Source organism: Chenopodium quinoa, unplaced genomic scaffold (genome assembly GCF_001683475.1).
Source record: "Chenopodium quinoa cultivar QQ74 unplaced genomic scaffold, ASM168347v1, whole genome shotgun sequence".
NCBI lineage: Eukaryota > Viridiplantae > Streptophyta > Magnoliopsida > Caryophyllales > Amaranthaceae > Chenopodium > Chenopodium quinoa.
In genome coordinates this window covers 1908646-1980734 of record NW_018742651.1, presented here as the reverse complement: position 1 = coordinate 1980734, position 72089 = coordinate 1908646, and the positions used below count along the sequence as shown (strand labels likewise).

The 72089-nt window shown below is 32.7% G+C and overlaps 1 protein-coding gene across 1 annotated transcript; it reads left to right on the top strand.

The window, feature by feature from the left end:
- Nucleotides 1-18354: 18354 nt before the first annotated feature.
- Nucleotides 18355-20891, top strand: LOC110722099. Its single transcript, XM_021901336.1, has 2 exons — nt 18355-20183; nt 20471-20891. The coding sequence occupies exons 1-2, from the start codon at nt 19112-19114 to the stop codon at nt 20503-20505; spliced, it is 1107 nt and encodes a 368-aa protein (XP_021757028.1). The 5' UTR covers nt 18355-19111; the 3' UTR covers nt 20506-20891.
- The last annotated feature ends 51198 nt before the right edge of the window (nt 20892-72089 follow it).

Genomic DNA, 72089 nt, shown 5'->3' with positions numbered 1-72089 from the left:
TGCATGAGTCGGTTTTTTCCGTCATTTGAGTTGGGGGTACATTCTATTCCTAATTCTTCATATCTCTCCATCTACATCATTCTTTCTTCACATTGTATTCCAATCTTTCTTCACTTCCTCCATTCATTGCATGTTGAATAAAGTTTGAGTCAAATAATTAATAATGAATATCCCCAAATTCCTTTTCCACAGTACTTGGTCGAGGAGAGAAGGGCGATTAATCAAGGACAACCTCTTTATTCAAGTTTCACTTATCGATAAACCAGTTCGTCAAAAGAGGAAGGCTAAAAAGATAATGGCAAGTCAAGAAGAGGTCAATGAACTTAGGAATCAATTGAATGACGTGACTGAGGTGTTAAAGGCTTTAACCCTCAAAATTGATGACCCTGTGAAGCAACAAAAAATGAACCTCATGCAAGAAAGCTTGAGCAAGCTATCCAATGACTATAAATTTCAGGGCATGAGTTCACAAGGGATCTCGGTGGACAAGGAACTTCTTCCGCATAAGTTCAACGCCACTGACATCCCAAAATTCAAGGCAACATATAACCCTTACTTTCATCTAAGAGCTTTTGAAACTATAATGAGTATTAAGGGTATCGATAAGAAGGTTTTCCCCTCTCTGTTCTCACTATCTCTTGAAACCGTTTGCCAACAATGGTTCTTCTCCCTTGACAAAAATAAAACCTCTACCTGGGAATCGATAGTAAACGCTTTCGTTGATAGGTACAAGTGCAATATTCAAGTTGAAACCGACTATAGACAACTTGAGATGCTAAGGCAAAAAAAGAATGAAGGCTTTACTTCTTTAATTAATAAATGGAGGGAAACTTCCGCTAAGATGATTGAGGTGCCCACTGAAAAAGAATCTGTGAGGATGTTTATCAAGAATCTCCAAGAGAAGTATTCGAAGCATCTAAAGTATCAACACAATCTGAATACTTTCAAGGCCGTTTATGACATCGGAATTGAAATCGAAGATGACCTCGCAAAACTAAAAGCTACTAACAATAGTAACCACGGTGGCTGGAAAGGAAAGAAGAACGACAATCCTTCTTCTTCCGAAAATGCCCACTCTAGTAACAATGTTAGAACCTTTGACCATAACGGTGTCTTAGTTGTGGATAATCAAGGATATAAAAAGAAACCCAGGAGAGAGTTCACACCCATTGGAATGACCTACGATGCTGCTATCGATCGTCTCTATGATCGAGGATTAATCAAATCTATTGGCCCTACCGAGAATCCAACGCCAGAAAATCGATCTTCGAGATGGAATCCCAACTCTTATTGCAAGTACCGTCGAGGAAACGGTCATACCACTGATGAATGCTACAGGTTTCAAAATTTCATTCAAGATCTCATAGAAGAAAACAAGATCCCATAGCCTCTAGCTAGCGAGAAGACTGGGTGATGATGAAGCGAATGACACAAGACAAGAGGTGAACTTCAACGACAAGATTTCATGACCTCTTTTTTCTATTTCTTTTTCATTTTTTCCTTTCCCAAATAAATCTAGCATAGGCACCTTTCTCTTTCCTTAGATTAATTTTGTAGGATCATTATATATTTTCTATTAACAAAATGAGCATTTATTTCCTTATATATGATCATTTCATTATATTGCATTAAAAAAAACAAAATAAAAATCATTGTCGAAATAAGCACAAGGTATACCAATGATTTGAGGCACCCCTTGTAACCACATCATATTGCCTTTCACCTTTCTAAATATACAATTCTTTCTTCATAAACCAATTTGAGCCTCGTCTAACGATAGACCTGTCATTTTTCAACCTATATCTACCTAACCTTGGGATGGGATGGTGTGTAACTTATGCAATTTTCAAAGAAAAAAAAAGAGTTTGAGTGACTTCAAAAGATTAAAATAAGCAATAATAATAATAATAATAATAATAATAATAATAATAATAATAATAATAATAATAATAATAATAATAAAAGTGTACAAAAGGGAAAGTGTTTCAATGTCTTTGACATGAACATGTCTTTGATATGAACACGTCTCAAATTGCGTCTCTTATCGAGTGCTCAGTACCGTGCCTGAGAAACATGAATGCCAAGTGAGTGATAGACTGCATGATCGGGATTGCCCACACTTATAAAAATAAAAATAAATGCTAAAGCAAAAAAAGAAGAGAGAAAAAAGAGCTAAAAAAGAGTAGAAAGTCTCAAGCATAAAAATATAAAGATTCAAAAGAAAAGTTGCACACCTTGGGGGCTTATCGAGGGTCTTGAGCCTTTATCCCCTTCTTCTATAACCTTTAGCCTAACCACGTTACAACCCTTAAAAAGACCTTTTTGAAGTATAAACACTTGTGCGAGGTTCGGCTAGAGCTACGTTCGGCCTGATTCCTAACGGATACCTAGACAACCTCACATCGAGGTGAGGCCGTAATAAACATGCATTCATATACACATTCACACACTTACACCATGATCATATCAAGGGATCTCCTATGCTCATCCCTTTTTACTTAGAGCTAGACTTGGGGGCTTGATCCCTCATCATTAGCTTACTTAGCCTGAGAGTCACCACCATTTGACTCTTCTAAAAATAATATTTTCCCACACACTTAGCTCTTGTGGCCTAGCTTTAGTGTAACTATCACACACATCACAGATACATGACCAAATATACTTCTCTTAGGAACCCTTTTGTCATGAAATTTTAACATAACGCTGAAGCATGCCTTGTCATTTCAAAATGCACAACATCACTCATAATCATCATTACATCGAAGTATGGATTGCTTAGCCTCCGTGCCTAAGTTACCTAAATACTTTCATTATCGAGTCAACTAGGATAGTCTAAGATGTTACGATCCTTGTACTGTGAGAAACAATATTTGGTTAAGCTCATTCAACATGCATTCGAAAACTTCGATTCTTTTTCGTGTCTTTCTTTTTTGGGAGAAAGTCGGTACCCTCCACAAAAATGACGAATTTTTTTTGCTTTTTTGCATTTTTGAGTCGCACAATCATAATACAATGCACACACGGGTCATGAGTTACACGTGTCATTTCACTTCGAGTCGAGTCAACCTCGAGTCAATCACAGCGAGTCAAGTTTATACCTTGAGTCGTGTCAAGTCAATGTGTCAAGCGACGTTAAACCTTAGGTCAACCCTAAGATAATTAAAGAGATTGGCAAAGTTCTATAGTTAAAAATAAATACAGGTGCAGCAGAACAGGGAAGACCCTACTCCAGCGCTAGACGAAAACATCTAGTGTCTGGTAATAGTTTTTAGCGCCTGGCGCTAGATCCCAGCGTCTAGCGACAGAGCCAATTCCTAGCGCCAGAGATATTCCAGCAGCGACAGAAAAACAATTTCGGTTTCCTTGGTACGCCAGTTAGCCCCTTTAAGCAATTTAACATGATTGAGTAGTCGATTTGATTACAACCGCAAATAAGTGATCGACCTAACGAAAGATCGTCTAACTTAGCTTAAAGCGCCTAAACATTGGCTCATCACAAAAGGCACCGACATACTGGTTCATAAGCACCGACGTAATGGTTCACAGCGCCGACATACATGTTCACAATTCAAAGCACCGACATACTGGTTTACAAGCAGCAGAAGCGCCGACGCACTGGCGAAAGCAAGTTTAAGCGAGCTTTAAAGATCGACAAGCGTTGGTCTTCGGTAGTCTTCTTCGGAATATTATCGCAACAACTAAGGATGACTTCAAGTAAAGTTATTTTTGACAGCGTTCGCTAAGATTGTGGAAGTTGTCACCAAAGATTTGAGAAGATAGCACGAGATGGGCGGTCTTCAATGTCATTCGCAAAGATTGTGGAGGTTGTCACTAAGATTTGAGAAAAGATTTGAGAAGATAGCACGAGATGGGCGGTCTTCGATGGCATTAGCTAAGATTGTGGAGGTTATCACTAAGATTTGAGAAAAGATTTGAGAAAATAGCACGAGATGGGCGGTCTTCGACGACATTCGCTAAGATTATGGAGGTTGTCACCCAAGATTTGAGAAGATAGCACGAGATGGGCGGTCTTCGACGGCGTTCGCTAAGATTGTGGAGGCTGTCACCAAGATATGAGAAGAGCGGTTCATGATGAGGCGGTCTTCGACGACTTTTGCTATGATTGGAAAGGTTGTCACTATGATTCAAGAAAAGGCTCGAGATGTAGCAATATTGATCAACGGCGTTACCTAGATTGCGAAAGATCGTCAAAACAAACAGCAAGATGGCGTTCCATAGATTGTGGAAAGTTGTCAAAAATTAATTGAAGGTGATTTCAGGCGAAGTTGTCTTCGATCGTGTTCCCTTAGACGTGGAAGATGGTCATAAAGCAGAAGGGGATGATTTCAAGCGAAGTTATCTTCGATAGTATTCCCTTGGACGTGGAATATTATCAATGCGGATGGGGATTGTTTCAAGCGAAGCAATCTTCGATAGTATTCCCTTGGACGTGGAATATTATCAAAGCGGAAGAGGATAGTTTCAACCGAAGCAATCTTTTATATTGGAAGCAGTTACAAGCGTAGCGGTTTCAAGCGGGATGACATTCTCTTGGCAGAAGGTCATCAGAACAACAGTAAAGCGGCAGCAAATCGGTTACTTTCAGAGACGTGTGCTCGACGGTGCAAGATAAGCGTTTCTTAACTCTTTTATCTATTGACTAACGCTAGTTTGCAGGTATCGGCGTTGCAAGAATGGTTTGGGATCGCAGAACGTTCTGAATCATTCTCCATCCCTATCGATACTTTGACTTTTGTTTTTGAAACTTGCTTTTCTCCAAACTCAGTCAAAGTGGGGGCTTCTGTAGACACCCATTTGTGTCTCCCCAAAACCAAACCCAGTGATGAGTACCTTTCGCATCGAGTCATAATCGAATGAAGTGAAAGTGTGGAAAGTCTAGTGTTGCGGATAGTTTTTATTTCTTTTCTCTTCTCTCTATTTTTCAAAACTTATTTTAAGAAAACAGCCAATCCAGTTTGGTTGGTCCATGATATGGGTCCAATAGTAGTGTAGTTGGATGGGGCTTGATAAGAGCTTTTCAACGATATATTATAAGCCCAATTTCGATGAATATTGAGGAAGTTATGGCCAATTTACTGAACTGGACCCGGTTTGAGCCTTATATGCGGCCCAATGATCTTGGGGAGGGCCTAATATAGATTTATCATTCCTAATGCATTTAGGAATGGTTTTAGTCTTCTAGAAGGTTCTTTTCATTCCTAATTCAATTAGCATTGATAAATTGACTTTTGTTGACTTTTCAGATTTTTAATTGAAATCAAGGAGCATTTTTGAGGAAAAATACGATTTTATCCTCCTGTACGACAATTTTTATTTGATTTTAAGAAAACGCGTGAATTTCCAGGTCAGCGCCAAACGCCAGCTGTAGCGCCTGGCGCCAGGGTCAGAGTCTGGCGCCAATAGCCAGCGTTGGCGCCAACCTTGTTTTACGTGCGCCAGACTCTGTTTTGATAATTTTATCTTTTTGGCTGATTTTTTTTATAAATAACGTATTAAAAACTCCGTTTTCGATAATCAGTTTTCATCTAAAAACCAGTTTTCATCTATAATCATTCACCAACTCTCATCAGGATTCTCTTGATTACTCTCTCTCTTTTTTTCTAAACTATCTTTTTACATACAAAATTCCGCATTCATTAGATCTAGAAACACCTAGCCATATTCGAAGTTGCCTTCGCCCTAGACGTGAAAGGTTTAATTTCTGAGGGTTTGGTCCCAAATCTCTCTTTCCATTATTTAATTTAATTGTTTATTTTATATTTTCCTTGAAGTTACTAACGTGTGTATTTTGTTATTAGAAAGAGGTACGAGGCATCCAAGTAAGTATTTTAATGGTTTTTATTGATGTTATTATATAGAGTTCATGCTTAGATTGTTAGTTTGATTCCTAGTATCATGTCTAGGGTAACTTTAAAATCAAGTATGATTAAAAGTATGATGCTTCCTATGTTCTTATTAATATTTATGATCGTTAGTATCATGTTAGGGTTAAAGCTTTGAATTTTATTGCTTAGTGACATGCTAGGGTTTGTTATTAATCTTGTTCGTATCATGCCTAGGATCTTGCTATGCTTTAACATGATTATTATTATGATGATAATTGTTTTGATTATTATTATGTTTCTTGATTATTTATTGTTATTGCTTGATCACACTTTTTATGCATGTTTAAAGGGAATTGATATTTGTACACGCTTAATAAGATAATTAATAATTTTGTTTAGGGTTAATATGGTTATAATTCAAGTGATCGTCAATAATAGATTTATTTGTGCATTAATATTCAACCAACATAGATAAACAGGTTTAGGGTTAATCCTATTGATTGCATGTTAGTAAAAAAGCACACATGGATACGTTCAGAATAAAGTAGAGGCCTATTATTAGGGCAGGTTCAATCTCTTTTAGGCTGGATTTGTACTTTCATCCCCAAACCCTATTTGGTTCAAGACCTTATGGAGTTGACGATCTTTTGGATTGTTAAGGGGTGTAACCTTCACCCTGTGAACGGTTTACAAGTTCCTAAAACTTGTTGGCGACTCTTTTGCTCTATCTTCTTTCCCTTTGGACGCCACCGTACTTTAGTGTATGATCACATTGGGGTTCAAGCTAGGGGTTAACGCTTGAAATTATTCCCTGCAGCTGGGATGGGGTGACAGTAGTGTGAACCGACGTCAGTGGTGGGGTTTGTGGTTGGGTTGAGATTTTAGGGCATTTTCCTTAAATATTTTTTTAATTTTTTCCTTTTTAAAATCCAATTAATAATACTTCCATCCTCTTTTTTTTTAGTTGACACCTTTCTATTATCATGCTTACCAATGCATGTTTTTTACGATTAATATCTCTAATTATAAACATTGTGAAAATATAAAAAGTGGATATTCATAAAATATACATTGAAACAATTTAAACAAGGTCTCACATGAATATGTTTTATCGTATTTATAAACTACAAAAGTGAGTCAAAACGTGCTGTGTGAATAGTGTAAAAGCCAAACGGTGTCAACTAAAAAACGGAGGAAGTAATTGACATGTGTACAACATAGAGCCCAATAATGGTTTTTCGGATGACAAAGTTAAGTTATGGCGAAATCCAATTTCGGGTCGGTTTTTTTTTGTGATGTTATATAAAATAATTTTTTTTTGTGTGTTATAATTCAAATCATGGCATTTTGTGGCGTTATTTTGCAAAAAAAAATCCTAAAATGTATGTTGTAACTAAATCTACTATATATTACATAATAAGATTTCAAAGTCACTAATAAATAGTGTAAAAAAATGAAATTATTGCAATTTTCTTTTTTTTTTTTTTAATTTTAAGAGGAAGTATGTTCTCTCTCTCTAGAGGAAGTATACTCTTATTTATATTAAAATAGTTGTAGTAATTAAGACCACAAGGTGCAGTTCAGCGCTGAAAAAGATCTCATGTACAATGAGCCACTCAGCTATGTAGAGGAGTTTTAATTTTATGTATGTGATCTAGCTTGATTGATATATGTATCATGATGATATTCGAAGTCTAATGTGGTCTATAGATATTAAGTTTTTTTTTTTTTTTTTTAAAAACAAAATTATTTAATAAGATGGTTAATTAGGCCTTGTTCACTTCAACTTAAGAAAATAATACTTAGTAAAAATAATTTTGGTTTAGTAAAAACAATTTTAGTTTAGCAAAGATAAGTTTAGTTCAGTAAACATAATTTAAGTTCATTAAAAATGATTAATTTTAAAGAAGAATTATAACAGAAAATCAGTAAAAATAATTTCAATTCAGCAAAAATAATTTCAATTCAGTAAAATTAATTTCAATTTAGTAAAAATAATTTAAGTTCAGCAAAAATAATTTCATTTCAGCAAAAATAAGGTGAAATGAATGGGGTCTTATTGTACCTGTTAATTAGCCTAAAACTCCTAAAAGGATAAACTGATCATAAATACAATATTAACATAAATAAAACTAATAAACCAAACCGACTCTAATACTCCCCCTCAAGTTGGAGCATGCAAATCGCAAATGCCCAACTTGCGTAAAAGAAAACTAAACTGTTGTCGTCCAAAATCCTTGGTTAAAATATCTGCCAACTGATGACCTGTCGTAACATAGAAGGTAGAAATATTATCGTTTATCAACTCATCACGACAAAATGACAGTCTACCTCAGTATGCTTCGTACGTTCATGAAATACCGGATTCTTGGCAATATGAAAACACACTACTATAAAATTGGCCAAAGAGACCGAATATAAAAGACCTGTTATCTACATAAGCGATCTCTTTGGTCCAAGAGACCACTTATCATAAATAACAAGTCTCAAACTTCATTTGTTTGTGGGTAAAAATAATTGAAAGACCTATTATCTATGACAACAGGTCTCTAACGCATTTTTAATTAAAAATAGGTAGAGACCCGTTATTTAAGAAAACCGGTCTCTCCTTTTTTGAAAAGAAAAAAAAAATTTAAAAAATAAGTAGGAGAGACTTGTTACGCCACTTAACAGGTCTCCCTTATTTAAAAATTAAAAAAATGAAACCCTAGCTAATTGCTTCACCGAACCCCTCTCCATTTCAATTCATTTCACGCCTCCTTCTTTCTCCTTCCTTCTCTCTCTCTCCTTCCTTCTTCCTCCTTGCTCTCTTTCACATCCCGTCTTTCTTCTCGCCCTCTTTCTAACCCCTATAAACTCAGAGCACATTCACAATATTTCTAGTGTTTTTTGGGTGGATGATCTCTTCTCCACACTCAATTTTTAATTTTTCCCCAATTTCTACCATAATTTTGTTTTAATTTCGTGCTGATGAGTGTTCTTGAATCTTCATGCTATTTTAAAGATCTATAAAATCTTCCAGCTTTTTCTCAATTTTTTCGTCTTTTTATTTAAATTATATTGTGAAGAATAATAAGAGGAAAGCGACAATATGAAGAAAGTCGGTGCCGATAAGAAGAAATTCCGACTATCATCCGTCGGATCTTTGCAAAGAGGCAGCAGTGATATAACCTGGATTTTGCTTCTTTTTCTTGCATTTTTGTCGATTATTTGATTTTTTTTGCTTGTTTGATGATTTAGGGTTTAAGTTAGTTACAGATCTTAATTTTCGTCATTTTATCAAATTTTTTATGTTTAATTTCTTGATGATTTTGTGTATGGAATTAGTTTTCGGTTGATGATTTTATCTCTTTTGGTTGATGAATTGTGTAATTTTGGTGGTAATTTTGTTGTCAATGTAGGTGTTTAGTTGTTGCGGTAATGAAATTTAAGCTTGTGTTGCTGATTTAATTTGAATTTTGTTTTCTTTGGTTTTTATTTTTTATTTTTTTTATTTTATTGTAGATGTTACCAATGTATGAGATCAGAAGACTAAGAAATGCATGTCAATTTTAATCTGTTATAATTTTTTCATTTAATTTTTCTGGAGAATTAACCATTTTATTTTTTTAATTTTTTTGTGTATTTGTATTTGATGTTGTAGGTAAAGATCTATAAGTTTCAAGTTTGAAGTGAAGAAATTTGTAAATAAAGAACTTAGAAGCTAGAAGTTATCTTTTAAAGAGTTTCTTTTTTATTATATTTCTTGTATAGGATTTTCATTGATATTTAATACTTTGTATTAGTAATATGTTGTAATATGAGGTATATGTAATTTTAAGAATTATTTTGTACGTATTATTTCATAATGTAAAAATTAAAATATAAATACAATTGAATTATATTGATGAATTAAATATTTTTTTTAATTATAAATGAGGCCAAAGAGACCCGTTAGGTTAATAAGCGGTCTCAATTTTGCTGAAAAAGAGACTGCCTTTCTTAAGTAGGCGGTCTCAATTTTCAAGAAAATGAGACTGCCTATCTCATATAGGCGGTCTCAGTTTTCTAAAAAATTAAACTGCCTATCTTAGATTGGCGGTCTCAGTTTTTTAATTCTAGAGTCTGCCTCTAATAAAGTGGTCTCTTTGCCAAAGAGACCGCTGAGCAAGAGACCACCTCTAAGGCAGTCTCTTTGGCCTATTTGGACGGGTCTCTTTGGCCAATTTTGTAGTAGTGACAACTGCATAGGCTTGTAATGCTTAACACCGAGAACAAATAACAACTGTTACAACCATTTCAACTCACGACTAGTGAGAGCCATAAACTTGTATTCGGCTTTAGACAAAGATGTGGCTACAGTTGGCTGTTTTTTAGTCTTTCAAGAAATAGGGGAACAACCTAAGAAAACAAAATAACCAGACAAGGAACGCCGAGTCAATGGACACACCGCCTAATCGCTATCACAAAACGCTGTCAAGTGTAAATCTGACATAGGTCGCAACAAGATGCCTTGTCCCGGAATACCCTTAAGGTATCACAAGACCCGAATGGCCGCATCCCAATGAGAAACCTGTGGATCACTCAAAAACTGTGCCAAAACATGCACTGAATAACTCAACTCCAGTCGAGTGACTAACAAGTAAACCAACCGACCAACCAAACGATGATAATGTTCCGGATGAGCTAACGGCTCACCAGAAACATGTGCAAGACGATGATTTTGTTCCATCGGAGTGTCAATGGGTTTACAACCCAACATTCTTTCCTTAGTCAAGATATCAAGAGCACACTTTCGCTGAGAAAGGAAGATACCTTTTGGACTCTGAGCAACCTTAATGCCTAAAAATACTTAAGCATACCAAAATCCTTCATATAGAAGCACTTGCAGAAATACTCTTTAAACCAAACAATGGCATCATGAGTGGAGCCTGCAATAATCAAATCATCAAAATAGAATAAAACATGCAAAGAGACACTGCCTTGTACATAGCTACAAAGAGTGTAATCAGCATATGAGTTTTTAAACCCAAAACTTCTCAGAGCACTAGACAACTTCGAAAACCACTGTCTTAGGGCTTATTTCAAGCTATATAAAGATTTCTGCAACCTGCAAACTTTGCCAGGTGTTGGAGTACCGTACCCTGGAGGAAAATGCATATATACTTCTTCATCCAAATCACCATGAAGAAATGCATTATGAACATCCATCTGATGTAACTCCCAATTCAAAGATACAGCAACAGCTAATAGAATACGTACCGTGCCCATCTTTGCAACTAGAGCAAACGTCTCATTATAATCAACACCTTCAAGTTGGAAACCTAATTAGCCTAAAACTCCTAAAAGGATAAACCTAACGTAAGTTTGACCAAATAAAAGTGAATGAGGGGTTTTACCTTTCAAAACCGGAGTAGGAGTGCGATTAATGAGATGGACCGCAGTCATAACACACTCACCCAAAAAATACTTTGGCAACTTTGCCTGAAACCGAAGAGCACGTGCCACATTTAAAATGTGTCGATGTTTACGCTCAACTCTACCATTCTGTTGAGCCGTGTCAACAAACGATGTTTGATGCTGTAGGGAATATTTCAAGCATTATCCCTAGCTTGAACCCCATTGTGATCATACACTAAAATACGGTGGCGTCCAAATGGAAGGAAGATAGAACAAAAGAGTCGTCAACAAGTTTTAGGAACTTGTAAACCGTTCACGAGGTGAAGGTTACACCCCTTAACGATCAGGGAGATCGTCAACTCCAATAAGTCTGGAACCATGACTGGTAGTTCGGGGATGAAGGTACAAATTCAACCTAAAAGAGATTGAACATGCCCTAATAATAGGCCTCTACTTTATTCTGATTGTATTCATGTGCGATTTCTGACTAACATGCAATCAATAGGTTTACCCTAAACCTGTTTAATCTATGTTGGTTGAATATTAATGCACAAATAAAACTATTATTGGCGATCACTTGAATTATAATCATATTAACCCTAAACAAGATTATTAATTATCTTATTAAGCGTGATTACAAGTACAAATTCCCTTTAAGCATACATAAAAGATGTGATCAAGCAATAACAATAATAATCACCAAGCAACATAATAATAATCAAATTATATATAAGTTATCCGTCAATTAACAAATAATATGAAATAATTCATAAATTAACAAATTACGTTAAATTATATAATTCAACACAACAATAATCATAATTATAATAATCATGTTAAAGCATAATATTAATAGCAAGATCACAGGCATGATACTAACAAGATTAATAACAAACCCTAACATGTCACTAAACAATAAAAATCAAATATTTAGCCTTAACATGATTCAAACAATCATAAATATTAGGAAAGAATATAAAAGGCATCATACTTTTAATCATACTTGACATTAGGATTTTTTAGTTGTTACCCTAAACATATTACTAGGAAGATCAAAACACCCTAACATGACGCGGGAATCATAATAACAACCTAAGCATGATTTCTATATTATAATAACAATGTAAACAATTAAAGCACTTACTTGGATGTCTCGTATCTCTTTCTAATAACAAAGTACACGCATTAGTAACTTCAAGGAAAATAATAAACAATATAATTAAATTAAATAATTGAAACAGAGATTTGGGACCAAACCCTCAGAAATTAAAACCTTTCACGTCTAGGGCGAAGACAACTTCGAATTATGCTAGGTGTGTCTAGATCTTGTGAATACGGAATTTTGTTTGTAAAAGGCTAGGCTAGAAAGAGGGAGAGAGAATCAAGATATTCTTGATGAGAGTTGGTGAGAAGAAAGAATTAGAAAGAATAAGAATTGATGAGAATTGATGATTGAAAATAGAATTTTAAGAGGCTATTTATAGAGAAAATCAGTCGGATGGATAAAAAAACGAATTAGAGTTTCGACGAGAATAAAACACGATTAGCGCTAGACGCTGGTAATTAGCGCCAGACGCTGAAGGTTAGCGCCAATCGCTAATAATTAGTTTTACACGTTTTTGTTTTTATCATCTCTTTGGATCCGAAAGTCCAAAAAAGTCATATAATATGTCGTTGGAAAACTGTTGAAGTCTACTTTCCAACCCAATTAGAATCAGATTAAAATATTTTGTAGATAAAAAGATATGGCGTAAATAGTGGAAGGGTGTCAGTTTTGGATAGAGTTTTGTATCTCATTCATATCTTTTTCGTTATAGCTCGGAATTAATTTTATAATATATCATTGGAAAGATAATTTCAAGATCTATCCAACCATATAAAATTTGGATAAATATTATGAGGCACAAAAATAAAATCTGAATATATACCACTTTGTACAAAACAAGGATTCTAAAAAGGAGTAGTTTTATTCAATTTCAAACTCTTTAAAACATAATTATCAATCCTAACTCCATTAGGATTTAAGAGAACCTTCTAGAGTATTCTAGAAGACTATAATCAATCCTAATAGCTTTAGTAATGATAATTTATAATAGGCTCTCCTCTAGATCATTGGGCCGCATATAAAAACCAAATCGGGCCCATTTTAGTATTTTGGTCATAACTTCCTCATTATTCATCGGAATTGGGCTTATAATATATCGTTGGAAAGGTATTTTCAAGCTCCATCAAAATACGCTATTATTGGACCCTTGTCATGGACCGAACTAAACTAGAATGCACGTTTATCATAAATAAGGTAAGAAAAGAAATATTTTCAAAGCAGAAAGAAGAGATATTTTAATAAAAACATCCTCATCACTAGACTTTTCACACTTTCGCTTTATTCGATAATCAAATGACGTGAAAGGTATTCATTACTGGGTTTGGTTTTAGGGAGATACATTTGGGTGTCTACAGATGCAGAATACCCTTTTCTGTAAAGAACGACCCCAAACTCAGAAATTCTTTGCCATTATTGCTTCGAACCACTTTCACTTTCTTGCAAAATTGAGTCTTAGCCATAGCACAGAACTCATGAACCAATTGAGAAGCCTGATATTTACCAACCATCAAAAATACCCAAGTAGCACGAGAAAAATCATCAACAATGGTTAGGAAATAACGAGCATCACAACTAGAAACAGTCTTATTCGGACCCCAAATATCACAATGAACTAAATCAAAAATTCCAGATGCTTTATTCATACTTAACAGAAAAGAGTTTCGAGGTTGCTTCCCCATAAAACAAATGTCACAATCAAATGAACAAACAGAATTACTACTATGAGTATTACGACTACTAGAAACTCCCGGAAGAGAGCTCACAACTTGCATTGACGGATGCCCGAGAAGCCTATGCCGTAACAAACTTGCATCTGAAATAACCACTTTGTTATAGCGTAAATCATCCCATAAAGTTTTAGCATCATAAGGAATAATAACAATAGAACGAATACTAACATCAAGAGTATTGTAAATCCAAGAAGCAACAGTAGAATTAACAATACCCCACTAACGATAATCCGGATGCTTGGGATTAGGTTGAAAAAGGGAACCATCAACAAACCCGAGCTTGCTCTTGGATCAAAGGTTGTTGCGAATAGACTTCGACCACTCTTCATAGTTGTCGACGAAAAGCAACACGGGACAAATCACCTATTGTGAACCCTCACTCAAATGAAGGTAAAAAATCGATGAAAGGTTTGTACTTAGGATGAGGAGGAAGAGGTGTGTTATCATCGCCCGCCATCGCACAAAATCACGAGCAAAAAAAATAGCAACACACTATCACAACTTGCGCACCACAAACAACACACCACTCGCAATAGCCTCCTCGCAACTAGCACGCACACACACCGAACCGCAACAAGCCACGCACACTCCTTGCAACACAACGAGCAGCGCACAGAAACACAACGCAGTAGAATGCCAACATAGCGCACCACAGCAACACACTACACCACACCAAACTCCATGCAGCACGTACAAGACACACCACACAACCACGTACCACGCAACTTACGAGCGCAGCACACACACATGAGCAGACTTGACCACTTGAGCAATACGAACCACAAAACAGAATTAGGGTCGCCTAAACCCTAATTAAAAAAATTCGTGCTTTGTAAAAAAAAAAATTAAATCGAAACCAAAAATTGAAGCCTTAATCTCTCGTAAAATTTGCGGAATTTAATTGAATCAACAAACTAACCAAGATCGAAAAAAAAATCTCTAGAAATTAGAGAGGTTGTGATACCATGTTAAACTTTGGAAAATATTGGAGAAAACGGCTTAGCTTTCGTATCGATATTGAACACATATATATACACAATACATTAGGAAACCTAATTAGCCTAAAACTCCTAAAAAGATAAATTTAACATAAATACAATATTAATATAAATACAACTAATAAACCAAACCGGCTCTAATAGAGTTGATAAAAGAATGGACTAAGCTAGTAGAGTTTGGTTGAAAAGTTGCATAAATACATACGTTAAAGCACATGGCCAATTATCTTTTTTTTTTTTTTTTTTTTTTTTTTTTTTTTTTTTTTTTTATACGGAATAAAAATAATACCAACAAGGCAATTATAATAATATCTCAACTACATACAAAAATATAATTTTCCAACAAAGAATCTTAGCATTAACATTGTTACAATATTTTTTTAGAGTAAGGTGGTATTTTATAAATTCAAATTATACTATTAGTCTATTAGGTCATTATATAAATCGTGTAAATCTAGGTTTCAATGGGGTTTGATGACCCATTTAAATTTGAATTTTTGGGTTTATATATTTTCAAGTTCTAGATGCTAATTTATTTTGTTGGCAGTCTCTATTATATTGGATCAGTTTTCTCATTTCGAGTAAAGCCTAATTTTACATGTATGTTATATTTCAATAGTATTCTTAGAAATATATCGTGTTTTTACACAGATGAAATCTAGTAATAAGAGCAGTATTTAAGGAATAACGCGATCAATATAATATAGAGTACTTTGTACTTTCATAGATCTGTTTGTGAGTTTTCAAAGCAATTGGCAAAGCCTCGACCTCAATTTCTTCCATAATTATTAACTAATATGTGACAATTCTTACTCATATGTACAGCAGCAGCATTAGTACAAACTATTCCAGAAACAAGGCAAACATTAATTAATAATCATTAGTTAAAAATCAATATACATTAACCCTTTTGTCAAAATAATTGTAGGTTTTTTTTTTTTTTTTTTTTTTTTTTTTTTTTAAAGGCCTGTCAAAATAATTGAATGGTAAAGAAAACAAGGCATTAATTTTAAAATCTCTCAAAAATAAACAGAATGATTTTATTTAATGTATAACTAGTAGTACATAAAGATTCAATTTGGATGTATCTCGTTCATTTGTAAGCCTTATTCCAAAACTAACTACTAAAATTAATAACAACATATCATCTGAATTCTTGATGACTTTCTTCAGTTCGCTTCAATTAAGAAAGAGTAATCTCTACTATATCTTCTCTTCTCAAGAACACTTGGAGGGAGTGTTGGAACGGCCTTAGAGACGACAGCTTTACCTCCGACAGCCTTTGTGACGATCCCATTACGACGCAGCAGCAATGATTTGTGACTAGAAATCAAGTGCGGCATCCATGTACTCCTCTTTGCGGTCACTTCTTTGAAGGATTTTGATTTAAGTTTTTTAAGTAAATTTGATTTGTGACTAGAAATTAAGGGTTTGGTAATACTCTTTTGAGTTTTTAGGGTTTTTGGATTTTGTGTAGAAGAATTATTCAAGGGTTTGGTTATGTGTTTGGAATCATTAAAGAAAGATTCCGGTAAGTTTACAAATTTTGAAGCTCGGATTGTCTTTCCTGGTTCATTCAACGATGGATAAACAATGGTGAATTTTACTAGTTTCAATTTCATGATGGACTTCATTGTGGTTCGAAGAATTTTGAATCGGAAAATCAAATATGTAGGAATAGGAAAACCAAAGGAAAAGGAAATCAAATGTGTATGAAAAAGAAAATGAAGGTAGGTGAAATTGGAGAAATAAATTGACAGAGGGTAATTTAATTTATAGAAGAGTTAATACATTACTTGTAGCTAAAGTTTCATTGGACTTTGGGCCTAATTACATTAATTTAGAGTTAATAGAATTGGATTTATAAGGATAGAACTAGAATTAGATAACTATATTAGTTTAATTTAGGAAATAAAATATCAGTTTTGCTATGAAGAAACGGATCAAAATTAAACAATAAAGTAGTTCAATCATTAACTTATTGAACTTGACCAACAATGCTACGCGTGAACTCAATTCCTAAAGTGTAATGGATAGAGATTGTAGTTAGTTAATTAGTTATTCAAATAATATAAAGTGGAAAGATTAATCATCAGATAAGAAAAGTATCTCCCAAGCGATTAGATTCGGTGACATTGGTTTACTGAGATGGTCAGTTTAGATTAGATAAGCTTTAGTGTATCAAGATGAGCATGTATATATTAGGGCACTAGATTAGTCTCGTCTCGTTTGATGCACCATTTGATCAAATATACCTTTTTAATAGTACACTCTATTCCTATTACAACAAATATACCTCTATTAATTATTATTTGTGATAAAATTATTTTTATGTCTCACATCTAATACCTTTGCTGTAATAATAATAAGAAACGAAGGCCAGGTAGTCTACACGTATTTCAAGATCAAATATTAGAATCTGTTTATACATTATGTATACATTTAATATTTTATTTTCCCCTCGAAAAAATATTTTATCTATTTAGAGTGGTTGTTGTTGATCTATTATTTAGCCTGTATATTCTCTCTCTCTTTTTTTAATCAATTATCTTATTACTTCCTCCGTTCGAGTAATATTGCAACAAGGATGATATTACACATTCTAAAGCACATTTATATGTTAAATATCTCTAATTGTGTAAGAATAAAAATTATAAAAAGTTGCTATTGTGAAATTATTTTATAAGACGTATCAAAAAAAATTAAATAAATTTTGACGGGATACTTTTAATTGTGGACGTTACACGCATATTTCTAGAATCCTTGTGATTACTTTAATATATAATATTGATTATTTTTTTGTGGGAAAGTATTGACTATTTTATTAATAAGATGATTCTATTATTTTTTTAAGGCAATAACAAATATGAAGTATTTCTTTATTGAATAATTATGTCAAAAAATAAAAGTTCTTGGGTGGACCAGAAATGTCACGTGCCAAACCCACCAAGCAGCAAAACACACTCCCAGCCCACTAACCCTTAATCCCGTAAAACCCCAAACAAAAGAAAGCGTTGAAATCTCTTTCCTGCTACTTCATCATCAACGCCATTAACAACTTCATCTCAGAGCTCGAATTTTTTTTCTCTCTCCCTCTAATCAATTCTAGGGTTTATAATTTCTCCATCATCAATCAATTTCTGCAAAATTCATGACAAATTCTTCTATACAATCAATCGAAATTGATCTAAATCGAAATATGTAGGACACTGTAGAAAACTTCGATATTAATGTCATCAATTTCGATCTGAACGATGAAGCTCAAATTGTAAGCAACTATGAAGGTAAGAATTATAAAAATCTGATCATCTATTTGTATTTGATTTTGATCAAATTGTGCAAATTAAGCGATTATGCAATTGCAATTGTTTGTTCGGAAAATTAAATTAGGCATTTAGGTATTATTTCGTATTATTTGTAACCAATTGTATGTAATTTATGTCAATTGAAAATTATATAGGGTTACTATAGTTGGAGATGACATGCAAATCAAGTTTTAAGTAATATAGTTACCTTTAGTGATAGTATAGTTCCTTTTCAAAAAAAAAAACAAGTGATAAAGCAGGCAGATTAGTATAGTATTCTAATACCTTATAAACAGAGACCTAAAGCCTCCTTCTCGAAGCTTGTTGCCGTGTGAAATATAATTGGTAGCTTGCTCTACTACACCAAAGGCGACTTTTTGTTGTTAAAGCTTTCTTGTTCACCTTTGCTTGTATCAAGATTTCCTGTGATCAACAGATAAAAAATCAAGAAAATGAAACGCTTAAATCTTTTAAATACTAATTATTATGATATAGTGTCTTTTATGATTGACATAGTATTGAGATATTATCGTATAATTAGGAAGATTTGGTAGAATATTTCCATATACTTATCTTCTATATTTTAGTTAATTTCCTAAGATATCTTTGTAACTCTATATATTCCCATGGAGGATTAATGAGAAGGCAAGCAATTCTACTCTAATTATTTTCTATTCCTCTCTAATTTATCATGGTATCAAGAGCGGGTTTAATTTAAGCCATTTTTTTTAATCAACGATGGCCGGTGATGATGTACCACCGCCACCACCACCTCCAACTAAAATCGAACCCAATTCCCCATATTATCTTGGCCCTCAAGATCGCCCTGGCGATTACATTACACCCACTCGGCTTAAGGGAGACAACTATGACGAGTGGGCGGCTGGCTCTGGAGGCTCGGAGAAAATTCGAGTTCCTTGATGGATCGATTACAGAGCCAAAACCACCATGTACTAAGTCCGATTGGACAGCTCTCAATGCAATGTTGATTTCGTGGGTGTCTAACACCATCAATCCAGAGGTTAAATCCTCTATTTCAAAATTCAGAGAAATTAAACCCTTTTGGGATCATCTCAAGAAGCGCTACGCTCAAACCAATGGGCCTTGTATCCAGCAATTACGAGCATCCCTAGCCAAGTGCGAACAAACCAAGTCGATGCCGGTCTCGGTCTATTATGGCAAATTACACGCAATTTGGCAGGAGCTGGATCACCACGAGCCCTTGATATCCTGTTCGTGTTGCTCTTCCTGTACAGCAGGGAGTCTTCATGAGCAACGAAGAGAACAATCTCGCTTGCATGATTTTTTAATGGGCTTGTATTCTGATTTTTATTCTTCTTTTCGGACTAATATTTTGTCACAGGAACCATTTCCGAGCCTTGACAGAGCATATCAGCTCGTGGTGCAGGACGAGCGTGTCCGTACTGCTCGACAGGAGGTTGCGTCTGCTCCCACAGACGCTCTTGGTTTTGCAGTTAAGGCCAGCCCTAGCAGTGGGCGTGGCGTCTCTGATCGCTCCTGTTCTCACTGTAAGAAGACGGGGCACGATTTGTCAAGTTGTTGGTTCAAATCGCCGTGTCCTCACTGCAACAAAAAGGGGAATGACCCTCGTTATTGCTATGAGGTTACAGGTTATCCTCCGGGGTGGATTTCTCGGCCACGTGACAAACCTGCTGGCCAAGGAAGAGGAGGGCCGAGAGCAAATGCTGCCACAGCAGGGGGTGAAAATACTCCTCTAGGGTCGGCTTTCACAACGGAGCAATGGAAGGCCCTTTCGGGTTTTATTGGTAACACTAATATTCCTGAAAATCGTCTTCATGGTAAGTTTGATGATTCTTGTTGGATTATTGATACCGGAGCAACTCATCATGTTACCGGACATCAATCTTGGTTGTTTAACACTAGTTATATTGAATGTCCCGTTGGTTTACCAAATGGTGAAAGTGTGCTTGCTACGTTGGAAGGATCGGTTAAATTATCCGACCAAATTACTATTTCTGGAGTTCTTTTTGTACCTCATCTTAATTGCAATTTACTTTCCGTTACTCAACTCAGTGATCAATTAAATGTTGTTGTCCAATTTAATTCTTATATGTGTGCTATACAGGACCAACTGAAGCAGCTGATTGGAACGGGAATTAGGCGAGACGGACTGTATTATTTCTTTGGCAAAACGGATGTGGTGCAACGTGTGTCAGTGGTGGAGGCGACGTCAGATTTGGAGCTTTGGCATAGAAGAATGGGGCATCCTTCGGAGAAAGTAGTTAAGTTACTTCCGCATATTAGCAATAATAAGAGTAGTTTAAATAACAGTTGTGAAGTATGTTTTCGTGCTAAACACTCTAGAGATACTTTTCCTTTGAGTGAAAATAAGACTTCTAGAATTTTTGAGAAAATACATTGTGATTTATGGGGTCCATATAGACATGTGTCGTCGTGTGGGGCTCGTTATTTTTTTACTATTGTTGATGATTATTCAAGGGCTGTTTGGATTTATTTATTGATTGATAAAACCGAAGTTTTTCAGATGTTTATGACCATTGTTGCTATGGTGGAAAGGCAATTTAATCAAACAATTAAAATTGTTCAAAGTGATAATGGGACCGAATTTAATTGCTTGAATGATTTTTTTGTTGCCACTGGCATAATTTTTCAAACCTCTTGTGTGGGAACCCCTCAACAAAACGGAAGAGTGGAACGAAAACACAAACATATTCTTAATGTTGGGAGGGCCCTGAGATTCCAAGCTAAATTACCTATTTATTTTTGGGGCGAATGTGTTTTGGCCGCTGTACACTTAATAAACCGAACTCCAACACCTCTTCTCCAAAATAAAACTCCATTCGAAATCCTTTTCAATAAAACCCCTTCTTTTGATGCTATTCGTACCTTCGGTTGTTTGTGTTTTGCCCATAATCAAAAGACTAAGGGCGATAAGTTTGCTAGTCGGACTCGCAAGTGTGTTTTTTTGGGTTATCCTTTTGGGAAGAAGGGGTGGAGGTTGTATGATCTTGAAACAAAAGAATTTTTGGTGTCTCGAGATGTTAAATTTGTGGAAAATATTTTTCCTTTTGCTTGTCCGAATGATGTGAATATTGACTTGGGATTGCATGAAGTTTCGGATGCTATACACTTTGATTTTGCGGATTTTGATACAAGTAATGCTTGTGATGTTTTTGGGTATAATAATGGGGAGGTACCCATGACAGGGGGGCCCTTGAAGAACCCCAGCCAACTGCCGCAGGCACCCCGCACCACCAGCAGCATTTCAGCACTGTTGTACCCGCTGGAAATGCTGCGGGTGATGGGCTGTCCTCGCCTTCACAGCACTCTAGCACTGCCACTTCTTCTGGACAGGCTGCGGATGATGGGGGAGGGTAGTCTCTGCCGCATAACAGCAGCGCCGACACTCTGCAGCAGCCCACTGACCCCACTAGCACCACACCGTCCGTACAGGAGCCTGCTATGGGCCGCGGATTTCGGGATAAAATCCCGTCTGTTTTGCTCCGTGATTATGTTACTCACTCTGTTTTTGCCAAAAGTCCGTCTCCGTCCTCCAATCAGTCTTCAGGTACTCCGTATCCTTTAGCACATTATATACATTGTGACAATTTTTCTATGAGTTATCGGAAGTTTATTTCAGCTGTTGCTCATACCAAGGATCCAACAAGTTTCAAAGAAGCTATGCAATCTGAAGGATGGCGTAAGTCTATGAATGAAGAAATTCGGGCCTTGGAGAATAATGGTACGTGGACTTTGGAGCCTCTTCCCCCGGGTAAAAAGGCTCTAGGCAGTCAATGGGTCTATAAGACCAAGTTTCTTTCTAATGGAGAGGTGGAACGCCTCAAATCTCGTTTGGTGGTTTTTGGGAATCATCAGAAAGCAGGTGTAGATTATGATGAAACTTTTGCTCCGGTAGCTAAAATGACAACGGTTCGCACTGTACTTGCCATTGCAGCCGCAAAGAATTGGGAAATTCATCAAATGGATGTTCACAATGCTTTTCTTCATGGTGATTTGGATGAAGAAGTCTACATGAAGCTCCCTCCCGGTTTTCAGAATTCGGATCCTACTTTGGTTTGCAGATTGCGAAAGTCACTCTATGGTTTGAAGCAAGCTCCTAGATGTTGGTTTGCCAAACTTACCACAGCCTTAAAACAGTATGGTTTCAAACAATCTTACTCTGATTATTCTTTATTCACTCATACTACTCGAGATACTCAGATTACAGTTTTAGTGTATGTCGATGATTTGATTATTTCTGGGAATGATTCCGCTGCATTGACTGTTTTTAAGGCTTATTTGAGTGATTGTTTTAAGATGAAGGATCTTGGTCCTTTGAAATATTTTTTGGGCATTGAAGTGGCACGTAGCTCTGCAGGTTTATTTTTATGTCAGCGCAAATATACTCTGGATATTATTTCTGAGACAGGTTTATTAGGAGCAAAGCCTAATGGTTTTCCAATGGAGCAAAACCACAGATTGGGATTAGCCACAGGTGCTTTTCTCACTGATCCAGAATCTTACAGACGTCTTGTTGGTCGTCTGATCTATCTTACTGTTACACGCCCTGACTTGGCGTATTTGGTTCATATTCTGTCTCAGTTTATGCAGCAACCTCGTAGTGAACACTGGGATGCAGCTATGAGGGTGGTTCGATATCTGAAAGGGACTCCCGGACAAGGTATTTTATTGAGCTCTGATTGTGACTTAAATCTGCAGGGTTGGTGTGATTCAGATTGGGCTACTTGCCCTCTGACTCGACGATCTCTCTCTGGTTGGCTTGTTTTTCTTGGAAAATCTCCAATTTCATGGAAAACTAAAAAGCAACCAACTGTTTCTTTCTCTTCTTCTGAGGCCGAGTATAGGTCCATGTCTTCATGTTCTAAAGAGCTAAAATGGGTGAAGGGCTTACTGTTCAGTCTTGGAGTACAACATCCAAAGGCAATTAAATTATTTTGTGATAATGAAGCAGCTCTGCATATCGCAAAGAATCCTGTTTTTCATGAACGAACAAAGCACATTGAGATTGATTGTCACTTTGTTCGTGATGCTATTACTGACGGATGGTTGTCTACATCTCATGTTTCGACTTCTTCACAGCTTGCTGATATTTTTACAAAGGCTCTTGGGAAAACACAATTTGATAATCTTTTGTCCAAGTTGGGCACTTTTGATCCCCATGCTCCAACTTGAGGGGGGGTATTGAGATATTATCGTATAATTAGGAAGATTTGGTAGAATATTTCCATATACTTATCTTCTATATTTTAGTTAATTTCCTAAGATATCTTTGTAACTCTATATATTCCCATGGAGGATTAATGAGAAGGCAAGCAATTCTACTCTAATTATTTTCTATTGCTCTCTAATTTATCACATAGTAACTTTAATTTTGAGATATATAAATTTTGGAATAGTAACCTTTTTTTATAATATAGTGATCTTTATTTCTAAATAGTAATGTTTATTTGAGTAGCCCTATATTGTCAGTTTTTCACCATTAATTAACATATAGTCCTTTATTTTGATATAGTAACCTTTATATTTGGAATAGTAGCCCTATTAATGATATAATTGTCTTTGTGTAACACTATATAGTGACCCTTTCATCTCATAAAGTCACCCTTCTTAAAATATAGTAACTCTTTTATTTGTTATACTTACCGTTTTAAAAAGCATAATCACCCTTAGCTGCATTAAATTACCATATCAGAGTTACCCTTTTTAATACATAGTGACCTTTTTTTTGTCATATAAATACCTTTTTAGCATATAATTCAATATTTATGATAATATTATGCTCTTAGACTACTTTCAAAGTTTCAATCTTCATCTATTCCCTTTGTTCAGACTCTTCAAAGCATATATTGGCTCAGCGTGGAGATAACAATTGATAGAATGGATTGTCAATGCTTAAATGTTTGGTGCTACCCTTTTTATTATAACTAATGTGTTGTTATGCCTAATAGCTCAAATGGTCGAGCACTGTGTAATTTCACAGTAGATGTAGGTTCAAATCCTACATAGGCTATTGGTTGTATTATGTGAAAAGTCAGCTTTATTAATAGAATTTGAGTATCTTATCATCATATGTTATCTTCATTATACTACAATATAGGATAACAATGCAAGTTAAATAGTTATTTATGCACTTTGATGCTAACAAGCTACTACATACAATGACCAAAACACAACTCACAAATGATAGCAACACACAAGTATTGTTGTAGCATAGGCTATGTGGGACTTGAACCCACACCATGTACATTATTGTACATTACTCTACCCTTTGAGCTAATAGCCTATATTTATATATACATGGACAACCCTTCAATCTGTCCCTTGGTAGCTTAACAAAATATTGAAATAAAAGAACATCTTGTCGACAATAACATAAGAATGACCATGAGTCTGTGACACCCTTAAAACAAAGTATCTTAGTCATAGACAACATTAATTATTGTCAAACTGTTTAGGGTGAATGACCATATTCTTTAAATTGAAAGTATTAACTAGATAACTCTGCTTGACAATTTTCAAACCTAAACCCTATAGAAGTTCAAGTTCTTAAAACAAAGGGAGCATATAGACCTCACCTTATTATTTGCATAATGGTCATCTAATATGCATCGTGACCCTTAAATAAACTAAACAACCTTATTCATATACATAGTAATTCTTTTTGGAATCATAGTTGCTCTATTATAACTAAGGAGTAAATAAACACTTTGATTAAAAAGAGTTGCTACATCACAAGATTTTATATGAAGAATTCATCACCTATATGCATAATTGGCTTATAATTCAGTCATGAAATTATTATGCCTATGAATGAGAACAATGTAAGCTAAAATTTCCATGATGGATTGTCGATCTTGGGCTTCCCGTTTTCTTTATTGTAGTATCAAGCATGTGTATCTTTAGTAAAGACTTTACAGAGGCATATATATTAGTTTTATATAAATGATAATAATTTTGCTCTACTTTTAGTATACATGAAACTTTTGTATTTGAGTGAAGCTTCTACGGGCTTTCATAGGGGTTGATTATTGCCTCGTACTCTATAAAACATGCAACTATTAGCAGATTTTGATTAGTACCCTGCTATTGATTTTTCTCTAGTTAATCTGGTTGTAGTGATGGTACTCAAGAGACAATTTGGTGAGGAGGCAAGTGACAATTCATCACTTAACAATAGCTCCCAAAGCCAGAAATGAAAATGGAAGAAATGAAGCTTGGAAGAGAGAGAAAGTTCTTAGAAGAGAGAGAAAGGGTGAGGTGCGCTTTTGACGAGAGAAAGAAAAGGAAATAAATGGTTGTATTAATTTGTTTGTAAGAAACTGGTAGTAAGGAGGAAGTAATCACGTGATAAATTTGGTCCGATCAGGTTTATTTAAGAATTTGTAGTAAAAAAAAAGGTGAAATCTTCAATAATCAAGTACCAAATATTTTTTTTACACGGTTTAAACCATCAATACAAAACCCTTGTAATTCTAACACTTATTTTTTCTGGCTATAAGCACACAAAATTTTAGAAACATTTAGACTAAAAATATTAATTTTAAAAAAAATAAAAGAAAAATAAATATCAACGCAAATATTGCCAAATTGCACTATTGGATACGGAGTAGCAATTTTTTATTTCACACGGTTCAAATCATCGTTACAAAAGCCTTGTATTTCTAACAGTCATTTTAAAAATAAAATAAAATTAAAAAAATTTTTTTTTAAAAAAAAAAAAAAAAAACTAAAAGCTCGACGCATTCAAGAAATCAAAGAAACCTGTAATTGACTAGTATCTAAACTCCTAAATATCAATCTTTCGGACCAATAAGTATCTCATCTCATAGATCGAAATATGAGAAATAAATAAAATAGTATATATAATACATGAATAAAATTCTTACAAGGACATATTTAAACTAATGAACAAATTTGATGAATGAAAAATAACAGTATCCGAACACTAGGCTCGGCGGCTATCTTAGAGATGCATCTTTACGTGGCGGCTCGACTCATCATACATACTGCTCTTTGCGGGCACTTCTTTAAGGATTTTAGTTTCTTAAGTATGTTTGATTTGTGACTTGAAATCAAGGGCTTGGTAATACACTTTTGAAATTTGTGTCTAACAATTCATATATATTTTCCGGGTTCATTCATTGAGGGATAAACGATGGTAAACTTCGCCAACTTCATTGAACTCATGGTTGTAGCTGGAAAATACTAGCTTGGAAAATTAAAAACGATCAAGAAAGAAAGGAAAAGTAATTATGATAATGGAGAAAATAAAATGATCAAATGTAAAAAAGAAGATTTTGTAAGGTTACTTGGGGTTGGGGCCAGTGTAAAATTTATTGGATAACAAATAAATAAATCTAGAAAGATCTAATACAATATTAACTGCTTATTATCTTATTACCAGTGATTTTAAATTCCTTATTACTAGCGATTTAATAAAACGTGTGATTTTATAAAACGTGTGAATAATATTTTTTTTATTTATTTGCATTTTTTTTATTTATTTATTTTTTATTTGTTTAGCATGGTTATGTTGGGGGTGTTAGAGCACTTCTAACCAGCTTTCATTATCTAGTTATAAGTAATTTTATATATTTTTTTTTTCCTTTGGACTTCTTTTCAAAGATATATACATACATGATAATAATAAATATTAATTGAGTAATAAAATAAAGGAGAAGATCATCACACGGTTAACTTACATCCTAACTTCTTAATTTAATTGTCACACATTTTATTGTGACCTGAACCGGTGGCGATTCTAGGAATTGCTAGTTATGGGTTTGGACTCTCCAAACAAATATAGGAAATCAAATGCCATAATTCAAAATAAAATTTGCATTAATTAATTTACTAATTTAGGTGTGCACAATACATGTTAATTACAAAATAAAATAAAATAAAATAAAATAAATTACAATTAAACTCGACTTTCTACAATTTTGGCCGATTATGACATACATTCTTTTAAAAAATACTCTAAGTCTTTCACGCCAAACTTTAAAACACAATGTTAGACTATATACATACGAGTATTATGATATAATAATACAATATTAACTGCTTAATATCTTATTACTAGTGATTTTAACTTCTTTATTACTAGTGATTTTATAAAAACGTGTGAATAATACTTTTTGGTTTTGTTTTTGCGTGTTATGTTAGTCTGACCAGCTTTCATTATCTAGTGATTTTACATTTTTTTTTTCCTTGGACTACTTTTCAAAGATATATACATACTGGATAATAATAAAAATATTAATTATGAAAAGAAAATCTATTAACCTATACTAAAAGCAAATAATTTTATGGCACTTGTTCTAAAAAAGGAAAATGAGACTCTAGTAAAAGGACGGAGGGAGTAGTAATTATATAGTAGAAGAAGTTTCCTTGAAAAAAAAAGTGAATAATATTTTTATGCATGAATTTTATGAATTATATAAAAATATTTTTAAAAGAAAATTCTCAAAGATTAAGTAATTATATGGGGCAAAATTCTCAAAGATAGGCATATCCATCTACAGAATGTAAAAGATCATTACTTATTTTATATGGTTAATTAAGGCAATTATTATTATGTAATGATCTCTTAAAAAAAAGTTTTATAAAATGAGGTTATTTTTTTAAATAAAAAAAATAAAGCTAGGAATAATCACTATTAATAAAGATATACATATACATTTATACTCACTTTGAATATTAAACCAGGCTAAAAATATACATATATAGGAGAATTATTACTGAATAATAATTAAAAAAAATACAAAGGAGATAATAACTATTAGTGAATTAAATAAGTTGTTTTTGGAGGTGGTAAAACTCAAAATTTCCTTTTATTAATTTCTTACATAAAAACATGATTAATTGACTAATACGGAGTACTTAACATTAATCTATTAAAAAAAAACAATAGTAATTCCTACCTAAAAACATTAATCTACTTAAAACCATGATTTTAGACACCACTTTTGATACTCCGAGACTTAGCCAGAGAAATCATAATTTTAGGCAGCACTTGTTCTAAAAAAAAAGAAAAAACCGAACGCATAACCCCGAATTAAAATAATTATAGGAAAAAAATATGAGAAATATGATACATTAATAAAATTCATATGTGCACATAAACTAATATAATGAACAAATTTGATTAATGAAAATTAACAGTATGTTTAAATAACATCTATTACCGAAATTATTAAATTCATATGTATCTATTGTAAGCAAAATTCCAAACGAAATACATTTGTATTCTTGAATCTTGATGACCTTGTTCCATTCGCTACAATTGAAAAAGTATTAGAACACTACGCTCAGCAACGGCCTTAGAGAACGACACCTTCGGCAACCTTTAACACAGCAGCAATGAAGTACCGGAGGCCTTGGTGATCAACTGCGTCTTCGTTCTTTGTGAGCACTTCTTTAAAGATTTAAGTCTTTTAAGTATGTTTGGTAATACTCTTTTGAGTTTGTGTTAGAATTTTTGAACTAGGAGTTTTTAGGGTATTTGGATTTTGTGTAGAAGAAATCAAGGGTTTGGTTATGTGTTTGGAATTTGTAAAGAAAGATGTAGGTAAATTCACAAATTTTGTAGCTCGTATAATATTTCCGGGCTCATCGAATGATGGATAAACAATGGTGACTTTGGCTAGCTTCATGGATTTCATTGTATCTAGAAAGCTTTTACAAGTCGTAGGAAAAAAAATTAGGTGGAGGGAAATAATGGAGTAAGGAAAAGTAAGAATAGAGAACAAAATCAAATGGTCATTGTAATAGTTTTATCACATTTATAACATTTAGGTTATACGGATTATTCTTTGGGGCCAAGTTACTATAAAGATTATTTATATATAATTTTTCTTGAAAAATAATATTTATATTTTACATTTTATTTTAGGAAATAAACATAAAATTCTTATCTAAAAATAAAGTTAAAAAATTGGATAATTCTATTTTATATTTAATAATGAGATTATTTTAATAAAATAAAGATATTGATAATGTTTGAAATAACAAATACTATTAGTGGAAATTGGTAGATACTTGAAAATATGCACAACTACTCCCGGTAAAAATTAGCTATATATATTTTTTTCTTTTGAAGCAAGTAATTAGTTATAATTTTTATTATTAACTAGGGTGGCTAACGCTCACGATGCACGTGTCATATCTAGCCATGTTCAGAGACCCTTCCAATAGTAGAAATTAATGAGGGAAAATATCTAAACATATATTTTTAGTCAATTAATACAACTAAGTAAATAAACATATTAGAGGTTATACTCTATTCATAATAGTTAAATCATTAATTAACACAAGGGAAAAGTTTAGATACAATTAATATCATATAAAGAGGGGATTATCGGTAAACTAACATTTTGAGGATACAACTGTCCTCACACTATTTATTAGCAACAACTTTTGGGTGCAGCATGCCACACCATGCGGCAGGGGTTACCCGAGTTTTTTTTGTTAGAGATTACCTGAGTTTTTCAATCAGGGGTTACTTGAGTTTTTCAATCAGGGGCTACTTGACTTTTTCAGTCAGGGTTACTTGAGTTACCCGGTCAAGGGTTACTTGAGTTACTCGGTCAGGGATTACATGAGGTGTTCGGGCAGGGGTTAATCGAGGGGTTCACTCGGTTAAGCGTTACTCAGTCAGGGGTTACTCAAGTTTCTCTGTCAGGGGTTACTTGGTTTCTTAATCAGGCCGCATACAATTAACAGTGACCCGAGTAACTCCCGATCGAGAAACTCGGGTAATCCCGACAACTCGAGTAACCTTTGACCGAGAAACTCAAGTAACCACGGAAACTCGAGTAACCCCTGACCAAGAAACTCAAGTAATCCTGAAAAACTCAAGTAACACCTGACCAAAAAACTCAAGTAACCTCGAATACTCAAGTAACCCTGACCGATAAACTCAAGTAACCCATGTCGCACGGTACAACAGGCCGCATATAAAAAAAATTTATTTATAAGTGTTTTCATTCTCATACTTATTATAATGTTGGGATTTACTTATATGTTAATTATTAAAAACCCGATTTATACTTTTAGTTACTAATAGTTTTTTTTGGAGCTGTCACTATTAATGCAAGAGGATAGCTTGTTATATACCGTCGAGTGTACTATACACCCATGATTATTTTGTTATCATTTTGATGAATGTTTTTTTTTATTTAATCATCGAACACTACGTACTTGAATCCGGGAAAATAACGACAGTTTTTATGTGACATCTAGAAAAACTGTCGTAAATTTTAATTTTACTACGGTTTTAAAAGTTGTCATAATATTACAATTGTTTTTTAAACCGTCGTTAAGTTACGACAATTTTTGGCCAATAAAACTGTCGCAATAGACATTAAATATTGTGATAAAAAATTAAATTTTTATGACAGTCATACGTTGCAATTTACGACGGTTTTTAAAACTGTCGCAATCAATGTTACAAGGTACGTGGTTCGATACGAAACGTGGTACGGAAACGGATACGTGATACGCTACCCATGATGAATCCGGTACGATTGGGTACGAAATAAATAACTTAATAAAATATATGGGTGATTTTTATTAAAAAGATTTTGATTTGGAAAACACTAGTAGAAAAATACAATAAGGCACCCCCATAAAGGCACCGGTTCAGGCCAAACCGGTGCCCTAAACCGGCCCAAAATTGGGCGCAATTTTACACAAATAGAAAAGGCACCGGTTCAGCCTAAACCGGTGCCAAAAATAAAACGGACACCGGTTTGAACTGGTGCCTTTACGGACTGGTTCCTTTAAATATTAAAAATAAAACCGCCCTTATAACTCCCCCAACCCTAAGTAATTTCGCCCGTGTTCTCTCTCCTCTCCTCCTCTTTAGCGTCGCCGTTTTCCTTCAATCCTTCATTTATCTTTCTAGATCTCCTCCTCCTTTCTATTATCACTCGAAAACCACCAACAAATTCGAAGACAACAACATGCAACACGGATTTTGAGGTTTTTTAATCGAATTTAATAGTTTTTTTTTCGATTTTGATTTTTTTTTTAATTTCAAACTCTTCTTTCAATTGATTTTGATTTTTTTTTTCAGCGATTTCTCGATTTTTTTTTTACGATTTTAATTTTTTTTTCTGAGTTTTTGATTTTTCTTTTGATTTCAATTTTTTTCGATTTCAACTATTTCGATTTCTGGGTGTTTTCGATTTGTGGATTTCTCTGGGTTAATTTTTTTGATTTCGATTTTGATTTTTTTTTTCTATTTCTGGGTTTTTTTTTTTCGATTTCGATTGTTTTTTTTTTTCGATTTTGATTTTGTTTTTCGATTTCTGGGTTAATTTTCGGTTACAATAATCGATTTTGGGTTAATGCATGCGTTTTTGGGTTTGTTCTGGGTTTGTTGATTTTTTTTACTTGATTTAGATCCGTTAAAGATGCAAGATTTGTTCTGGGTTTGTTGTTCTGGGTTCTTCTGGGTTTGTTTTGGGATTTTCTTTTTTATTTTTCGATTTAAATTCGAAATTTTTTTATTTTCTGAGTTTTTTTTTTTCAGATTTTCGATTTTGGTTTTTAATTTCTGGGTTCAATTTTGGTTTTTAAATGATGTTCTGGGTTTTTTTTTTCTCTTATCAACTGATTTTCTTTTTTATTTTTCGATTTTTTTATTTTATTCGATTTAAATTCGAAATTCTTTAATTTTTTTTGGGTTTAATTTTTTTGGAAGCTTAATTATATTAATCGTTTTTTTTTCTTTAATTGGTGCAGGTATCTTGAGTTAGATCTTAAAGGGAAGAATCAAGATGCAAGAATATTGAGTTTATTTTTTTAATAAATATTGTAATTTTTTTTTATATGTTGTAATTGAACTGCTACTGTATTGATCTATATTGTAAAATTGTTTTGATTATATATTGTAAATTTTTTATTATGTTGATTGAAATTCGATCTATATTTTGATGTTCTAAATAATTTAATTCGATTTTTAATTGTTTGATGTTCTAAAATAAAAAAAAAACAAAAAAAAATTTATAATATTTGGCACTTTTGGCACCGGTGAACAATTCCACATTTTTTTTAAACCCATTTTTGGCACCGGTTAACCGATGCCAATTTCAAGTTTTGGCACCGGTTTGAACCGGTGCCTTTTTAAACCCCTTTTTGGCACCCCTCACATTTGGAACGGAACCCTAGCCGCCACCCTATGTATTACTGTGTAAAACAGAAGAGAGGAGAGAGGAGAGAGAAAAAACTACTCCTAAGAAATAAAATCAGAAGAGAGAAAATGCATTGGAAATATCGGGAAGAAACCATTGAACGTTGCACAAGAAGAATAACCACTTAGCTGCTACCAAAGTCGCCTCCTTCAGCGATCCAGATCGCGAACCCCAGCGACCCAAGTCGCGTCTGTTCCGCGTTCCGATACGCGCGACTTAGTTCGCGATTTGTGGCTACGTACCGCGAACCTTGTAACACTGGTCGCAATTGCGACAGTTTAAGGCTGTCGTAGAGTTTTTTTTTTTTTAAAAAATTAATTCTATTGAAATACCCAATTCAAGCCCATACCAAAACTCTAATATTATTATTCCATTGTTTTTCACATATGATAAAGTAGTTTCTCTCCCATCTGTTCCTCTCTTCATTTTCCTCTCTAAGTTTCTTGCTCCTATCCTCCTCTCTCTATTTCTCATTTACTCTCTCCTCTTCTTCATCTTCTCCATCTTCTCTTGATTTTTTTTTCTACTCTTCTCCACCTTCTCTCTATGTTACTCTCTCCTCTTTCTTTCTCATGCAAAAATAAATGAAAGAGAAGGAAACTTCTGTGGTTTTTTTTTTCTCTTTCTTTAGCAATGGTGGAGCACGAAACTTCATGAGTTGAGGTGTTGAGGTCCAATCCCGAGAAATTGGAGTTTATGTGGTCAATATGACTATAAAAAAATTCTATATCTGAACTTTTTATGGTCAAAATTGACCATAAAAACTCGAGAAGGAAATTTTCGAAGGCATGTTTGTATATTATAATTTTCGTTTTTAGTGTTGTGGTTTTTTAATTTGTTTAGATTTGACCATGAAAGTTGTTTTATTTTTTTGTTTTCGTTTTTGTGCCTATTTTGGTTGAAGTTATGTTTGTTTTATTTTTTTTTTTATTTTCGTAATTATTGTAGTTTTTGTTTAATTTTTGATTTTTTTGGTTTAATTTCAGTATATTGTGCCTGTTTACTATTAAATTTGTGATTTTTGTTGTGGTTTTCTTTTTTGTTTGATTTTTGTGGCTATTTTGTTAGAATTTTGTATTTTTTTCCAATAATTTCTATTTTTCATTCATTTTTATTCGATTTTGTTATGGTTTTTATTATTTGAAGTAATATTTGTATTTCTTGTTTGATGTTTTGTTAATTTTGTGTATTTTTGTTTTATATTTTCATTTATCTTTGCGTTTGATTTTTATTTGTTGGGTTTAATTTTTGGATCTTAATGTTTCTTTTGTGAGTTGGTGTGAGTGGATGGTGGTGGGAAAGGTTGCAGACTTGCGGTGGGGGTGGTGGGGCATTAATTTTTTTAATTTTTCGCTAAAAACCTTTTTTACCACAGTTTTCCTTTCTAACGTAATTTACAACGGTTTTAAACTTTTGTAGATTAAATTTAGCGATAAAATATAAAACTGTCGTTGAAATTAGTAACACCGTTGTAATAATTCTTTACGACAGTCAAATAGTCGTAAAAATGAAATTCCACGACTAGTCTGATTATGACAAACCTATTACGACAATTGACTATATAACTATTTTTAGCGACAGATTTAGGCCAGGCTACCGCAAAATTGCTATTTTTTTGTAGTGAAATGAAGAGCAAACACTAACCTTGAGCTATTTGGGTGTACGGTACACCCGGGTTTATATAACAAATTCTAATGCTAGATCATTTAGTCAAGAAAAATTGTATGATATTTGATTTTCAAGAAAAGCCGTCAAAGCTTTTATAGATCGAATAGTAGATATTATTATTACTCTCTGCCTTATTACTATTGATTAGAATAAACTATCTGGTTTAATTTCTTCATCTTCTTGTTTATTAGGAAATGAAAATGGAGAACGATATGCATATGGTTAATGAAAGCCGTCCTATGTAATATGGTGTCGATGTATGATTTAAATGTAGTGGTAATCGACTCTTCAGTTGTATGATGAAAGTATTGGGTTTTTTCAATTTCAAAAAGGTTTCGGTTTTGCATCCTCGTTGTCATGGAAAAGGGAAGGATAGTAGGATTACAAGAATAGGATGATACAAGGTTTCGAAGGATGCGATTGTAGAATAGTTATTGATAGAAGAAGTTGAAGGATAGGACGAGGATAGTAAATAATATTAGTGTTACAAAAATACTTCACCAAAAATATGGATAGATAACTTTCATAATTATACGTGGAACACTAACTTACAATTTTCTCTGACTTTAATTTACAATTTTTTTTTTCTGACTTTAATTATTATTGGCCCCCTTCCTCTCTTAGAGTTACTATCACAACACATATACTTAGTTGCATGCTTGTGCATGTAGAGTTATATACACCAACCCAAAACGCATGTTTCACTGAATGAAACGCAACAAAACGGAGCCCTATTCTTCTGAATTCCATCAACGCTCTTCGCGCCAACACATTTCCTGCTTTCCAATTTTTTCTCCTCTTTTTGATCAACAATTTTTGGTTTCCTTCTTACCAATTCGCTCTCTTCTCTTTCCTTTCCTAATTCTCATCAAAATTTTCGATCAAAAATTTCATTACGATTTTCTTTTCCTCTCTTTTTTCTCCTTCCTTCTTTAATTTCTCTCTCCTCTGTTTTTTTTCTCATTTGTTTCAATTTTTCGATAAAATTTTTCAATTGAATTTATTATGTGTTGGATGTGTGCTTAATTTCAATTGACTAAGTTTATCTGATTTTTTAATTCATTGAATTGAATTTTTTAAGCTTCCATCAATTTCATCTGTGTATGAATTTCATCTGATTTTCTACATTTTTTTTCTATCAATGAACATAATCATGCAAAATGTGAACATATGTATAGGTTTCCTTAAATGTGAACATTAGCTTTTGAGAAAGTTAACATATGCATAAGAAATATGAACATATGCATTTCAGAAAGTAAACATATCAATTCAAAATATGAACGTAAGCATTGGTTTCCTTAAAGTAAATATAAGCATTTAAAAGGTGCACATATGCATAAAAAATATGAACATATGCATTTAAGAAAGAGAACATATGCACAAACAGACTTAATGAGAATATTTCACGTCATGAACATATAAAATATTATTATGAATATAAGGCATTTAATTATGAACATAAAAAATTGAAGAAGAAAAAATAATATGATTATAAAACATATGCATTATAAGTATTAAAAATATGAACATATGCATTTTAGAAAATGGACATACGCATTCAAAATATGAACATATGCATTGGTTCATTTTTTAATACGTATGAACATAATCACTACTAGAAAACAGGGAAATAGCGACAGACTGCTTCCGACGGACCAATTATTCCGTCGGAAAAAACGAAATTTCTGACGGTTTTTTTTTTTCGTCGGTAATTTCCGACGAAAAATAAATCCGTCAGAATATATGTACCATTTCCAACGGAATAAAAATCCATCGGAACTTTCCGACGGAATTTTCCGTCGGAATATAATTAAAAAAAAACTTTTAAAAAAACCCTAATACCATACACCTTTCTTCCGCCTCCCCTTTTTGTTCTTCCCCCTTCTCTTTCTCTTTCCACTTCTCCTCTCCTCTTTCCTCTATGCGTGTGTCTTCCTTCTCTCTCCTCTTCTCTTTCCTCCTCTTTCCTCTATGTTCTCTGCTCTCTCCTCTTCGTCTTCTATTCATTCTTCTTCCCCCTTCTCTCTCCTCTTTGTCTTCTCTTAGTTCTTTCTCCTCTTTACCTCCCGCCACCACCGCCGCTTTACAACTACAGACAACACCAACATCGACATCGAAAATCAATTACAATTCTACTTTTTCACCTTTTTTCTCTCTTCAAAATGAAAACAATGGTTTTCAAGTCAAATTCGACCATGAAAACTCTAGATTTGGAGTTTTCATAGTCAAATTTGGCCTTATAAACCCAATTTCAAGGTTTTGTGTGGCCGAATTAAGGTATGTGTATTTTTTTTGTTATTTTATCAGATTTTTTTGAATATGTGTGTTGTGGTGGTCGTTGGGATTTTCTTCTTAATTTTTGGGTTGTGATGGTGGTTTTTTGGGTTTTGACGGTGGCAGTGGTGGATTTCGGTGGGTGGTAAGGTGGTTGGTTGTAGTTCATCCGAATTTGTTAGGGTTAGGGTTAGGGTTGTAGATTTGGGTTCATTGGGGTGGTAGATCTGTATCTGGGCGGGTTCTGGTGGAGGTTTCGGTGGTTGTTCGTGGTTGGGCTGGTGGTATGGAGTTATTGCTGGTGGTGTTGTCTGTGGTTGGGCCGGTTACGAAATTAGCGGTGGGGGCTGGTGGTTGAATGGGGTGGTGCGGGCTTTTTTTTTTAAAAGGATTTTCCGACGGAATCATTTTCCGTCGGAAATTTTTGACGGACTTTTCCATACCAGAAAAACCTCTTTCGACGCTGAAATCCATCAGAACAGGTCGATTTTTCTACGAACACTGTTACGACGACACTTAACGACGGAATTCCGTCGGAAACATTTCGTCGGAATTAAGCTGTTTTCTAGTAGTGAATCAAGCATTTCAGAAGGTGAACGTATACATTAAAAGTATGAACATATGGATTTAGAAAGTGAATATATGCATTTTAGAAAGTTTATAAAAGGATTCAAAATATGAACATAAGCATTTAAGAAAGTGACCATATGCATAAAAAATATGAACATATGCATTTCCAAAAGTGAGTATTCAAAATATGATCGACATATGCATTTCAGAATGTGAACATAAGATATCCGTTTGATTTCACTAATTTTTTGACAATTCTAATAAAAAATTTCGAACAATAGAGTATCGAACGATATTCAAACAAAATTAAGTGATAATGATATAAATTCAAACAAAATTAAGTGAAATTTACATAAAATAGCCTTTTTGGGGAGAATCCGTTTGATTTTTAATCTCATCTCAAATATTCATGGTTGTTTTTGAAGAGAAAGAGTGAATTGTGTTTGGTTGTTAGAGAGAGAAAATCAAAGAGAGGAGTAATAAATTTCAGAAATTTAAATTTAAGAATGATGTTTTTTTTTATAAATATTTTAAAAAAATAATTGTTGTTGAAAGATGGTTGAGTGGGTTGTATTTTAAAAATATGTTCAGTTTTTGGGTGGGCTCATTTTGGTTAGGGACTTTTTAAATAGGGCGCATTTGAAATTGGACTTGTGGGCTGGTGTTGCATGTATAATAGGTGCACAAGGGTGCATCGTGCATCTTAGACCTATTTCTATCACGAAGCTTGTTGTGGATTAAATTGCCAAATACTATCTCCTATTTATAAATATCCAAAAGACACTTAGAATCTTCCAAACAATGATGGAAAAATATACTTGGCCACATTCACTCAAGCAAGAAAATGTGATAAGCTCATGGTCGTCATACATCAACTTTCCCTTTTACGAAGTGGTGCCATTTAGGCCCTGTCTCATTTTAAAATAATTTTCAATTTAATAAAAACAATTTTAGTTAAGTAAATATCAATAACTTAAACAAATTAAATAGAGAATTAGTAATAATAAGTTTTAATCGGCAAAATTAATTATTTCAATTCAATTTTAAAAAAAAAAACTCATCTTAGCAAAATTAATTGCCTAGTTTTATCACCTTATTTATGTCGAATGATATTTTTATACAATTGTAATTATTTTTGCTTAATTTAAATAAATGTCATTGAATGAAATTATTTGTACTAATTAAAACTTATTTTTATTGATTCTCAGATATTTGTTATAATTAGTGGGATTATTTTTCGCGGACGCTCCAAAGATGAAATTATTCTCAGCAACTTTCCCAAAAAAAAAAAATGGGCTAAAGGTTGTATTATTTTTAGCAATTTTCTTAAGAATAATTTTGTACTACTAAAATGATCTTGAAAGATGGTAGTAGTGGCTAATTAGTCCATATTTTTGAAATTCAATTTTTTAGTTAACATATTTTACATGTTCCCCAAAGCTGATTAATTATTGATCAATTAATAGCGTAGATTAATTACATTGAATTGAAACAGATCATGACAAAACTAGAAATTTTAATTCTTACTTGCCTAAGGTATCTTGTTTAACTACTAGCTATGCTTAAAATAATGTAGCTTTCTTCTTGTCAATAAGTTTAAATTAAAAAAATATTACTATGTTAAAAATAAAGTTATTATGTTAAAAATAAGGGTCATTATATTGAATATTATGTCAGTTACATGTGAATAAACATTAGGTTCACAATAAGCTCCACACAACCTTTTCTGTTATTGGATAGCAATTTTTTATTTCACACGGTTCAAATCATCATTACAAAAGCCTTGTAATTCTAACAGTCATTTTAAAAATATAAAAAAAAAAAATTAATTTTTTTTTTTTAAAAAAAAAAAACCTAAAAACTCGACGCATTCAAGAAATCAAAGAAATAAAAGAAACCCGGAATTGACTAGTATCTAAACTCCTAAATATCAATCTCATCATAGATCGAAATACGAGAAATAAATAAAATAGTATATATAATACATGAATAAAATTCTTACAAGGAGACATTTAAACTAATGAACAAATTTGATGAATGAAAAATAACAGTATGTAACTATTGTAAGCTAAATTACCAAACAAATTACTAATAACACTTGGAGAAAGTATCCGAACACTAGGCTCGGTGGCTATCTTAGAGATGCATCTTTACTTGGCGGCTCGACTCATCATACATACTGCTCTTTGCGGGCACTTCTTTAAGGATTTTAGTTTCTTAAGTATGTTTGATTTGTGACTTGAAATCAAGGGCTTGGTAATACACTTTTGAAATTTGTGTCTAACAATTCATATATATTTTCCGGGTTCATTCATTGAGGGATAAACGATGGTAAACTTCGCCAACTTCATTGAACTCATGGTTGTAGCTGGAAAATACTAGCTTGGAAAATTAAAAACGATCAAGAAAGAAAGGAAAAGTAATTATGATAATGGAGAAAATAAAATGATCAAATGTAAAAAAGAAGATTTTGTAAGGTTACTTGGGGTTGGGGCCAGTGTAAAATTTATTGGATAACAAATAAATAAATCTAGAAAGATCTAATACAATATTAACTGCTTATTATCTTATTACCAGTGATTTTAAATTCCTTATTACTAGCGATTTAATAAAGCGTGTGATTTTATAAAACGTGTGAATAATATTTTTTTTTATTTATTTGCATTTTTTTTTAATTACAAAATAAAATAAAATAAAATAAATTACAATTAAACTCGACTTTCTACAATTTTGGCCGATTATGACATACATTCTTTTCAAAAATACTCTAAGTCTTTCATCGCCAAACTTTAAAACACAATGTTAGACTATATACATACGAGTATTATGATATAATAATACAATATTAACTGCTTAATATCTTATTACTATTGATTTTAACTTCTTTATTACTAGTGATTTTATAAAACGTGTGAATAATACTTTTTGGTTTTGTTTTTGCGTGTTATGTTAGTCTGACCAGCTTTCATTATCTAGTGATTTTACATTTTTTTTCCCTTGGACTACTTTTCAAAGATATATACATAGGATAATAATAAAAATATTAATTATGAAAAGAAAATCTATTAACCTATACTAAAAGCAAATAATTTTATGACACTTGTTCTAAAAAAGGAAAATGATACTATAGTAAAAGGACGGAGGGAGTAATAATTATATAGTAGAAGAAGTTTCCTTGAAAAAAAAAAGTGAATAATATTTTTATGTGTGAATTTTATGAAGTATATAAAAATATTTTTAAAAGAAAATTCTCAAAGATTAAGTAATTATATGGGGCCAAAATTCTCAAAGATAGGCATATCCATCTACAAAATGTAAAAGATGATTACTTATTTTATATGGTTAATTAAGGAAATTATTATTATGTAATGATTTCTTAAAAAAAAAGTTTTATAAAATGAGGTTTTTCTTTAATAAAAAAAATAAAGCTAGGAATAATCACTAGTAATAAAGATATACATATACATTATTTGTACTCACTTTGAATATTAAACCAGGCTAAAAATATACATATATATAGGAGAATTATTACTGAATAATAATTAAAAAAAAATACAGAGGAGATAATAACTATCAGTGAATTAAATAAGTCGTTTTTGGAGGTGGTAAAAATCAAAATTTCCTTTTATCAATTTCTTACATAAAAACATGATTAATTGACTAATACGGAGTACTTAACATTAATCTATTTTAAAAAAAAAAACAATAGTAATTCCTACCAAAAAAACATTAATCTACTTAAAACCATAATTTTAGACACCACTTTTGATACTCCGAGACTTAGCCATAGAAATCATAATTTTAGACAGCACTTGTTCCAAAAAAAAAATAAAAATAAACCGAATGCATAACCCTGAATTAAAATAATTATAGGAAAAAAATATGAGAAATATGATACATTAATAAAATTCATATGTGCACATAAACATTTGTATGTATCTATTAATGAACAAATTTGATTAATGAAAATTAACAGTATGTATCTATTGTAAGCAAAATTCCAAACGAAATACATTTGTATTCTTGATGACCTTGTAATCTCTTGTCAATTAGAACACTACGCTCAGCAACCGCCTTAGAGAACGACAGCAGCGATGGTTCCTTTAACACAGCAGCGATGAAGTACCGGAGGCCTTGGTGATCAACTGCGTCGATCGTACTGCTTTTTTCGAGCACTTCTTTAAAGATTTGAGTCTTTTAAGTATGTTTGATTTATGATTAGAAACCAAGGGTTTGGTAATACTCTTTTGAGTTTGTGTTAGAATTTTCGAAGTAGGAGTTTTTAAGGTATTTGGATTTTGTGTAGAAGAAATCAAGGGTTTGGTTATGTGTTTGGAATTTGTAAAGAAAGATGTAGGTAAATTCACAAATTTTGTAGCTGGAATAATATTTCCGGGCTCATCGAATGATGGATAAACAATGGTAACTTTGACTAGCTTCATGGATTTCATTGTATCTAGAAAGCTTTTACAAGTCGGAGGAAAAAAAATAGGTGGAGGGAAATAATGGAGTAAGGAAAAGTAAGAACAAAAACTTTTGTATACACCCGATTTACACTAATTTTACTGTACATCGAGCAGTATAAGGATAACTTTTACCTAATTTTAGGGTAACTTTTTGCCTTTTTTAGGTAAATTTTAACTTAATACAATAATATAAATAAACAATAAGAAAAGTTTTACAATGGTAATTTAATTACATTTAATCACAAATAATTGATTTTTAGTCATTTAAAATGTGATTCTTTACTAATAATTTTTATTTGTATTGGATTACTTTTATGCATATTAGGGTAACTTTTATTTATTTTAGGGGTAACTTTTGATCAATCTAGTCTATCTTTATAGTGGATGTACAATAATTATTGTACACCCGATTTTTTTTAAAGTTTGTGAAGTCAGAATAGAGAACAAAATCAAATGATCATTGTAATAGTTTTATCACATTTATAACATTTAGGTTATACGGATTATTCTTTGGGGCCAAGTTACTATAAAGATTATTTATTATAATTTTTCTTGAAAGATATATTTATATTTTACATTTTATTTTAGGCGATAAACATAAAATTCTTATCTAAAAATAAAGTTAAAAAATTGGATAATTCTATTTTATATTTAATAATGAGATTATTTTAATAAAATAAAGATATTGATAATGTTTGAAATAACAAATACTATTAGTGGAAATTGGTAGATACTTGAAAATATGCACAACTACTCCCCGTAAAAATTAGCTATATTTTTTTTTTCTTTTGAAGCAAGTAATTAGTTATAATTTATATTATTAACTAGGGTGGCTAACGCTCACGATGCGCGTGTCATATCTAGTCATGTTCAAAGACCCTTCCAATAGTAGAAATTAATGAGGGAAAATATCTTCACATATATTTTTAGTCAATTAATACAACTAAGTAAAAAACATATTAGATATTATACTCCATGCATAATAGTTAAATCATTAATTAACACAAGGGAAAAGTTTAGATACAATTAATATCATATAAAGAGGGGATTATAGGTAAACTAACATTTTGAGGATATAACTGTCCTCACACTATTTATTAGAAGCAACTTTTTGGTCAGCATGCCACACCATGCGGCAGGGGTTACCCGAGTTTTTTTTGTTAGAGATTACCTGAGTTTTTCAATCAGGGGTTACTTGAGTTTTTCAATCAGGGGTTACTTGAGTTTTTCAGTCAGGGTTACTTGAGTTACCGGTCAAGGGTTACTTGAGTTACTCGATCAGGGTTACTTGAGGTGTTCGGACAGGGGTTAATCGAGGGGTTCACTCGGTTAAGGGTTACTCAGTCAGGGGTTACTCAAGTTTCTCTGTCAGAGGTTACTTGGTTTCTCGATCAGGCCGCATACAATTAACAGTGACCCGAGTAACTTCCGATTGAGAAACTCGGGTAATCCCGGCAACTCGAGTAACCTCTGACCGAGAAACTCAAGTAACCACTGAAACTCGAGTAATTCCTGACCAAGAAACTCAAGTAATCACCCCTGACCAAAAAACTCAAGTATCCTCGAATACTCAAGTAACCCTGACAGATAAATTCAAGTAACCCATGCCGTACGATACAACAAGCCGCACATAAAAATTTGTGATTTATAAGTGTTTTCATTCTCATACTTATTAAAAGGTTTGGATTTACTTATATGTTAAGTATTAAAAATCCGGTTTATATAATTAGTTACTAATAATTTTTTTGGAGCTGTCACTATTAATGCTAGAGGGTAGCTTGTTATATACCTCGGGTTACTATACACCAATGAGTATTTTGTTATCATTTTGATGAATGTTTTTTTTTATTTAATCATCAAACACTACTTACTAGAATCCGAGCAAATAACGACAGTTTTTATGTTACATCTAGAAAAACTGTCGTAAATTTTAATTTTACTACGATTTTAAAAGTTGTCATAATATTACGATTGTTTTTTAAATCGTTGTTAAGTTACGACAGTTTTTGGCCAATAAAACTGTCGCAATAGACATTAAATATTGTTATAAAAAAAATAAATTTTTACAACAGCCATACGTTGCAATTTACGACGGTTTTTAAAACTGTCGCAATTGCGACAGTTTATGGCTGTCGTAGAGTTATTTTTTTTAAAAAAAAAAAAAATCAATTGTATTGACATACCCAATTCAAGTCCATACCAAAACTCTAATATTATTATTCCGCCGTTTTTCACATCTGATAAAGTAGTTTCTCTCTCATCTGTTCCTCTCTTCATTTTCCACTCTAAGTTTCTTGCTCCTATCCTCCTCTCTCTATTTCTCATTTACTCTCTCCTCTTCTTCATCTTCTCCATCTTCTCTGTTTTTTTTTTCTACTCTTCTCCACATTCTCTCTATGTTACTCTCTCCTCTTTCTTTCTCATGTAGGAAATTTCTCTGGTTTTTTTTTCTCTTTCTTTAGCAATGGTGGAGCACGAAACTTCATGAGTTGAGGTGTTGAGGTCCAATCCCGAGAAATTGGAGTTTATGTGGTCAAGTATGACCATAAAATTCCATATCAAGATTTTTTATGGTCAAAATTGACCATAAAAACTCAAAAAAGAGGAAATTTTCGAAGGCATGTTTGTATATTTTAATTTTCGTTTTTAGTGTTGTGGTTTTTTAATTTGTTTAAATTTGACCAAGAAAGCTGTTTTATTTTTTTTGTTTTCGTTTTTGTGGTTAATTTGGTTGAAGATATGTTTTTTTTTTTATTATTTTTTTTTTTTTATTTTCGTAATTATTAAAGTTTTTGTATAAATTTTGATTTTTTTGGTTTAATTTCAGTATTTTGTGCCTGTTTTGCTGTTTAGTTTGTGATTTTAGTCGTGGTTTTCTTTTTTGTTTGATTTTTTGTGGCTATTTTGTTAGAATGTAATAATTTCTATTTTTCATTCATTGTTATTCAATTTTGTTATGGGTTTTTATTATTTGAAGTAATATTTGTATTTCTTGGTTGATGTTTTGTTAATTTTGTGTATTTTTGTTTTATATTTTCATTTATCTTTGTGTTTGATTTTTATTTGTTGGGTTTAATTTTTGGATCTTAATGTTTCTTTTGTAATTTTGTGGGAAGGGTGAGTTGGTGTGAGTGGATGGTGGTGGGAAAGGTTGCAGACTTGCAGTGGGAGTGGTGGCGCGTTAATTTTTTTTAATTTTTGCGACGGCTGTCCGTCGCTAAAAACTTTTTTTACGACCGTTTTCCTTTCTGACGTAATTTACGACGGTTTTAAACTGTCGTTGATTAAATTTAGCGATAAAATATAAAACTGTCACCGTCCTAATAATTCTTTACAATAGTCAAATTGTCGTAAAATTGAATTCCGCAACAAGTCTGACTATAACAAACCCATTACGACAGTTGACTATCGTAATTATTTTTAGCGACAGATTTTGGCTGTCACAAAATTGTTATTTTCTTGTAGTGAAATGAAGAGCAAATACTAACCTTGGGTTACTTGGGTGTACGGTACACCCGGGTTTATATAACAAATTCTAATGCTTGATCATTTAGTAAAGAAAAATTGTATGATAGAAGTATTGGGTTCTTCGATTTTCAAGAAAAGCCGTCAAAGCTGTTATAGATCGAATAGTAGATATTATTATTACTCTCTTCCTTATTACTATTGATTAGAATAAACTATCAGGTTTAATTTCTTCATCTTCTTGTTTATTAGGAAATGAAAATGGAGAACGACAAGCATATGGTTAATGAAAGCCGCCCTATGTAATATGGTGTCGATGTATGATTTAAATGTAGTCGTAATCGACTCATGGAAAAGGTTTCGGTTTTGCATCCTCGTTGTCATAGAAAAGGGAAGGATAGTAGGATTACAAGAATAGGATGATACAAGGTTCGAAGGATGCGATTATAGAATAGTTATTGATAGAAGAAGTTGAAGGCTAGGACGAGGATAGTAAATAATATTAGTATTACAAAAATACTTCACCAAAAAATATGGATAGATAACTTTCATAATTATACGTGGAACACTAACTTACAATTTTCTCTGACTTTAATTTACAATTTTTTTTTTCTGACTTCAATTATTATTGGCCCCCTTCCTCTCTTAGAGTTACTATCACAACACATATACTTAGTTGCATGCTTGTGCATGTAGAGTTATATACACCAACCCAAAACGCATGTTTCACTTAATGAAACGCAACAAAACGGAGTTCTATTCTTCTGAATTCCATCAACGTTCTTCGCGCCAACATATTTCCTTCTTCCCAATTTTTTCTCCTCTTTTGTATCAATAATTTTTGGTTTCCTTCTTACCAATTATCTCTCCTCTTTCCTTTCCTAATTCTCATCAAAATTTTCGATCAAAAATTTCATTACGATTTTCTTTTCCTCTGTTTTTCTCCTTCCTTCATTAATTTCTCTCTCCTCTGTTTTTTTTCCTCTTTTGTTTCAATTTTTCGATACAATTTATTATGTGGTGAATTTGTGCTTAATTTCAATTGACTAAGTTTATCTGATTTTTTAATTCAAATGAATTGAATTTTTTAGCTTCGATCAATTTCATCTGTGTATGAATTTCATCAGATTTTCTACATTTTTTTTATCAATGAACATAATTATGCCAAATGTGAACATATGTATAGGTTTCCTTAAATAAGAACATTAGCTTTTCAAAAAGTTAACATATGCATAAAAAATATGAACATATGCATTTCAGAAAGTAAACATAACAATTCAAAATATGAACGTAAGCATTGGTTTCCTTAAAGTGAATATAAGCATTTAAAAGGTGCACATATGCGTAAAAAATATGAAAATATGCATTTAAGAAAGAGAACATATGCACAAACAGACTTAATGAGAATATTTCATGAACAACATATATTTACTATGAATATTTACGTCATGAACATGTAAAATATTATTATGAATATAAGGCATTTAATTATGAACATAAAAAATTGAAGAAAAAATAATATGATTATAAAACATATGCATTTTAAGTATTAAAATTATGAACATATGCATTTTAGAAAATGGACATACGCATTGGTTCATTTTTGAATACATATGAACATAATTAAACATTTCAGAAGGTGAACGTATACATAAAAAATATGAACATATGGATTTAGAAAGTGAATTTATGCATTTCAGAAAGTTTATAAAAGGATTCAAAATATGAACATAAGCATTTAAGAAAGTGATCATATGCATACAAAAATATGAACATATGCATTTCAGAATGTGAGTATTCAAAATATGACGACACATGCACTTCAGAATGTAAACATAAGGTATCCGTTTGATTTCACTAGTTTTTTTTTTTACAATTCCAATAAAAAATTTCGAACAATAGAGTATCGAACAATATTCAAACAAAATTAAGTGATAATCATATAATTCAAACAAAATTAAGTGAAATTTTCATAAAGTTGCCTTTTTGGGGAGAATCCGTTTGATTTTTCATTTCATCTCAAATATTCATGGTTGTTTTTGAAGAGAAAGAGTGAATTGTGTTTGATTGTTAGAGAGAGGAAATCAAATAGAGGAGTAATTATTTTTCGCGGACGCTCCAAAGATGGGATTATTCCCAACAATTTTCCCAAAAAAAAAGGCTAAAGGTTGTATTATTTTTAGCAATTTTCTTAAGAATAATTTTGTACTACTAAAATGATTTTGAAAGATGGTAGTAGTGGCTAATTAGTCCATATTTTTGAAATTCAATTTTTTAGTTAACATATTTTACATGTTCCTCAAAACTGCTTAATTATTGATCAATTAATAGCGTAGATTAATTACATTGAATTGAAAAAAATCATGACAAAACTAGAAATTTTATTGGACGATATATAGCCTCTACACACTTTAATTCTTACTTGCCTAAGCTATCTTTTTTTTTTAACGGAAAGTAATAATATCATTAAATAATAGCCATATGGCATCTACAATAATAAAGATCTGTAAACCACATATTTAGAGAAAATCCACATACTTTTACAATCAAAATCATAACTAATTTGCATATTTGGCATAGCTCATACTCCACCGCTTCAAGCTTGACGCGAGCAATGATTTTCAATGTCTTTGCATCTTTCCAAGTTGAGACCTCCGCAATCTGTGTTGATGTTTTGATCGACCAGTTGATGACAAATCCCATACCCATAGGAATCCAAATCACCTTCCTAATTATTATAAGAACTCTAAAAATAAAATTCTCATCCACAGAAAATTGGGAAAAACCTAGAAAATTGGGAAAGACTCTCACAGATGGAGAGAAAAAAGCAAAACAAAACGTAAAGCAAAATAAAATAAAAACTAAATTGAATTAAAGAAAAAGGGTCGGAAATAGTCTAATTTCCGAATAAATTAGACTATTTCCGACCTAAACGGTCAAGAAAACTAAAACCCTAGAAAAGAGAGGAGAGAGAAGAGAGAAAAGGAAAAAAAGGGGCGGCTGCCTCTAAGCAATATTCTAGTTGATTGAGTATTTGCCTAAGGTATCTTGTTTAACTACTAGATATGCTTAAAATAATGTAGCTTTCTTGTTTTCAATAAGTTTAAATTAAATTAAGAAGATATAAAAAAAAGAATAATATTTTAGGAATTTTTTTTAAGGGGATAATATTTTAGGAAATTAATTAGAAAGATAAAAAACAATATATTTTAGGAAATTAATTAAGAAGATAAAAAAAATACTGTAATATTTTGCGATTGAATTACTCCCTCCGTTTTTAAATATTTGCTTCACTTTCTTTTGCGGCCGTTTTTAAATACTTGCTCCATTTTCTTATTTGGAAAGCTTTTACAATATTTAATCAATTTCTCTCACCTAGTGGTCCCAACATATATTCTCTCTCCTCCAATTCTCTCCACTACTTTTGCTTTCTATAATTTTTTATTCTTCCACCAACCCCACTACCTCCATATTTTAATACTTTCTCTAATTTCTCCTAAAACTCCGCGCATGGAGAAATGAAGCAAGTATATAAAAACGGAGGGAGTATCATTTAACCGACTTTTATCTCATATGTATAAATAAACCACTACAGTAATCATAAATTCATAATTAAAAAAAAACAAATAGTGAGTTAATTAGCGAGTTGTTAAGTTGATAATGAAAATGGAGGAAGATTTTTTTTTTTTGAGAAGTTTAGAGTATTTGAGAGGTTTTCTCTGTATTTTAATTCTTTTTTTTTCTCTCTGGGTTTTTCTCTCTCTAGGTTTTCCTCCTCTTTTAGGTTTTTTTCTCCCCTCCCTAAGTGAAATAGAGAGAGCTCTATTTATAGAGTGAGTGACTCTTAGGGTTAGGGTTTGATGTACAATGGAGGTGGGCCTGCTTGATTATCATAACCCATTTTTCTTTAATTAAACTAACTAAAATGTGCCAATTGAATTTATTCACCCAATTTAATTAATTTTTATTAATAGTCAAATTAACATCAAGTCAACAAATTGACTTTTGACCCATATAATATCCAATGTGGCACTTTTATAAATTTTTTGTGCCTACAGTTACAAAGTAATCTTATTATTATGTAATTTTTTTTCTTTTACAATGTATATAATATAGTGTTACATGCTTTTATAATGATGTTTGTGTCTTTTATGCTATTATTCGTTTTCGATTGTAGTGTTTTTATTTATCACCAATTGCTTGATTATTTTTTATTAACCAAGCAATTGGTGAAAAATATACGTTCATTAATAAATAAAAAAATCGGTTTAAATAATAAAAAATTAGTTTAAATAATAAATTAGTTTTTGTTGAAGAACAAATCAATTTTAAATCCGTATTTTCTTAGAAGAGTTAAAATTCCGTATTGCGCATTTATAAAAATTTAAGAATTAATTGTGATATTTTATTTAACGATAAGAATATATTTTCGAATTTGGAATTTATTTATTAACATAATTGTAACAACTAAATTTAATAAAATATCTTATAATATCTTTACCTAAAAAATGCCCCATAATCAATACATTATAATATTTGTTTCCCTAAAACACACACTTAATTAAGGATTTTTTTTTAAAAAATAAAATCAATATTATTCATCTTCAATCTTTAGTCATCTTCAACCTTAACATTAAACAATGACTAATTGTTATTCAAAAAAAAAATGAAAAACAAATATTGCGGATGAATCACAAATTATATCAAAATGAGCACAATATAATTTTGACTAATACTTAAATAATTTTAATTTGAATCTTTAAACAAATTACTTGATTATTTTTTAGAACTTTGAAGTTCTTATTGACGAATTCATCAAACAAAGTTAAATGACGAGATCAATATATATATATATATATATATATATATATATATATATATACACATATATTAAGTGATTTTTTAAACAATAATACAAATAAATAAATTGATTATAATTTATGAAATATAACTAAATATAAAAATTTAATTTATTTGAACCAGAAGAATGATGTTGTAGGTTGAAAATGAAGGTTTTAGATGATATAGGTTGAAGATGAATATTTATTTCCTGGAAGATATTTTTATTCAATTTTATAAAAGAAAGAAAAAAAAATCATTTGAACAAAAAATTTAACCAAACAAGACTTAATGACTAGACTTGATGACTGTTTTTTTGAGGTGTCGAATTGGACGCCTAGGATTAGTTAATTAACAAATAAACGGTTGAGATTTAATCTCTTATTGTAGTCGACCATAGTCGTCCGTAGTTGATGACTACGATAGAATTTTTATAAAAAAGAATAATATTTTAGGAAATTAATTAGAAAGATTATATATATATATACATATATATATACATATATATATATACATATATGTATACATATATATATATGTATGTATACATATATATATATATATGTATACATATATATATATATATGTATATATATGTATACATATATATATATATATGTATATATATGTATACATATATATATATATATATATATATGTATACATATATATTTTAGGAAATTAATTAAGAAGATGAAAAAAATACTGTAATATTTTGCGATTGAATTATTAGTTCACCGACTTTTATCTGATATGTATAAATAAAGAACTACAGTAATAAAAAATTCATGATAAAAAAAAAAAAAAACAACAACAAAAACATTTAGTGAGTTAATTAGCGAGTTGTAGACTTTGATAATGAAAATGGAGGAAGATATGCGTGCTCTGTGTGATATGGTGCCAATGGATGACTTAAATGGAGTGGTGACAGACTCATCGTTTAGTGAAGACCAATTGTATGATTATGGAAGTGTTGGGTTGTTTGATTTTCAAGAAAAGCCGTCATCGGTTTTGACTTGGCATCCTCGGCGTCATGGCAAAGGGAAGGAGATGAAGGTTCTTCATAGAGAACTCCTCAAATCATCAAAGAAATCTTCTTCTAATTGCATTATTGACTCCGCCAACAATAATAATGGACTACTTACAGCAAAATTGGACAACACTAAGAGAAAATTGAAGGAGGGTTATCAAAAGTACAACGAAGCAAGAAAGAAGACTTGTTTGATCGACATCCGTGCCCTCCCTCCACAGCCGATCTGTCGTACTGGTTTCGATAATATAGAAATATAGAGAGAATGTGAGGAAAACAAGAGAAATTGTATATTGAAGTATTAGAAATATATTGTACAAAAGTCAGAATAAATGAAGACTAAGCTATTTATATACAAGTTAGTTACAACTAACTAGCTGACATCATAAATGAAAATAATATTTTTAATACACCCCCTTCAAGCTAGACACGATGAGAGAAGTCCAAGCTTGGAACAAAGAGTCTGATGTTGATGAGAAACCAGAGGCTTTGTAAGCAAGTATGCTAGCTGATTCTCGAAAAGAAAGAGAAATAATCTAAAAAATTAATCTAAGGAGAATAAAAAGGTGTCTATGCTAGACTTATTGGGGAAAGGAAAAAATGAAAAAGAAATAGAAAATGAGGTCATGAAATCTTGTCGTTGAAGCTCGCCTCTGTCTTGTGTTGTTTCCTTTATCATCACTCATTCTTCTTGTTAACTGGAGGCATGGGAAGCTTGTTATTATCAATCAAATGTTGGATAGCCTCCTTTAGCTTCCAACAACTCTCAGTAGCATGACCCCTACCTTGATGGTACTTGCAGTGTTCGTCTGGATTCCAACTAGGCAATCTTTTTTTAGGTGCGGGATCTTGAATAGGCCCAATGGGAGGAATGAGTCCTTTGGCATGGAGTCGATCAAAGGCAGTATCGTAGCTCATCCCAATGGGGGTGAAGTCTTTCCTTAGTTGCTTCTTAGATCCTTGGTTATCCATGGCTAAAACTTCACTGAGATCAATGGTACTAACATTGTCAGGAAAATGGGAGTTTTCGGAAGAAGAAGGATTGTCGTTCTTCTTTCCTTTCCAGCCACCGTGGTTACTATTGTTAGTAGCTTTTTGCTTTGCGAGGTCATCTTCGATTTCAATTCCGATGTCATAAACGGCCTTGAAAGTATTCAAATTGTGTTGATATTTTAAATGCTTCGAATACTTCTCTTGGAGATTCTTGATAAACATCCTCACAGACTCCTTTTCAGTGGGGACCTCAATCATCTTGGCGGAAGTTTCCCTCCATTTATTAAAGAAAGAAGTAAAACCTTCATTCTCTTTTTGTCTTAGCATCTCAAGTTGTCTATGATCGGTTTCAACTTGAATATTGCACTTGTACCTATCAACGAAAGCGTTTACTATCGATTCCCATGTAGAGGTTTTCTCCTTGTCAAGGGAGAAGAACCATTGTTGACAAACGGTTTCAAGAGATAGTGGGAACAGAGAGGGGAAAACCCTCTTATCAATACCCTTAATGTTCATTATAGTTTCGAAAGCTCTTAGATGGAAGTAAGGGTTATCTGTTGCCTTGAATTTAGGGATGTCAGTGGCGTTGAACTTATGTGGAAGAAGTTCCTTGTCCAGCGAGACCCCTTGTGAACTCATGCCCTGAAATTTATAGACACTAGATAGCTTCCTCAAACTTTCTTGCATGAGGTTCATTTGTTGTTGCTTCACGGGATCATCAAACTAAAGTGTGAGTAGCTTCAGTTTCTCAGTCACGTTAGTCAATTGACTCCTAAGTTCATTAACTTCCTCTTGAGTTGCCATTAACTTCTTAGCATTCCTCTTTTGACGAATCGGTTTATCAAAAAGTGAGACTTGAACAAAGAGGTTGTCCTTGATTAATCATCCTTCTCTCCTCGACCAATTACTGTGGAAAAGGAAATTGGGGATATTTATTATTAATTATTTAAATCAAGCTTTACACAACATGAAATGGATGGAGTAAGTGAAGAAAGATTGGAATAGAATGTGAAGGAAAATGACGTAGATGGAGGGATATGAAGAATTAGGAATAGAATGTACCCCCCAACTCAAATGACGGAAAAGACCGAATCATGCATGAACCTAAGACATGGTCATGGTGACATATACTCAAAGTGTGTGCTAAGACTATTGGGTGTAGGTGACATGTTAAGACTCGTGTCATGACCATGTGGCTAGACTATGTGACTAGACTCAAGCAAAGACTAATTTAAGACTTCACGTATATGCATTAAACTGGATAGACTGTGGTATTTTAGTCATAACTTTTTATCTGTGACTCTGATTTGGATGAAACCAACGCCACATTAAAGATAAAACTTGGGGCTACAGATCCATAGACTGTACGACTCGCATTTCTTCTTAGAACTCCGGCTATGACCAAAACAAGTTGACGTTTGTGCAGCATACGGGAATAAAAATCCGGTTGACTTAAAGGAACTATGACTCGATTTTATGTTTATTTATTAGCTCAAATTAATTAATTAATTAATTAATTAAAAAAAGTCCTTTAGTCATTAATCAGTTTATTTAGTCTTAACACAAGTCAAACAAACTGTTAGGAAAAAACCACATAGAGTATGCACAACAAATAATGCACAATTAGTCAAGTAAGCACAATATGATGCAATGAGTTTGCAACCTAACCATGGCTCTAGTTCTCTAAAAATTCGGGATATGGTTTAGTCAATAGAGGGTCCATGGTTAATTGTCCGGATGCACCGCGCGAAAGCCTAACCGTGAAGGGTTGGCGCGAGTGGATGGGACACCGCGAGTTTAGAAAAAACTCGCTTCCATGGTTTGGTGAATTCAACATCTCGGATGTACCCTTTGTTGCACAGAGCGTTCAATCGGGTAGATGGAGCATGAATTCCTTGAGGGTTATGTCCATATGTAGAACACATATGGGTTTCAGAAAAGTGAGAAAAAATTCAATCAGGAAGTAGGATCGAGCAAACAATACGAAAAACCGGTCGAAATTAGAACGCATATTTCTGGCTCGGTATTGGGGGAAATTGGCGCCAGCAAACAGAGACTGGCGCCAATACTGGCGTCTGGCGCTACAACTAAAATACTGGCGCCAAGCTCTGGCCCCTGACGCTACTTCCCACATGCCTTAGCAGCTTTCTGTGCTCGATAAAATTTTCTAGTTTCACGCGGTGTTATTTCAGTCCTAGTTGTGAAAGATATTTCTCAAATTTCCTACGTGTAAAATCCTATGTTTTTAACTCATTACGGATGGTCTTTCCAATGAGATCTTTTTTATGCATATAACAATAATGTTAATCAAAATTACGCACATGAAATACGTAGAACGTTTCGAGTCTCATCCACTCATTCTAAATCATTGCCGAAACAAATTCAGGAATTAAAATAGAAATCCTCCCCAGCGGAGTCGCCAAAAACTGTGGAGAATAGATTTCAAGCCTTAATCCCACTAGCTTAAACCCCACAGGGAAAGAAGATATAGCAAAAGAGTCGCCAACAAGTTTTAGGAACTTGTAAACCGTTCACAGGGTGAAGGTTACACCCCTTAACAATCCAAGAGATCGTCAACTCCATAAGGTCTAGAACCAAATAAGGGTTCGGGGATGAAGGTACAAATCCAACCTAAAAGAGATTGAACCTGCCCTAATAATAGGCCTCTACTTTATTCTGATCGTATTCATGTACGCTTTCTGATTAACATGCAATCAATAGGATTAACCCTAAACCTGTTTATCTATGTTGGTTGAATTTAATGCACAAATAAAACTATTATTGGAGATCACTTGAATTATAATCATATTAGCCCTAACAAGATTATTAATATCTTATTAAGCGTGATTACAAGTACCAATTCCCTTTAAACATGCATAAAAGGCGTGATCAAGCAATAACAATAAAAATCAAGCAACATAATAATAATAATAATAATAATAATAATAATAATAATAATAATAATAACCATAATCATCATAATAACAATCATATTAACCATAATAATAATCATGTTAATCATAATAATAATAATTATAAAATTATAATCATAATCAAAACAATTATAACAATAATCATAAATCATGTTAAAGCATAATAAAAATAGCAAGATCCTAGGCATGATACTAACAAGATTAATAACAAACCCTAACATGTCAATAAAAATCAAATCTTTAACCCTAACATGATACTAACAATCAGAAATATTAGGAAGAACATAGGAAACATCGCAGGAATCATAATAAGCATATTTGATATTAAAATTACCCTAGACATGATACTAGGAACATCATAATAACAATATAAACATGATTTCTACATCATAACATCGATTAAAACCATTAAAGCACTTACTTTGATGCTTCGTACCTCTTTCTCATAACAAAATACACACGTTATTAACTTCAAGGAAAATAATAATCAAACAATTAAATTAAATAATTGAAAGAGAGATTTGGGACCAAACCCTCAGAAATTAAACCTTTCACGTCTAGGGCAAAGGAAACTTCGAATATGGCTAGATGTTTCTAGATCTTGCGAATGCGGAATTTTGTATTTGAGAAAAAGAAAGAAAGAATTAAGAGAATTAGAGAGAATTGATGATGAATGAAAACTGATTGTAGGTGAATGTAGATGATTGATCGTGAGAATTGGTCCATGAAAACGGAGTTTTTAATACGATATTTACAGAGAAAATCAGCCAAAAAGATAAATTAAACAAAACAGAGCCTGACGCACAAAAAACAGAGTTGGCGCCAACCCTAGCTAGCTGGTGCCAGGCACCAACACTACCGCCAGACGCCAATGGCTAGCGCTAGGCGCCAGGCCTGGTTCCAGGGGTCAAGGCCTGGGATTAGGCGTCAAGCCTATTTTCAACGCGTTTTCAAAAATCAGATAAGTTTGTCGTACTTGAGGATAAAATCATATAATTTCCTCGAAAATGCTATTTGATTTTGATTAAAACTCTGAAAAGTCAACAAAAGTCAATTTATCAATGCTAATTGAATTAGGAATGAAAAGAACCTTCTAATAGATTCTAGAAAACTAAAACCATTCCTAATTGCATTAGGAATGATAAATCATATTTGGCCCTCCCCAAGATCATTGGGCCGCATATAAAGCTCAAACCGGGCCCAGTTTAGTAAATTGGCCATAACTTCCTCAATATTCATCGGAATTGGGCTTATAATATATCGTTGGAAAGCTCTTGTCAAGCCCCATCCAACTACACTATTATTGGAACCATATCATGGACCAACCAAACTGGATTGGCTGTTTTATTAAAATAAGTTTTCAAAAACAAAGAGAAGAGAAAAGAAATTAAAAGTATCCGCAACACTAGACTTTCCACACTTTTGCTTCATTCGATTATGATTCGACATGAAAGGTAATCATCACTGGGTTTGGTTTTGGGGAGACACAAATGGGTGTCTACAATGACCAAAATGTATCTTCAACGCTATGCAACATGAGTCATAACTGAATACAAATCAAATCATAAATGTGCAACATATCTTGATAATATATATACAAAATTTGGCATATATATAACTTTTCAAACTAACATTATAGGGATCATATATATTCTTTATTTATTTATTTATTTCGATTTTCCCAACTTTTTCTATTTCTTCTCCCCCTAAGTTGGTAATATATCTCTTTTATAGGGGCGTCTAATTCTATACCAACTTAGTATATAAATTTGCATTAAAATTCATTTCATTGTGAGGATCACAATCAAAATTTATCTCTTCTAGAGAACAATTTCGATGAAGAATCATTTATTCATTAACTTTATGTTTCATGTGTATTTATTATTAAATTTTCAATAATATTTTCTCTTCTGGAGATCAATGTCAATGGGGAGACATATGTTGTGCAGTTGTACGTTTTTCTTTCTTCTCCAATTTAATATGTGCTGACATATAATAGCTCCAATTAAAAGAATTGTTATACAAGCATAAATAACTTGCTCGTAATTCTAGTAGGTGATGATCTTCTGGATCGTTAAAGACTTAAATAGTGTATTTGGTGAGCTTCTGATTTCTTGATAGTTGACAATAATATATAAGTTATTTTGGTGAACTTCTGGTCAGCCATTACTCCTTTATAAGCCATTACTCCTTTATATAAAAAAAATCAAAACATATTAAATCTTGAAATTTTCATCAATACAAATTATTATGACTCATAATCCAAATGTAACTCAATCTCAATATTACGTCTTGCCATTCAATTCATTTTATATAATTAACATTGAGAAAGCGTCAACACATTATCAAATGAAACTTCAGATTTCCATTACGGGTAATTATTATTAAACCCGGATGGCCTAATTTAATTATCACATCCAATCACTTATCTAAATTTGAACTCTGGTCAGTTATCAATACTAGTGATCACTTTATTAAACTTACTATATGCATGGTCATGAATGTGATGTGATTTTAGAACACTAACATGTGTTTCTTTAACAATTGGCAAGACAATCCATTAATATTTTATCCAATAATTACTCATACTCTACTGGAGTTTAAACTATAAACTTGATACATGTTAATCTTGTTGGATATTTCATACTCTTCTGGAGTATTTTATATAATCATGAAACATATGAACTTTGCTAAAAGTGATTTCTTCTAGAAATGTAATGATATTTACCACTTCTTCAAATTTGTCATTGTTAATAATGACTCCTTTCCTTTTCAAAGATTCTTAATTATCTTTAGAACCTAAAGATTTATCACGCTTCAGGCATGCTATAGGTTCATCAACAATTGATGTTGTACTCTTAGGACATCAATTTTAAATTAGAGCATTTACAACTAGTATATGATAAATGTCATTTGTTTATATCCATCTTCAGGATGGTATCATTTCAAAATATTTAATGAACATGTGGTCACTTTTATTAAATAAATCGTTTATATTTAAGTTATTGTATGTATCAAACTGACCATCAATATATTTTATTATTTATATGCAAGGATTATATACGATCTTCCCCTAATCCCTTGCATATGAGGGTATGGAATGAATCAATCCAACAACCTTTAAAATCCTTGCAACTTTTAAGCCATAAATTCTTTTGGCAATGTCACGTATCAAGTAACATGTTCCTTTTAGCCGAAACATGCGTATATAAAATTATACTTATAGAACACTTATCATGTTTCTCATGCCCAATTACATTCATCTTAAAAAAAAAACAAAACCTCTTATATTTATGGGCATAATAAAACGTTGATTATGTATAGTTTCTCACAATGTCATGTTTAATTACTTGAACTCATAACACACTTTTTGCTATATATTTAATTAATTAAGGAACTTCAAATCCATATGTACGAGAATATATACCAATCCATCTAGATTTTTCAGAAAGAGAAGGTAAAAATAAGACATGACATAATCAGTTCGAGCTTTAATCAAAACATACCTTATTCGATCCACTCAACTATACTAGCCAAATTAAAATTAATCTTTGGAAACATAAGTAAACATAAGTAAACATGACATTGTGTTTATAGAATCACATTAGTATGTAGTGGATATCTAAGCAATATGCTTTAGCTTTGTAGATCATGCACATTTCTTTGTATTATCCTTAAGGGTTTTGAGCCATTTATATGTTCAAGCTAGTGTGAATACTTTTATAAATATAAGGAACTTGAGGTCCGCACATCATATTCAACTTACATTCATTCCAATAATCTAACTTCAAGTAGGTATATAATACTATAATTGAATGAGAAGGTAAAAATATGAAAACCTACTACTTCACGCTTTAATAAAAACATACCTGAATCGATTGAATCAACTATACTGTTGGAACAATTATATCAATATATTGCCTGATAAAGCTTAATTAGAAAATACAAACAAGCACATAAGCAACCAAAATTGAAACGTTCACGTTAGTGGAAAACCACATGTTCATATCATACTTGAAATATAAAAACATAATTCAATACATAAATTATAAATAGTTTCACATGTACCTTAGGCTTACTTCGTACAATTTACAAACATTCAAGGCATTATACATAGGATTTCACAAACAAATTATATGGATAAATAATTGCTAAATCAAACCATTCATATTTGCTATCAAGCATAGAAAAATAACCAAACTCATTTACGGATAGGAAAAGTAATACCAAAATCTAGCAAATATATGTAATACAATTTCATGAAAACCATACGTTCATAAAATTAACCCAATAATAATTCTAAATACCCTTTTAGATTCAAACTAAACAAAACTCATTGTCAAAACAAAACTACTAATTAGTTATTCTGCATCAAATTCAACTATTCCCAAATTGCTCATTGAACTCCACGAATAATAATAATACGAAAATTTGGGAAACAATATAACCATATTATGTAAAGGTTTAAAATTGACAATAGCAGGATAGTTGAGAATGAACTTTCCTGATATCAAAACCTTTCCCACTATAAAAACCAGCCTTATCGTCAACTTCATGTTATCAACGTCATCTGCTAGCCTGTAACTCATGAAAACGTCAATGAAAAGAAAATAAAGTATAGCCCTTGATTAAGGCTAATCTATTATATTATGGATAGATGAGAAAGATGATTCGAGATAAACAAACCAATACAATCGAAAAATAATACGAGTAGTTCTTTGTAACCAAATTATTAATACCGTGAGACTCCTTGTACTAGTCCCAAATTAATTAATGAGAATTGGTAATGATATGACATTCTTGAAACGTGTGATTTCATTATTAAAAGATCAAAATCCATGATCAAAATTAATCTCCTTCTAATTTATATAAGAAATCAACAATAAAATTTACATATTGATTAGAGTTTTAGTGCTGATAACGTGTTGTAAAATAAAGAGAAATATAAGAGAGATTGATAGATAATATATCAGTGTATTTCTATTCCATATAATGGTATATAAATAAATACAATATATTAGGGTTTGAATGGATAAGAATATAAACCCTAGATCTAGATTGTTCAGGAATGATACAAAGGAGGATAATGGATATCCACAAATATTTCATAACAAAAACTATTTAAATATATTAAAATTATAATAATTTTGAAACTGACAACAGAAAAGTGGAAACACCTTTTTCTTGTTTCCTGTTTTTGGTTTTTGGTTTTCAAAAAAAAGAAAACTGAAAACCAAAAATGATGCCAAACAAGTCCTTAATTTTTATGTTAGAAAAGTCTAGTTTTAAATACGTGTATCTAAAATTTTTTTGTAAATATTTAAACAAGAAATTATTTAACCATAGGAAGACATGTGTCACCTGCTCTCCTTTTTGCAATTATATTTTGCACATAAAGTTTTCAAAATTAGTAAATGAAAACATAAAAGAAGTACCAGACTACTTTTATATAATACGTCTACTACCTTTGTGGCTTATCATCGTTCATTAATGGCACGTATAGGGTAAATTTAATTCTTAAACCAAAGATCATGTCTAAATTACGCTAATTGGTCAAAACTTTTTTTTTTCAATAGAATTGGTCAAAACTTTAGAACAAATATTTACATTATGTTAAATCTTTTTAATGGTTGGCCTCTCTAAAAAATCTTAATATGAATATAATCATAAATTTGCAATTATATATATACAATATTAAAAAAATAAATAAATGTTAACACACAAATTTGGTATAAAAATCAATTTTTAAATATATTACAATATTGTAACAAATCATTTGTAGGTATAGAATATTAGGATTTCTTCAAAAAGGTAAAGAATATATTAGGATAAATTTAGTAAAAGCTATCCCCCCCCCCCCAATCCCCAATTCACGGCGATAGTGGCGTCAAATTTCAGTTTTTTTTTTAAATATTTTTTTATATTTTTTTTATATTTTGTTTTTGATTTTTTTAACTCTATTTTCATTATTTCTAAAACCAATGTTATTATTATTTTTTTTATCTAAAATCATATGACCACTTTCATTAAATTTACAGTTATTATCTTTGACATCTTCAACCTTTAACAATGACACGTTGTTTATTTGAGAGCTTTAATATTCAACAATGGTAGATAAATAAAAAATTTATAATTAAAATTAAATATAATGAATAATCATGAGAGCTATACTATAAATTTACTAATTTCATATAACTTGGTAAATTTTGGATGTGTTTTGGATGAATAATGAAGATTGGAAGTTGAATATGAAGTGTCCAATTAAAATATGTTAAAGATGAATTGCACCATTGATGATGGATGAAACTATCAAAATGTGGATGAAGCTTTTAAAATGGGTTTGAAGCTGTAAAATTTTTTTTATTTTATTTTGGATGACTTTTATCAATTTAATAATTTATTTAGATTGTACTTTACAATATTACAATTTGGGAAAAAAAATTTCCCTTTAAAAGTAAAAGTAAGAAAACAAACAACACTTTGCTGACTGGTTGCTGACTGGTCATGATTTAAATGATGTGTAAATTAGATTTTTTAATTTTTTAAAAAATGTAATATTCAAAGGCTAAGATTAAGCAACAAACATAATAAACGGTTCATATTTAATCTCTTAGTGCAGTCGACCACTATAGTAGAATCATCCATTTTTAAGAGATAGTACGTACAAATTCCACATGCATGTCAATAGAGAAAATAATAATTTTATCTTATTTTAGATATTACTACTAAGGTCAAGTTAATTTCACCTTATTTTTGCCGAACTGAAATTATTTTTATTGAAACAAAATTATATTTGTTCTTAAATTATTTTTACTGAACTTAAATTAATTTTACTGAACTGAAATTTTTTTTGCTGAACTGAAATTATTTTTACTGATTTTCTATTATAATTCTTCTTTAATATGACTGAATTTTAATGAACTGAATTTTACTGAACTGAATTTATTTTTACTGGACTGAAATTATTTTTACTGAACTGCACTTATTTTGACTGAACTGAAATTATTTTTACTTAATATTATTTTTTTTATGATGAAGTGAACAGGACCTAAGATAGTAATATTTATTATCACTTTTACACAATAATGCTAATAATTTATGAGTAATTTCTTTTTTTGAAGAGATTGATAGTACATACAAATTACACATGCATGTCAATAGAGAAAATAATATTTCTAACTAGAATTAAGTTAAATTTAAAAAAGATAAGTTTATATAAATAATGAAAATTAAGCCATATAGAGCACCCAATTAGCCGGGGAGGCAAGGTCAATTAAATGTGGCAATCCCGGAGATATATGATGGGATGCAAATATGGGATATATTAAAGTAATTAACAAATAAATGTTGCTATATATCAATATATGAAATTTAACTAACTATAACGAGTATGGATTTGTACAATACGTACTAAATGTTAAAGATTGAGAAGTGTTTAAATATTCTCTTGAAGAATTTATCATTCTCTTAACCTACAATCTACATATTTTTAAATGTTGTTTTTTAAATAATGTTGTAATAGCATTATAGCACAACTAAGAGCCTGTTCACATTCACTTAATTTCAATTCAGTTTAGTTCAGCTCTAATCTATTCAGTTCAGTTCAGCTCCAATCAGTTCAGTTCGGCTCTTAATTTCCTTCTCTCATAAAATATTCATTTCAGCTCAGTTCATTTCAGTTCAAATCAGTTCAGCTCCAATCAGTTCAGTTCAATATATGTGAACAGACCATAATAGTATTGAATATTGATCAATTCTTCGTGTTTTATTTTTTTACTAATAATGTTGAATTTCGTATTAGGAAGAATAGGAACTGATAATTACTATTACTATTGTTATTATTATTATTATTATTATTATTATTATTATTTTTTTTTTTTTTTTTTTTTTTTTTTTTTTTTTTTTTTTTGAGAAAATTACTATTGTTAATTAAAGAGCAAACAATTTCGACTTAACATGTACACTATGAAATTATGAAGTTACATAAACTGAATTTGACTTTACTTAATTTTGTTCACTGATCCAACAATAAATAATGTGTCTAATAATTATTAATTTCACTAGATAAGTCTATTGAGAATTGAACTCAATATGAGCAAAACTTTGATTCATAATCAATTATATTAAACTATGAGTAATTAAAATTCATGACCTATTACCAAAATTCAACTTAAAATCACTTGAATTTGATGTTAACTTAAGTAATCAACGTTTGATATGGAGTATTTATTATTATTATTCTATCATAATAAGACTATATATAATTTGAGAATAGTTTTAATTCGGTAATTGAATCAAATTTGACTCAACTCAAAATCAACCTAAATGTCCAAACACGACTTGTACTTAAACCTTGATAATTCAAACAACTCAATTGTTAAGCCAAAGATCAAGAAAAACAAAGACCTCATGTATCCAAAAGTAAGTCAAAACTCAAAAGTTAGATTTGATTAATATCGGAATAATATCTGCTTACAAAATATTTTCCTAAGTACGTACACCAACATAATGCTTAAGAGATCGAATTAAAACATTATTCAAACTAGTTAATTGACTTAAAGAAAGTCATGCTAAGCTAATACTCCGTACATATTATTCAACAGCCTAGCACTAAATTTGTGACAATAAGAGGGTATAGCTACTCGAGCAGGGACATTATTGGGAAGACACGAGTTGTCGCCGCCTTGGTGATTCGCCTGAGTAATTGCTACAACACCTTGATTAGCCGCGACACCTTGATTAGAAGAAGCCGGTGTTGAAGATGTAGTTGTTTTGATCTGCTTCTTCTTGATTCTGCTTCCCGATTTCTTATTAGGATGAGAAACACAACTTAATGATGCCATTTTGCTCATAATACTATGAACAACATTGCTAGGTTAGCCATCCCGTAAAAAAAAAAATTAAATAAATAAATAAATAAATAAATAAAATAAAACATTACAGAGGTTAGCCATTAGTACTTCTTTTCGTAATAACCCCAAGAAAAAGTTAAGATTAACAAAGAACAAGTATTGTGTATGAAACTCTAGCGTCAAAAATTTATACACAAATTTGGACTACGTGTAATTTTATGGCAAGTCGGTTGCAGGATATTTTGTAAGAGGATAAAGAACAGTTTCCTATTTTATAAAAATTGTTGTAAGTCCAATAGTCAACCGTCATTAGTAATTTAGTATTATCTTGGTAGATAAGATTAAAATAAGTTAATAATGTAGACAAAATTCAATTTTATATAAAGGAAAATTTGCAAGGAAAGTCATTTTATGAGGTCGACCTTGTGTGAAAGGTCCTTTTATGAAAAAGATGACACGAAAGGTCCTTATATGAACATTAGGTTGCGAGGAGAGTCCGTTGACTATTCTCCAGTGTTGACCAAAATTTTCCGGCCATTTAAAAACACGTGACCCCTTAAGTTACCTTTTTTTTTTCCTTTCCCCTCTTTTCTCACGATGTTCCATCTTTCCCCCATTTCTCTCTTATAAAACCCTAATTTCAGAACAAAATTAATCTCAAATCTTCAATTCTTATCCCTAAAATTACAATTGAAGGCCAATCAAAGCCATTCAACCGTAGCCGATGTTGCGTGCTCTTCTTTCCTCCTCACCTTAGTGTTATTAGTTGCTTGAACTTTTCCTTCGTTCTTTAAATTTCGCCGGTTATTGGTGGGTGGGTGTTCGTGGGAGTCGTGGGGTTGGGTTTTAGTGGGGTGGATGTTCGAGGTGTGGGTTTTAATGGGTGGTTTTCCTAGGTGGCCGGTTTTGGTTCTGGTGAAATTAAACACCATAACAACCATAATTGTATTTCTAATTGTTGTTTCCAAGCTTAATTTGAAGGGGGGGAAAGGGAAATCAAGGGAAAAGATGGAAAAAAAAAAACTCATTTAAGTGGTCACGTGCACATCACGTGATTATTTTTGGCCAGAAAAAATTGGTCAATGTCAGAATTTGGTCAATGGACCCTCTTCGCAACACAATGTTCATATAAGGACCTTTTGTGCCACTTTTTTCATAAAAGGACCTTCCACATAAGGTCGACCTCATAAAAGGACCTTCCTCGCAAATTTTCCTTTAAATTACTACTGAGATACCACGTACTTCCTCCGTTCTGTTAATATTGCAACAAGGAGGAAATTACGCATCCCAAAACACATTTTATATGCTAAATATCTGTAATTGTGTAAGAGTAAAAATTATAAAAAGTTGATATTGTGAAAGTATTAAATGAGACGAATCCAACAAGATCCCACTTGACTATATTTTGCTTAACGTATAACTCATATTATATGGTCAAACAAGAGTGATGAATAGTGCAAAAAGTCCATTGTTACAATATTAATAGAACGGCGGAAGTATTATGTATTACTTTTTCCATTTTTTATTTACTTGCAACACATCTCTTTAGCACGCATTTTGAGGGAGATATAATATTGGGTAAACGGATAAATTAAATCACAAAAATTTACACCAATAAGAAAAAAGGATAAGTTGTTACGGTTAAAATTTCATAGCTTAATTAATTATTTTATCTAATTTAATCAACCCATTAAAAAGCGTGATAAAAAGTGTGTTGCAACTATTAAAAAACAGAGGAAGTACGTACTCCCTTCATCCCTAAATTACATTCTTACTTCTCTCTATTATGTGAGGAATAAATTATAGAACTAGGAATGTAATTTAGGGACGAAGGGAGTAATGTAGTTGTTATCACTTATAAAAAATAATTTTAATAATGTATGAGTAATATTTATAAGAGATAGTACATATATATACAAGTTCCATATGTCAATAGAGAAAATAATAATATTTTAATTAAGTTTAATTTAGAAAAAATAAGTTTACATAAAGGAAAAAGTTAATGAATTAATGTTAACTTTTAATTTATTACCTAAAGTGGTATTAATTTGGAAAAGCATGATAAAATCACGCGTCGATCGGTGTAATTAATGTTAACTTTTAATTTATTCCTTCTACTTTTAGCTAACTTATCCAAAGCCCCCGGAGCGTTGGTTAGCTTTTGCCATATTATAAATACATGAAAAAACAAAATTTTATATGGGAAAGCTAATTTTGCACAAATATTGTTGTAAATTGGTGGACATTTTAATTCAAATGGGTCGATCATTTTGGTACTAAAATTAGGTCAAAAGGGTCGAAGTTTTGAGGAAGGAGGGAGGGTGAAATTGTGAAGTTACTTTAGCTGAATTTGACTTTACTTAATTTTTTATCAATGATCTAACAATAAGTGTGTCTAATAATTATTAATTTCACTTGATAAGTACGTCTATTGATAATTAAATTCAATATGACTAGTACTAATAGCTAAACTTGATTCATAATCAATTACATTAACTTGAATTTGATGTTAACCTAAGCAATCAATGTTTGATAATTATTATTCTATCATTTTAAGATTTTAAATTGGGCATAGATTTGGTAATTGGATCGAATAAGACTCAACTCAAAATCAAACTAGATTATTCATCAAAATATCGATCGGTTGTTAAGCTAAAAATCAAGAAACAAAAACCTCATGATAATTTCTAAAATAATAACAAACCAACAAAATATGTGCTTACAAAATATTTTCCTAAGTACGTACACCAACATAATGCTTAACAGATCGATGTAGAATATTATCCTAACTAGTTAATTACACTTGATGACTTCAAGAAAGTCATGCATGCTATTTAAGCTAATACACATTACTTGTCAAGAATGTGAATCCTTGGTTTGTGATTACGTGTAAGAGTATATATATACAACCTAGACCGGGCAAAGCCTAAGCCCAATAGTTAACTAAACAATACAATACATAAGCCTAGCTTAACACCCTCCCTCAAGTTGGAGCATGCAAATCACAAATGCCCAACTTGCCTAGTAAATAAAAAAATTGTCGTTTACCCAAAGCCTTTGTAAAGATATCCGCTAGTTGTTCCGTTGTCCGCACATGAGAAGTTTTAATAGTACCATCCTGAATCGCATCACGAATGTAATAGCAATCGACCTCAATATGCTTAATACGCTCATGAAACACCGGGTTTTGCGCAATATACAAAGCCGACTGACTATCACAAAATAGGCTCATCGCTCGTGGGTGAGCCACACCCAGACTACCAAGAAGGGCCTTCAACCACTTCAACTCATCAGTAGTGGAGGACATAGAACGGAACTCTACCTCTGCAGAAGACTTAGCAACAGTTGGCTATTTCTTGGTTTTCCAAGAAATCGGAGAACCACCTAGAAAAATTAACCATCCGGTTATGGACCTTCTGGTCAAAGGGCAACTAGCCCAATCTGAATCGCACCAACCTGTCAAATGCAAATCACAATCCGAACCCAAGAGAATCCCCTGGCCCGGGCAACCCTTCAAGTACCGAACAACACGAAGAGCAGCATCCCAATGTTCCTGTCGAGGTTGGTGCATAAATTGAGCCAAAATATGAACCGTGTACACCAAATCAGGGCGGGTGAAAGAAAAATAAATGAGACGGCCAACAAGCCGTCTATACTGTTCCGGATCATCAAGAAAATCACCCTGAGATTGAGCCAGAGTGTGATTTTGCTCAATCGGAAATGCGGCCGGCTTGGCAGCTAATAAACCTGCTTTTGCAATAATACCAAGAGTATACTTGCGTTGACAAAGAAAAATCACCTCGGGACTCCTGGCCACCTCAATGCCAAGAAAATACTTCAACACACCCAAATCTTTCATATGAAAGCAATCACATAGATAAGATTTAAAAGCAGAAATTGCAGAGACATAATTGCCTGAGATCAACAGGTCATCAACATACACCAGAACACTGAGTTGTATATTCCCTTGTTGCAGAGTAAAAAGGGAATAGTAATCAGAGTATGACTGTTTAAAACCGTACCTTTTGAGAGAGGTAGTCAATTTAGCAAACCAACACCGCGGTGCTTGCCGAAGACCATATAATGACTTCTGTAACAGACACACCATTCCGGGTTTGCTACCATGAAATCTGGGAGGAGGCTTCATATACACTTCTTCATCAAGATCACCGTGGAGAAATACGTTATGGACATCCATCTGATGTAATTCTCAATTCTTCGCTGCTGCTACGGCTAAGAATGCACGCACCGTTACCATTTTGGCGACCGGAGCAAAAGTCTCATTATAATCAATGCCTGCCACTTGGTGATTACCGAATATAACCAAACGAGCCTTTAACCTCTCAACAGACCCAACAGAATTATATTTTATTTTATAAACCCACCGACACCCGAGAGCTTTCTTCCCCGGTGGTAATGACTCCATGAACCAAGTCTGATTATCTTCTAAGGCAGTGATTTATTTTTGCATTGCTTCTTTCCACCCATCATCTGTCATTTCCTCCTTGAAGTTACGAGGCTCAGTTCCTGCTAACACAGCTGCAAGAAATGTACGGTGTCGCAAGGAAAATTTTTCACAATTAAGAAAATGTGTTATAGGATAGGGAGTACCTGAGGAGCATGGAGGAGGTGAACTAGGAGGACTCGTTGCTTGGACAGTATGTGCGACGTAATCTTTGTGCCAACACGATGGGTGTCGTTGTCGAGTGCCGCGCCCAATCTCATTTTCGGTGGTGTCCAAGACTGTGGCAGCAGCGTCATCGGAGCTGGCAGCAGCTACTGTGGTCGTGGCAGCAGCATCAGAAGCTGCGGTAGTGCTGCCAGCACCTGATGCAGTGTGCGTGGCAGGAGATGCCATGGCCTAGTCGTGGTCCCTGCTGCCTGACACGGCCTGGTTGTGGTGTGTGTTGCCTGCCGTACCCAAAGGAGTGTCATGACCAGTAGCATCCGTACCCCCTTGAGCTATCTCACTAATTTCCAAAACACGACTCCAAATCATCTAAAAAATCAAAATCAACACCTGTATCTTCCTCATTCAATGTAGCAGCAACCCCATCATTATCATGAGTCTCAGTGAAGGATTTTTCACTAGCAAAAGGGAAAGAATTCTCAAAAAACTTCACATCACGGGACACAAAAATTTCACCCGTCTTAAGATCATATAGTTTCCAACCTTTTTTTTTCCGTGATGGTATCCAACAAAAATACACTTCCGACTCCTAGGTGCAAATTTATCACCCTTTGCTTTCTGATTATGAGCGAAACAAAGAGACCCAAAAACTCGTAACTCATCAAAGTTAGGTTCTTTTCCAAACAAAACCTCATATGGTGTTTTATTTTGCAACAAGCGAGATGGAGTACGATTAATTAAATAAACCGCCCCAAGAACACATTCACCCCAAAAACCAATTGGAAAATTCCCTTGAAACATTAAAGCACGCCCCACATTTAATATATGTTGATGTTTTCGCTCTACCCGGCCATTTTGTTGAGGTGTCCCAACACAAGAAGTTTGAAAAATAATGCCATGTTCATTAAAATATGGAAGCATGCAATTAAACTCGGTTCCATTGTCACTTCTAACCAATTTGACAGTCGTTTCAAATTGACGCTCAATCATAGCAAAAAAAGACAAAAATGCGGAATAGACTTCAATTTTGGAATTCAACAGATAAACCCAAACACCTCTAGAAAAATCATCAACTAGAGTAAAAAAATAATGTGCACCACAAGTAGACGGAGTTTTATACGACCCCCACAAATCACAATGAATTAATTCAAAAATACGACTAGCTTTGCTAACACTATTAGGAAAAGGATCCCTAGATTGCTTGGCTTGAGGACATACATCACAAGCTTTATTCAAAAAGGACTTAGTAGTACTATTACGAATAGCATGAACTAACTTGACAACTCTATCCGACGAATGCCCAAGTCTTCTATGCCATAGCTTGAAATCTGACAATCCCGAAACTTGCACCGCACATACTGTAGGAATTCGCCGAAAATAATAGAGTCCGTTCTTCCGTTCACCGGCTCCAATAAGGCTCGCCGAATGTTGGTCCTGTATAGCACATAAAGAATTAGTGAAACAAACAAAACAATTTGAATCATCAATCATTTTTGAAACCGATATTAAATTGCATTGTAATTTTGGAACAAACAGAACATGTTCCAATATTAAATCATTGCTCAACCAAACACGACCCTCTTTCAAGGCCACTGCTTGGTCTCCATTAGGCAGACCTACTGGACACGCTTCAATTGAACAAACATCCAACAAGCACGATTCATCTCCGGTGACATGGTGAGAAGCCCCCGTGTCTATAATCCAAGAACCCGACACACACTCACCTTGCATTCTCTCTTGTTGATGATTGTTAACTATGTTTAGCAACACTTGAACATCGGCAGGCTTAAGATCGGTGATGGGCGTTAGAACGGTCGCACATTCCACACTCAATCAAACACATTTATTAACGAACACCTTACAAACCAAGCATAATGACAAGTAAGAGTTCGGTCCACAAGGAACGGGATATGGTTGCCAAAGATCTTAACACTTAAGCTAATTCGAAGTCAATGGTGAATTAGGGTTCGTCAAGAAGACAAACAAACTATGGTTCTAAATCAATGGATTGAGGACACTAGGGAATGGGATCCACTCGACCAAGGCAAATAGACAAACGGGGAGTGAAATTGATAAGATATAGCAAGGACTATATGTAAGATCAACCTCATGCAATTAGGAAACAACTCACACTACTAAACTTAGATTCCTCATTAGTTTAGCAATAGAAGATACATAATCAAATTGCAATAAGTAATGCCATGCTTCATTCACATTTCCATGTCAAACTAAGCATATCATGCTATCAAGCTCCTAAATCAAGGGTAGCTAATCCTATCATTGAAGAACTAACAAGCAATCTCATATAATCAATTTAATTTCAATACAAGCATCAATGCTTCTCCCACATTTACATAAATAACCCAAAAAGTTGAGCTTCACCCAACCCCTAGCAAGTAGACTACTCACAACTCATATTTATCAACAAGCAAACAAGTATTAGGGTTCTAACTTCTTCAATAATTGAGGAAAAATGATTAACAATTGAAATAACTATCATCCAAAAACAAATTATCAAGAACTAAGAAGATTTAAATATCATGCAACAACAAATAAAATCAGAAATTAAATGGAGAAAAGTAGAAGGAAGTTACTAATTGAGGCTTGAAATTGTTGATTACAAAGTGCCAATCTTTAGAAACAAACTTGAAACCAACTATTACAATGATTAAATTGATGAAAATTAAGCTAAATTCATTAAAAGGAATGTTTCAAACTAAGAGCAGTCTTTAAAAACAAGGCTATATCTGTCTCTCCTGCAAATGAACTAAGGGGGAAGTATTTATGCTCCCCGAAACACATAGGGAAATCCGTCAAAAGAAAACGGATTCCCAGCGAAGGAGCGCCTGCTCCATCTGAGGAGCGCCCGCTCCGAAACGTTGCGCGCCCGCTCCAGCTGTCTTCATAATACATACAATTTTGAAAGTTTAAGGAGGAGCGCCCACTCCTCACAGGGTGCACTTGACATTAAGTTTGGCAGAAACTTGGCAGAAGGTTTGGAGCGCCCGCTCCTAAGGGGTGCACGCCTGCTCCACCTGGAGCGCCCTCTCCATTCTCAATTTTCCTTGCCTTGAACACAAAGCATGCACCGAATGCTTGCCAAATTGAGTCCATAGACCTGCAAAACATGGACAAACACAAACCAAGAGAGGGAAAGCCGAGACAAAATATTTTCATTCAAAAACGGGTTAGAAAGAGGGGAAATGAATGCAAAATCGGGCCTAAATTGACACAATAAGTGGTCAAATAAACCACTTATCAATCGGCTAAAGACAAGTCCCCTGCAGCAGCTTGTGTAGAGCTTGTGAGAGCATTAGCACGAGCAGAAGCAGCAGCTGGCTTCGGCACAGAGGCAGGGGCAGCAGCAGGTGCCTTCGACGAGGCAGCAGCTCCTCTGTCTCTCCCTCTTCCCTTCCCTTTGAGCTCGAACCACCACTCGGGATACCCATGGAGGTCGAAACAGCCATCAATGTCATGGCCCGACTTCTTACAATGATTACAATGCAGCTTCGATCGATCTTGACGATCGAAATTCCCTTTCCCACGGACAGTAGGGACAGCAAAGACATGAGCGTCCTTCGACTTCTCCTTATCAGCCTTCCCTCTAGCAATACCACGGGACTCCTCCTCTTGAAGAAGGGCTTGATACGCCCGGTTTAAATCAGCAGGGGGTTGTTGGGATAGCAAGTTCGTCCTCACCGCAGCATAGAAATCATCATCGATTCCAATTAAAAATTGGTGCAAAATCTCCTCATCTTTGTCCTGGGCAAATTTACTAGCGACA

What these genes read in the sequence shown, in the direction of transcription:
- LOC110722099 (XM_021901336.1), top strand. Translation starts at nt 19,112, where the DNA reads ATGATGTACCACCGCCACCACCACCTCCAACTAAAATCGAACCCAATT. An exon ending in TCCTGAAAATCGTCTTCATG is followed by an intron (nt 20,184 to 20,470) that starts GTAAGTTTGATG and finishes TGTGCTATACAG; the next exon opens with GACCAACTGAAGCAGCTGAT.